General features: G+C 45.2%; 2 protein-coding genes across 4 annotated transcripts in view; both read left to right on the top strand.

Annotated features, from left to right (window-relative positions):
• Window positions 1-23,007, top strand: part of LOC138596799 (fibroblast growth factor 12-like) — a 50,272-nt gene extending 27,265 nt beyond the window's left edge. The window contains exons 1-6 of one of the 3 annotated variants that reach the window (XM_069668163.1): window positions 4,691-4,889; window positions 9,262-9,372; window positions 12,183-12,286; window positions 16,964-17,162; window positions 18,108-18,110; window positions 18,492-23,007. In XM_069668163.1, the coding sequence (XP_069524264.1) occupies window positions 4,691-4,889; window positions 9,262-9,372; window positions 12,183-12,286; window positions 16,964-17,162; window positions 18,108-18,110; window positions 18,492-18,646 (771 nt within the window). In that variant the 3' untranslated portion in view covers window positions 18,647-23,007. Of the gene's footprint in view, window positions 1-4,690; window positions 4,890-9,261; window positions 9,373-12,182; window positions 12,287-16,963; window positions 17,163-18,107; window positions 18,111-18,491 lie in introns of those variants that run through there. The other 2 variants (XM_069668162.1, XM_069668164.1) reach the window with 2 other exon arrangements.
• Window positions 23,008-29,935: 6,928 nt separating this feature from the next.
• Window positions 29,936-59,754, top strand: il1rap (interleukin 1 receptor accessory protein). Its single transcript, XM_069668794.1, has 12 exons — window positions 29,936-30,129; window positions 32,920-33,005; window positions 40,914-41,109; window positions 41,543-41,626; window positions 43,983-44,208; window positions 45,275-45,443; window positions 45,530-45,601; window positions 53,062-53,191; window positions 53,977-54,125; window positions 54,868-55,011; window positions 56,865-57,008; window positions 57,837-59,754. Coding segments are annotated over exons 1-12 (1,851 nt in total). The 5' UTR covers window positions 29,936-30,127; the 3' UTR covers window positions 58,286-59,754.
• The last annotated feature ends 7,278 nt before the right edge of the window (window positions 59,755-67,032 follow it).

Raw genomic sequence — 67,032 nt, forward strand, 5'->3', positions numbered from 1 at the left:
TCTTTCTTTACAAACTGTTTCAAACTTTGTTCAGTCACACAGGACTTTATTTAACTTCTCAATATGTTTCAGACCAACATTAATAAGCAGCAGGTTATTAAAGGAGTCGAGCTCAGACCTGGGATCAGTTCTCTGTGCGCTGAGATCAGACGTGAGGCGATGAGTGGATCACGTGTCAGACGCTGTTGATTCCTGCAGGCTGAGGCAGCGCGTCCTCCCTCCGAGCTGACGGCAGAGCAGGCTGACTTCACGAGGATCCTCTGCTGCTGGAAACACGCAGCGAGCGTTCAAATGTTTTTATGTAACCTGCAACAGGAAGTCTGCAGAGCGTCTCCTTATTTTATTAAACACGCTCTTTAAAAGGTCCCTGCTTTGCATAAACACACGACAGGAGAGCACAGTGTCAGGAGCTGGCTCTGGTTTGAACGATCAGCTTTAACACAATATAAAAGTGGGAATGTTGAAGGAGTCTCGGGCCTATCGATCGGATTCAAACTGTATTTGTACAGCACCAAATCATAACCAAAGAGCAGGTCTCGAGCGCACTGTGTGTTCTATAAGAGGGTGCTGTTTGTGAATAAAACTTTATGACTCATATTTAAAGCTCCTTTCTTTGATGCTGTGTGTGTGATAGCGCCCCCTGTGGACAGAGCGGTACGTCTCCTCTCTGTGCTGATCCTGTCCTGTGTTTTGTGATGAGAAATCTCCTCCTGCTTTCTTTGAGCAGACGTACCGCTCGCTGTGACTCGTTGTGCCTCTGCAGCGTGTAACATTCACTATAAATACTTAAAGAAGTAATCAGTCGCCTTCCTGATGCTCTGACTGTGTTTGCAGCTCGCACAGAGACATCAGGATTCATCATTCATCTGTTTCATAACCAGATAAAACCTCGATCCATTCACGTCTTTGTGTTAGCCTGCTAGCTTACTGTTAGTGCCGTAGCTAACCCTGCATTCATGTGCAGTGTGTCCCAACCCGAGGGCTGCAGCCACAGCGGCGCGTCGAAGGCTGTCCCAATTCGAGGGCTCCTTCAGATGCGTCCTCTGTTTCCCGGCCCGCGAAGGATCCATTGGGTGCATCCTTCACGGCCCAACGTATCCCAAGATGCATTGCGTGCCAATTCAAGCGAAATGGTGGAATTTTACACGGCCGAGGAAAACACATGAAAAAGTTTTTTGTTTCAACTCAGTCTCATAGCCGCGTTACACGTTTAAGAAAAGGAAAGGGCCCTTGAAACAAATTGTTTTTAAAATAGTAGGTTAACTTACTCCATGTTAGTTATGCTAGCCAGTTAGCCCAGTAGCTACCTGTTGCTAGGCGACAGGAGCGGCGTTTGATGACACATGAGTAGACCAGACCGTCTCATTTCAGTTCGGCTTTAACGTCTATGCAGGATATGAGTGGAGCGTCCTCCGTGGACCGCCGCCCTCGAAGGCTGCAGCCCGTGGATCGAGACTCAGGACAAGAAAAGAGAACGATTTCACTAAAGGGGGAAAAATCATGTGAATAATGAAAAACAACCTCAGACGTTTCAAAGTTACATTTCGGGTGGAATCTAAGAAACTTCTTCCTGATGTAATTTGTCAGCTGCCACAGAGAAAATCTCATTTTGGGGGGAAATAGCAATGTGTGACATGACGGTCGCTACATGCTTTGTTTACACAGACACACACGGACACACACGGACACACGGACACACGGACACACACGGACACACACGGACACACGGACACACACGGACACACACGGACACACGGACACACACGGACACACGGACACACGGACACACGGACACACACGGACACACACGGACACACACGGACACACGGACACACGGACACACACGGACACACACGGACACACGGACACACGGACACACACGGACACACACGGACACACGGACACACACGGACACACAGACACACACGGACACACACAGACACACACGGACACACACAGACACACACAGACACACACAGACACACACAGACACACACGGACACACACAGACACACACGGACACACACAGACACACACAGACACACACAGACACACACAGACACACGGACACACACACAGACACACACAGACACACACAGACATACGGACACACACAGACACACGGACACACACACGGACACACACACGGACACACACAGACACACACGGACACACACAGACACACACACGGACACACACAGACACACACGGACACACACGGACACACACAGACACACACAGACACACGGACACACACGGACACACACACGGACACACGGACACACACGGACACACACACGGACACACGGACACACACGGACACACACACGGACACACGGACACACACACGGACACACGGACACACACGGACACACACAGACACACACGGACACACACGGACACACACACGGACACACACAGACACACACAGACACACACAGACACACACAGACACACGGACACACACACGGACACACACACGGACACACACGGACACACACGGACACACACAGACACACAGACACACGGACACACACGGACACACAGACACACACAGACACACACGGACACACACAGACACACACAGACACACACGGACACACACGGACACACACAGACACACAGACACACGGACACACACGGACACACAGACACACACAGACACACACGGACACACACAGACACACACACGGACACACACAGACACACACAGACACACACAGACACACACACGGACACACACAGACACACACACAGACACACACACGGACACACACAGACACACGGACACACGGACACACGGACACACACAGACACACACAGACACACACACGGACACACACAGACACACACAGACACACACAGACACACACACGGACACACACAGACACACACACAGACACACACAGACACACACAGACACACACACGGACACACACAGACACACACAGACACACGGACACATGGACACACACGGACACACACGGACACACACAGACACACACAGACACACACAGACACACGGACACACGGACACACAGACACACACACAGACACACACAGACACACACACGGACACACGGACACACACAGACACACACAGACACACACACGGACACACGGACACACACAGACACACACAGACACACACACGGACACACACAGACACACACAGACACACACACAGACACACACAGCGTACGTGAAGGCTGGTAAACTGAAAAGCCCTCGACTGGACGGAGAACATTTTTGTGACGTCGTTTTAACAAGTTTGGACGAGAATTAATTGTGGACGTCGCTTCGAAGTGACAAAAGGAAACAGGACCAACGTCTGATCAACCTGAACTGGATCCAGTGAAACCAGCTGTCAGAAGCACACGGCCCTGAGGTTCAGCAGTGTGTGTGTGAGTGTGTGTCAGTGTGTGTCAGTGTGTGTGTGAGTGTGATGAAGTGAAGGTAGAGTGGTCTGATGTGGGAGCAACATGAAACATCAGGCAGAATATTTTTAGGATCTTCTTCCACACCTCCATCTCCGTCTCTCCATCACTCTCTCTCCTCTGTCTGACTGCTGCTCTCTCGCCCGCTGACGGCTGCTCTCTTTTTTCTCTCTCACCGCTCTCTCTCTCTCTCTCTCAGCCTCTCATCACATTCAGCAGCTCTCAGCCTGCGAGGAGGAGGAGGAGGAGGAGGAGGAGGAGAAGCAGTAGAGTAAAACAGAGCAGAGTCGCTGTGCTGGATTCTCTCTCTGTGGGATTATTCTAACTTCTCCGGTTCCTCGTCTCTGTCTCTGCTTCTCCAACTCTTCCTGCGTTTCTGATCGCTGCGTTTCTCTGAAAGTTGTCGAGCTGATGTTGAAGATGGACGACGCAAACCGAACATCCTGAGAGGCGAGAAGAAGCTGCAGCAGCGCTCGCGCTTTGAATCACCGCTGACGCTCGTACATCGAGAGAACGCAGCAGCTCCTGCAGACATGTGGAAGAGGGAAACCCATCAATTACCCAGCATGCATTTTGTGCTGTTCGTCGTCATTAAAACAAGATGAAGGTTTCAACTTGAGCTCAACCACCTGGAAACACCGACTGATGTATTTGTGGTCATCGTTTGTTTTTCGCTAATGAGCCTCAAACTTTGGACGCTTCCTCGACCGTTTGATCGTCAGGAAAAGTTGTGCAGCACAAATTACCCAAAGACAGGATGATGGATCATTCCTCCTCACAGTTAATCATGCTTCAACTGAAGAAACTGTCTGGAGGAGAATCTAAAGTTTCTAGTGTTAAGTTTTTATTCGTCATGGCTGAAGCGTTGTCGCCCCCTCTGGTGTAAAGAAGAACTGCAGGATGCTGACGGGTCTGATTTCTCTCTCATCTGAAAACATCTGGAGGAAATGACGACTACGAAGAAACTTCAAACACTTTCTCACAGTCTGACGCTCTTATTGATTGTTCAGGTGTCTCTCAGAAAGTTGGACATGTGAGTATCAGGAGCCGGCTGCTTCTCAAAGTGGACCTGAAGTGTTTTTAATCATGGAACGACTTTAAGCTTCAAGACGAGGAGACTTTTAGACACTCTGTGGATTCTACCCTTTAGACATGGCGCCAGATTCGGACTACTAAGCGAGCGTCCTCACACGTACAAGACACAGCAGGAGCAGATATTTTAACCTTGGTGGCTCCGCCCACCTCTCGGGGAGATGGCGGCGGCCATCGCCAGCTCCCTGATCCGACAGAAGCGTCAGGCCCGAGAGTCCAACAGCGACAAGGTCGCCACCAACAAGAGACGCTCGAGTCCGAGTAAAGACCCGCGCTCGCTGTGTGAGAGACACATCTTCAGCGTCTTCAGCAAAGTCCGCTTCTGCAGCGGGAAGAAAAGACCCGTACGACGGAAACCAGGTGGGTCCACAGGGTCAGGGACCGGAAAAGTCCCAAATCCTCCTACTCGGTACATCCTGCAGCAGGGAAACAGGCTGTAATGGCTGCAACATAATCCTTGATGGGTCAAAGGTCGTCCACTAAAAGTTCTTGTTGTTTCCACTGACAGGCTCAGATTGTTCTTCTAAGTGTGTGACAACATGACAGAAAGGATCCCTACAGAGATAGACCTTTTTGTTACAGAGGAAGATGATTGTTTTAACCACACACAGACGTTACATCGCTCTCTGCACACACACCAGACTCCATTCAGAAAAACACTGATTTAACAGAACACAGGAGCTGCGGGTCTGCTGCTGCTTCAATTGATTATTTAGTTTGAGTTGTTGTGTGACTTTGTTGTTTTAATTGGTTTGTTGGGATCCTACAAAATGTCTGTTTAACACACACTAACATAAAAAACGTCTCTGGGCAGCAGTAGAGCAGCAGCCCGTGCACTCGACCGCTCTTCTAGAGAACTGAAGAGAAAATACTGAACCGTTGCACCAAGAAGAGACGCACGACTTGTGTCTAATCCTTTAGTTTAGGACCAAATACAGAACTTGTGACGTCTGCTGTTCTTTTGAGTTAAACCATGTTTATTCTGAGCATGTAGTTCTCTCGCCCTGATTACTGAGTCCACATGCAGACTGTGGGCTTTTACAGCGGCTTCTTCAGTATCGTCTGCTGAAATGCAGCCAGCAGTTGTCTAAAACATTACATAATTTTCATCAGTGACTTTAAATATTTAATGCAGTTAAAAAAGAAACACGCAGAGTGGTGCAGGCTTCTCCTGTGATGAAGTCAGAGCAGACCTTTCTCGACCGTTTCCTCCTGCGGGATAAAAAGCTAAAAGTCGCCCTGAGCTGGAGCGTCCTGAGGAGACGCGTGACTCCTCGGGGTTCAGGAGGAGATGCAGCGAGTCGGACCGCTGGACGCATTTCAACATTTACACATTTATGAGCTGCGTCTCTCGTTAGCCGACTTCCCGCTGCTGCAAAGCGCTTCATGTTTTCTTGGCAACACAACAAACAGCTTGTTAAAGGAAGTGTTACACAGCGCTCTGCTTGATCAGCTCGTCCACCGTTTACATCCAGAGACTTGTTTAACTTCTGCAGCTTCTCAGGCAGGAGTGTGAGAGAACTCAGGAGGCTGCAGAGACATCTTAAAGAAGTCTGTGCAGCTGCTGAGTCACGTCAACCTCAGCACTTTGTCTGCATTCACGTTTTAACGTCAGTGATGCTGAAACACAGCTGGCTGCTGAATCGTAAGAACACTGCCATCAGGAGTCTCGCTCTGAGATGACGAAGACGAAGGCACAGGAAGGCCTTCTACCTGTGTGATCCTTGTGTTCAGAACAGTGAGAAGAACTACAAATTAGTTTGAAGTCATTTAAGTGTCCTATACTCCTCTGGTGCGGGTGTGAAGTGGGCGCGGTTCAGCCGGGATATTTATGCAATGACTTCTGTGAACCATCATGAAACAGTCACATGGCGGCTGGTTCGCTTTTCACACCCAGAGTTAGTGTTTTCATCCCGTGAGCAGCAGGTGATGATCAGGTGCGTGTTCCTCACAGCTCCTCCTCACACACTGTGACTCACTGATACATTTAACCTCAGAAGAAAAGCTCGTGTTCATTGAATCAATCATAATTATAGCTCGCAGATGTTTGATGTCAGAGGATTCAAAGTTTCCATCAACATCAAACCTCCAGATGTTTAGACCTGAAATCATCTCCGTTTACTGATTATACATAACAGTCTGTACACGCAGGACCGCACTTTAGTACCAGATGTGTTCTGGTTTCTATTTGTAGTTCGAGTAGTATTGACCAATCACGTATCAGCAGGCTGCGGCGTATGCAGGAAAAACAGTCTGTGTGGAGAGCAACAGCAGGCAGAACGTAATCTGCCGTGACGTCCTGACTCCCGTCATTGCATCTGATGATGGTTTATGTTTTATTTATCTGCTGCAAGTTCAGCTAACAATCTGTTCTAGATTAAAAATCAATGTAAGGCATATTAGCTCGATGCTTTGTCGTGAAAGCCGATCAGTGTTCAGATTTCCCGACTTCCTCGAATGCATCATAAATGATGGCTCCGCCCTCCGTCTCATCTTAAAGTAGTTTTCCTCTCCTCTTGAGGACAGACCTGGCAAAGCGTGACGGAGGAGGAAGTCTGGGCAGGAAGTCGTTTATCGCTAACCGCTGGCTGGTCCTCGTTGCCAGAGGATACGTCACACGAGATGAAGCTGCACCGCTACACTCGTTTGTTATCAAAGAAACGACTCTGTTAGCCTTAGCCTCTCGGATAAGGTGCAAACTCTGCCTCACGTTTGGGGTTATGCGGTGAATAAAGGCACTGAGGTTGAGAGGAGTGTTAAAAAGATGATGATTAGCAGCGACAGGTGTGATGCTTTTTGAGTCGCTGGTGGATATTTCAGAGTTTTCAGAAAAATCAGAGTTTGTAAAAATAAACATTATTGTGGCGCTACACAACAGTTTGGTTGAAAGTCGTCTTCTCTGGTGTCAGGTGTTTCAGTTTCACCTCTGTGCGTCCGGTACAAAGAGAGGTTCAGTGTGTGTTTAGCCTAGCTTAGCATAAAGACTGGAAGCAGGGGGAAAGTGTTAGCATGGCTCCTTTTTTACTTGTGACAAAGTCCAGATTTTATGATGTGATGATTCAACTTCAAGTACAAAATTTAATTTGTTTTGATTCTATCTGGACACTTCCGTCTGTCCGTCTGCCTGTCTGCCTGTCAGTCTGTCAGTCTGTCTGCCTGTCTGCCTGTCTGCCTGTCTGCCTGCCTGTCTGTCTGTCAGTGTGGAGTTAAGTAGCACAGCAGCCTGCTCCACATTAGCCTCTCTGTATTTGGGTCTATTTCTGCCCGAGATGAGTCCTTCTGGCCCACATCGTCATCTGGAGCACTTCATCTCTTAGCTTCCTCCTGATCACACCTTCACACCTTCACAGAGGAAGGTTCACTCACCGCTGCCCTGCTCAAGGGCACTGACAGGATGAGTGGCTGCAGATGGATGCATGTGATGCTGTACGAGTGTGTGTGTGTGTGTGTGTGTGGACTGTAATAAGAAGACCCCTTTACCTTCATGCACATACTTACTTTCATTTTCTTTGAAGGACTTTAATGATGTCATTTCCTGTTTATGTTAGAGGAGGGAGTCTCCAGGTCAGAGCAACAAAGATGGAAAACATGGACTTAATGTTTTGTTGTCGTTTTAGCCAGACGTGACCATATTTGGACGAGAGGGTGGAGCTTGAGAAGATGAAGGGGTTAGCATACAAGTTGTTATCATAGCTATCCAGTCTATGCCCAAGGCTAATTCATTAGCTTGCTGATTAGCTACCATAGACTGTATAAATGATGGACACCGTGATGTCACCCATTGGTTTATCCACTGCATATATGAAGTCTCGAGTTTGGGATTTGGACGCCACCATGTTGGTTTTCTGGAGCCAGAAGTGACCATATTTGGCTGAGAGGGCGGAGCTGTAGAGGAGCGAGGCTATCAAAGCTAAACTTATCAAACCTGTGGCTGATCCTTTAGCTGGTGAATGAGCTAGTTTCACTCCACAGAGGAGATTCTGTTTGTGGTGGTGACTGACTACAGCTCCAATTTCCTCGCCCAAATATGGTCACTTCTGGCTTCAAAAAAACAATCAGGCAACGGCCAAAATCCCAAACCTGAGGATAAAGTTTGTTTAAAACCAGTAAGTGACGTCACCGTGGTTACATACATTGTTTGTAGACTCTATGGATCGAAGCTGCAAAAGATCGAGGTTGGAGGATAAGTGCTGTGTTGTTTTATTCTACGATGAGACGATGTTAGACGAGATGTTGAAGGATGAGATGAGAGAAGCAGCTAAGAGGGGGTGTGATTAAAATAATTTCAGGTCAGAAAACCTGAAATAAAATTAGAGGAGAAAAGAAAAGAGATAAAATTAAAGATGAGAGGAGAGACGACGATCACACAAAATGAGATGAGTTTAAATTAGAAGAAATAAAATGAGAGGATGTGACAAAATTAGATCAAAGCAGGTTTGAGTTTAGAGAAAGGAGAGGACGTGTGTTAAAACAAGGTGACAGCAGGTACACAAACAGTACAAGCAGGAGTGTGTGTGGTACAGTGAGCATGAAAAGTGAGCTGATGGAGGAAGAAGTGAGCGAGGTGAAGAGGTCCAAACACTGAATAATGAACGAGCCCAAAGTGAGTTCAGATGCTGCTGTGGAATCAAACTACCTGCTGTCATGTTCAAACTGTGTCTGTGTGCTGTAATAATCTTATACCTGTGTGTGTGTGTGTGTGTGTGTGTGTGTGTGTGTGTGTGTGTTTCAGAGCCACAGCTGAAGGGCATCGTGACGCGTCTCTTCAGTGAGCAGGGTTTCTTCCTGCAGATGCAGCCTGATGGAACCATCAGCGGAAACAAAGACGAGAACAGTGACAACAGTGAGTCTCTGCTGCTCCACGGAGCTCTGACATGACGACATGTCAATAACACGGCCGACAACACGTTTAGCAAAACGCTCGACATGTTCAACAACACGTTCAGCAACACGCCCGACAACATGTCCCAAAACACGCCCAACACATGTTCAGCAACACTTTCAGCAGCTGGCTCGACCACACAGCTGACAACACATCTGTCATCACGTTTGACAACAGGCTCAAGGACACATTTTCTGACAACAAAGAATAACATAAAAACACTTAGCTAAGGGATAGCATAAAAACACTTAGCTAAGGGATAGCATAAAAACACTTAGCTAAAGAATAGCATAAAAACACTTAGCTAAGGGATAGTATAAAAACACTTAGCTAAGGGATAGCATAAAAACACTTAGCTAAAGAATAGTATAAAAACACTTAGCTAAGGGATAGCATAAAAACACTTAGCTAAGGGATAGCATAAAAACACTTAGCTAAAGAATAGTATAAAAACACTTAGCTAAGGGATAGCATAAAAACACTTAGCTAAGGGATAGCATAAAAACACTTAGCTAAGGGATAGTATAAAAACACTTAGCTAAAGAATAGCATAAAAACACTTAGCTAAGGGATAGCATAAAAACACTTAGCTAAGGGATAGCATAAAAACACTTAGCTAAAGAATAGCATAAAAACACTTAGCTAAGGGATAGCATAAAAACACATAGCTAAGGGATAGCATAAAAACACTTAGCTAAGGGATAGCATAAAAACACTTAGCTATGGGATAGCATACAAACACTTAGCTATGGGATAGCATACAAACACTTAGCTAAAGGATAGCATAAAAACACTTAGCTAAGGGATAGCATAAAAACACTTAGCTATGGGATAGCATACAAACACTTAGCTAAAGGATAGCATAAAAACACTTAGCTAAAGGATAGCTAAAGGATAGCATAAAAACACTTAGCTAAGGGATAGCATACAAACACTTAGCTAAAGGATAGCATAAAACAACTTAGCTAAGGGATAGCATAAAACAATTTAGCTAAGGGATAGTATAAAAACACTTAGCTAAGGGATAGCATAAAAACACTTAGCTAAAGAATAGCATAAAACAACTTAGCTAAGGGATAGCATAAAACAACTTAGCTATGGGATAGCATAAAACAATTTAGCTAAGGGATAGTATAAAAACACTTAGCTAAAGGATAGCATAAAACAACTTAGCTAAAGGATAGCATAAAACAACTTAGCTAAGGGATAGCATAAAACAACTTAGCTAAAGGATAGCATAAAACAACTTAGCTAAGGGATAGCATAAAACAACTTAGCTAAGGGATAGCATAAATGATGAAATAGTCTGCTAAAAGTGTTGATCAGTTTTTATTTATTAAATATTCATTTAACTTTTTTAGTTAAAGTGATGAATTGTCAAACGTTTTCTGCGTCTAGCTTCCTAAACGTGATGATTTGCAGTCACTTTGCATTCTGGGAAACTGTGATGAGCAGTTGTATGATTAATTTGAAGACTAAACGATCAATCGATGAGGGTAATAACGGTTGCTACTGTAAGCTCTGTCAGCTCGTCGGTGGTTAAAATGGATGACGCTGTGCTACCAGCTGATGAACTGAGAGGAAGACACTGAATAAAAGACAGATACGGGGGTGGGGGGAGGTGGGGAAGTGATGGGAGGTGATTTAATCCTCGGGGACACAGAGCTGCAGTGTGGGTGAGGATGAGGAGGAGGAGGTGGAGGAGGAAGAGGCCTGTGGCAATGGCTGCTGTTAATCCTCCTTTATTTAACTCAGAGACGGAGATGATCTGAGAGAGAGAGAGAGGGGGAATCCAAAACATCTCCTCCTCCTCCTCCTCCTCCTCCTCCTCCTCCTCTCCGTGTCCTCCTTTTGCTTCTGTCTTTAAAAGCAGCAGCAGAATCTGTAATCCTGAGCTCATCCGGCCGGTACACAGATCCACGGCTCAGTACTGTCGTTACAGGGGACATGAGATCCATCGAAATGTGTCGATATGTGCAAACATTCATATCATCATATTTAAGATATGCCTTTATTTTGAGATTCCCATGGCACGTCTGTGTCACGGTCTCCATCCAGCCCCAGGTAGATAACAGCCAGTTAAAACGCAGACGTTTCCTGACCTCGTTTACGCATTCTGCAGTCAGATGCTTCCTGGTTTGAAACGCTGCGACAGAAAATGGGATTTACAAAATGTTTCTATGGGAACTCTGATATTTTGGGAAACAAATGACTAATAGGAACAACATGTTTAGAATTACTCGAGTAGATGTGTTCATCCTGCAGCAGTGAAACAGGCTGTAACGGCTGCAACATAATCCTTGATGGGTCAAAGGTCGTCCACTAAAAGTTCTTGTTGTTTCCACTGAAAGGCTCAGATTGTTGTTCTAAGTGTCAATTTCAAGCCCAAACTTTAAGCTAACTATTGCAACCATAAATCCAATAATTATGGCTAAAAATGGCAACATTTATCCAATGCTTTTAGCTAATACACTTTAGCCATTACTTGTAACATTTCACCATTCATCCAGTTCTTTGGCACAACCATTTCACACTTTTATTTAATACTTTTACTCCTTTTTGTGGACTGGGTTTGATGGACACAGGTGTAGAATGAGGATGAATTCACTGTTTTCAACTGTTTGTTTCAACATTTTAAAGGATAAATGTGTTCAAATTTGCTCCGTCATGAATTATTTTTTGGTGTAAAGGCACATTTGACTTCATCTACCTCATCAGTAACGATAACTCTCTCTCTCTCCCCGTCTCTCTCCCCGTCTCTCGCCCTGCAGCTCTGTTTAACCTGATCCCAGTGGGTTTGAGGGTTGTGGCCATGCAGGGAGTGAAGGCTGGACTGTACGTGGCCATGAACGCAGAGGGATTCCTCTATACATCAGTAAGAAAACCTGTCTGTCATTTTAACTCAGCCTTGTTTTGTTTCCTCTCATCACTCAGCATCTTGACAGGATCTCAGGCTGCGTGCGGAAATATAAAGTCTGATACATTTTTAGGATCCTGTGAACATTTAAGTGAAACATTTGACCCTGTCTCTGACTCACAGTTCTTAAATGGATGGATTGTTTCTTACGCAATGAACTGAAAATAATCGACTTATTTTTAGCCGTTTATAAACACCAGATAATCACACTCTCATGCTGACCTGATTACAACAAAGAACATTGATCTGAAATGTAGCTTAGCTAGGCTAACTCAAACACAGACATGTACGCATGTGTGTTTTTTTAATGACCATATTTGGCAGAGGAGTTAGCAAACACCAGCTAATGTTAGCACTCACTTCACAGTAAGTTCAGTATTACGTTTGATGCTGATTTTGGCTCACTGAAAACAAGCAATAATCAAAATGAACGCTGAACAAGACACAACAAGACATGTCAATCACAGGTAGTCCCGCCCTAACCCCTCCCCTCTTCCTGGACTGTGTGACTCTCAATGGGAGCATCAGTGACTAAATGAACATCATGCTGTGTTGAAGAAGACTTGAAACTAGAGACTGAGACCATAAACTCATCAGGAACATGTTTACTGAGGGAATAAATCAGGAGAGGAGGAGGAGCATGTTCTCATAGACTTCTATAGAATCAACTTGTGGAGTCGCCCCCTGCTGGACGTTAGAAAGGATGCAGGTTTAAGGGCGTGAAACATAAGCTGTGTCCCAATCCACGGGCTGCAGCCTTCGAAGGAGGCGGTCCACGGAGGATGCTCCATTCACAGCCTGTGAAGACGTTAAAGTCGAACTAAAATGAGACGGTCTGGTCTACCCTTGTGTCACCAAATGTTGCTGCTGTCGCCTAGCAACAGGTAGCTAGCACACTAACTAGCTGGCAAAACTAACGTTGCCTAAGTTAACCTATTGTTTTAAGGGTAATTTGTTTCAGGGGCCCTTTCCTTTTCTTAAACATGTGTAACACAGCTGTTGGATTGAGTTGTTCCTCGGCCGTGTAAAAGTCCGCAATTTCGTTTGAATTGGTGCGCGATGCATCTTGGGATACGGTGGGCCGCGAAGGATGCACCCGATGGATCCTTCATGGTGTTTGTCGGCTGCATCCGAAGGAGCCTTTGAATTGGGACAGCCTTCGACGCGCTGCTGTGATGCTATCGGCCTTCAAATACGGCCTTCAGAGGCTGCAGCCGCTGGACTGGGACACAGCTATAGACTTGCACATGGTAACTGCCTGCTCTAAATATCGGAGCGGCCCTGTTTTAACTTCCTCCATCTTTGTTTAGCTCGCTGTAAAAAAGTAACTCCAGTCATAACGTTGCTGCTGAACAAAGAGCTCTGTGTTCCACAAAACCTTGAAAGCCAGTTTAGAAGACAGAATAATATTTAATAAGGACAATACCTGACAGGACAGGCCTGATGAGCCTGCAGTGTCGAGCGCAGCTACAGTTGTTGCATTGCTGCTCCGCCTCAGTGAGTCCATCCAGCATCTATAATTCATGTCTGCTCCTTCCATAAAACTTTAAAACGCAATTCTTCAGTCGCTGTGTGCACAGCATAAGAAACAAGATGGAGGGATGGAGGAGGAGAGATGATGGGAGTGATGATACAGAAGATAAGTGCAAACAGAAAGCTGTGCAGGTCGTGTGACAGGAAATCCTCCTGTTATTCCAGGATAGTAGCCCCCCCGTCTGTAGCCCTGTAGTCACAGCAGATTAAAGGAAGTCTTAAATATCTGTTTTTATAGGGACACCAATTTGTAGTCGTTACATAACAAGTGAAATCAGATATAAACATACTATAGTTCCTTAAATCCCAGCTTTTAGTTCAAACATGGAGTGTGACCAGCTGCGTGTTTCTATGGTCTGTAGCATAAATGATGATCCTCCTTCTAACGACATCCTGGCATCAATGTTTGCTGCTCATTGGAAACTAATCTGGTTTCTAGTGAGGAGCCGCGATGAACGAACGCCCCGTCGTGACACAACATCGAACCAACCACCCTGACCCTGACCGGCAGAACAGTGGGCAAATCACCGCTCGCTGAAGAGGGTGTATGATCGCAGGCAGCGGTGTGTGCTGCCTGTGGGCTACACACGTGTTCAGGTGGGCATGCACTGATAGGCCGGCGAATACTGGCGCATGATTGGAGGAGTGCAGTACCCATAAAGTCCAGTAGAGGGCGGAGCCTGTGTGAGGGAAGACAACTTTTTTCACTTCTGGATCTCCAGCAGTTTTCACTTTGTGTCCCTGCTCAAACCTTCGTCCTCGTGTCTCTTGCTTCTCTACCTGCACATGCTACAGTAACATGCTAGTCAGGGCTGCTGATGGCTAATTGCTTCAATACAAGAAAGTGTCTAAGAATGGCATGTCATCCGCTACCAATTTACAATACCTAAATCTCCTCAGCTTCAGTGAGACATAAAGTAAGAGAAGCTAGTAATGCAGATGATTAGCTTGGCTAACACTAAACGTCGTACGGGCATGGAGGAAGAACACGCCGGGAGAAGAACATGCTCAGCAACGTGCGCTAAAGTTGTCCATCACTCATTTTACTTTTAACCTATTAAAAATTAAAAAAAGCAGTTTCACATTAAAATAAATGTTTCTAAGGCGTTCTTTGGTGGAAACAGAACTTTAGCTACCGCTAACGTTAGCCTAGCTCGTTTCAGATTAGGATTCCAGCTTTGTTTATTGTCAACACATTTTTTAACAGATGAATTACCCGAAGTTTCCTCCTCTCCCAACTAACTCACTGATTACATCCAGTAAAACGAGTGTGTAAAGCAGCATAATGATTTTTTAACATTAGCCTAGCTTGTTTCTCTGATAACTTCAGACCTGGATGAGTACAACCTTTCATCCTTCTAACAGAGTTAAAACGGCTCTTGAGATTTGACTTGAAACCGCAAGAAATGGAAATGTTGAAATGTTCCTCCAAACCGGCCGACTACTCCTTACGTACTGACACCAGGTGGACATATAAACCTGTGATCCAACATCATAATCCAGGTAAGGTGTCCACATCTGCAGCACATTAGAACAAGACGCAGGTGGACAATGCGGGCAGCACTTTGCAGCGTCCTCTCAGGTCGGGGTAGAGATACATGAGACTGTGGTTTTGTTTCAGAGGGAACAACAGTTATATAAAAACATGACAGCATCACTTTCTTCCCCTCACAGACCACGAGCTGCTCCGCACAGTCTGTTAAAGTAAAGTTGTGAGTGTGCTGGGAGGCCCCGCTGTCTAAACACTGTTTATCTGAGTGATCACATGTCCTGATGTGTGATGCAGGCCGCCTGCTGGGAGGAAAGAAACTGTTTTCATCATCCATTCCCTCTGTTTCCTCCCCCCTCCTCTCCCCTCGTCATCTCTGTCCTCCCCCTGAAGCGCTCTCTGTTCTCCCTCCTCGCTCCTCTTTTCACTCTTCTCCTGGTTTGTGTTTCGTTTCTGTGTTTGGCTCGTCCTCTCACTGTGTGCAGCTCCTACATGTTTGTGTCGCAGTAATGATTACAGAACCTGCAGCTCTATAAAGAAATAAGACGATAAAAATGTCCTGTTTGTTTTTCTGTAATTCAGCCAAAGAATTTGCTTTCATGTTAAAGATGCATCCAAAACCTCGCTGTGTCTGTGGACGGCCACATTTAGGATACGCTGCAGGAGACAGAACAGAATCATTACAAGTGACAATATCAGGAAACAACAATAAACAACAACAAGCAGAAAAAGACCCAAAAACTTAAAGCATGAAGCTGACATTAACTTGTTGTTTCTGATGTTAGAAAACATTGAATGAGGGTTAAATGTCAGAACAGGTTTCTGCATCGTGTCGGTTTGTTCTGCTCTGATTGACTTTCCTCTTCTCCTCCTTGACCACCTGTTTTATCCTCAGGGCGCACACACACACACACACACACACCTGTTATACCTGGAGGGAGCTGAAATGTGCTAAATTTACATGAATCCGTCCCAGCACAGTTCAGTTTAACCTGAACTGTTCATATTGAAGAACTTCTTAAAGAGCTTACGACCACACGTTTAGTCGTCATCACGTCCATATTGAAGTTCCATTAACAGGTAGTTCTGGTGTTTTTAAACCTGGGCACTATTGTGACATATTTTTGGCATCTAAATGACTTAAAGGTACATAAAGTGTGTGAATGTCTCCAGTAGATGTGTTCAGCCTGCAGCAGTGAAACAGGCTGTAACGGCTGCAACATAATCCTTGATGGGTCAAAGGTCGTCCACTAAAAGTTCTTGTTGTTTCCACTGACAGGCTCAGATTGTTATTCTAAGTGTGTGACAACATGACAGAAAGGATCCCTACAGAGATAGACCTTTTTGTTACAGAGGAAGATGATTGTTTTAACCACACACAGACGTTACAGCGCTCTCTGCAGACACACCAGACTCCATTCATAAAATCACTAATTCACCTCACAGGACACAGGAGCTGCTGGCTGATTTGTTAGTTTATTTGTTTTTTGTCCATGGGTGACTTTGGTGTTTTAAATAGTATGTTTAGCTGCTTCTACCCTCCGTTCCTCTTTCAAGGTCAGTAAACTCTAACTCTGTGTGTGTGTGTGTGTGTGTGTGTGTGTGTGTGTCAGGATGTGTTCACAGCAGAGTGTAAGTTCAAAGAGTCGGTGTTTGAGAACTACTACGTCATCTACTCGTCCACGCTGTACCGACAGCACGAGTCGGGCCGGGCCTGGTTCCTGGGCCTCAACAAGGACGGAGTCATCATGAAGGGCAACCGAGTGAAGAAGACCAAGCCCTGCTCGCACTTTGTCCCCAGACCCATCGAAGGTGAGGCACGCACACACACACACACACACACACGCACGCACGCACGCACGCACACACGCACGCACACACACACACACACACACACACACACACACACACACACACACACACACACACACACACAGAGCCTTCAGCACACAGACTGATCAGGAGTGGATCAGGATATTTCATTAGTAAAAGTTCATCTCTTAGCTGCATCATTGCACACAGAGAAATCCAGGATCAACGACATTACAGCCTGAGCCGAATTATCCGCAGAGGTCTCCTTCTCTCATACACAAACAGGCGAGTGACTAAAACTGATGAATAAATAAAATAAAGCAGTTTAAATTTTAAATCTGTGTTTTTTTCAAAGCACTTTGGTGGGGCTGGGAGCCGAGCTGCCGCTTACTTGAGCTCACGACAGATCTAAAACCCTTCATGACGCTGTGATGCTCAGAACTTACTGTTGGAAGTGTTTGAAGTCATAAACTACACCAGCGTCTTTCAGGTGAAACACGAGACAAATGTGCGAGTTAGAAACAAAACAAATACATTAAATATATTTAAAGTTAGAATTTTGAACCCTAAGTTACTAATGTAACTCTGGTTCTGTGAGTTATTGAGAGTTCGGACAGAGCAGTCTGTAAAGAGCACACAGACACAAAAATGCTTCTACAAAGAAAATAAAACAATTAAAAATCAATAAATCACTTAATGATTGAGTAACAAACCAAAGAAAACATATATTAATAAACTAACTGTGGAAAGTGGAAAGATTTACGGACGTTCGGTCAGAAATCAGAACATCTTTTAGCCAATATTGTGATCATTCTGAATGAACCGTGAGTGAAGGGAAAGTTTATAGATCATAAATAAAGACACCTGAGTGTCAGAGGTGACTCGGTCCTCTGCAGGTGTGATGTCCCGCAGGTGAAGAAGAAGAAGAGCGGGGAGGTGAAGCAGGTCGTCCTGCAGGTCAGGGTGGAGCTCTAATATCACAGATGGAGGTTTAACAGGAAACATGAGGCTGCGTCTCTGCTTTCAGCCGCTCTGCCTCCCCCTCCTCCCCCACCTTCATTTAAAAATACCTGACAACTATCACCTCCCTCCCTCCCTCCGTCCATCCCTCCCTCCATCCTCCTCTTCCTCCACGTCCTTCCACCTCACTCCTCTTCATCTCTCCTTCATTCTCTCTTGCCCTCTTCTTCTACCTTATTTATGTTCTCCTTCCTTTTTATTTTTGTAGCTGTTCTGGCAACACAAATATCCTTTTGAAGATAATAAACTCTTGTTTTTCTCCCCCCTCCTCCCCTTCCTCCCCCTCCTCCCCCTCCTCCCCTCCCGCAGTCTGTATGTATAAGGAGCCGTCGCTGCACGAGCTCGAGGAGAAGCTGCTCAAGGAGTCCTCACGGAGCCCGACGCTGAACAGCGGGGAGCGAGCGAGGAGCCGGGAGGCCCTGCAGGAGCAGCAGGAGGACTGCACAGAGCAGGACGGATCATAGCCTGCAGCGCCCCCGCAGGCCGAGGAGGAGGAGGAGAACTCCCATTTTAACACTCCCTCTGTTCAGCAACAACCACACCGACGACAACAACCGCCACGACGACAACGACGGCGACAACAACGAAAACAAAGAAAAAAAGAAGCTAAAAAAAAACGGGAAAATCTTCTTGCTCATGTTGAAATATTTTAAATCTAACGGGGGAGGGCGAGGGGGGAGGGGCCTGTTTGAAAATGATCCGGACGTTGATGATGATGATTTACATTTTATGCAAAAAGCCCTGCTGGTACGGCCCGGAGGCTAGCACACCTACTCTTCATCGCTTCTTCGTAATCATCATCATCACTGCTGTCACCGTGATGACAAACGTGTTCGAGCGCCGAGAACTCTGAAGCTTTAAGCCATGTAGAAACTTCACCTTTCATTTCTGATGAATGCAAAAACTCTCGCACTTTGACACGCCGCGCTTCTTCTTCTTCTTCTTCTTCTTCCTCCGTGTTGTTCTGTCCAATCAGAGAGAAGAGTTCTTATGTTCTTCAGCTGACACATCTCGTTTGTTCCTCTCGGGTTTTGGGGTCGGGGTGACGTCGGGTTCTGGTGTAGACACTGCCGATAAAGAGCTTCAGAGGGAAGAGTTTGGACAGACTTCCTGTTGTGTTCGGACCGGTTCGCGGATGACCGGACTGAGATTTTAGATCCTGAAGGTTTCTAGAAGCTTCCAGTTTCTACAGGAGCATGCTGGTGTTACTGCAGATCACATGAAGTTCACAGTCCTGCCTTTTACAAATCATCGTCACGTTTTACGCTGATTTCCTTCCTTTCACACAGAAACTGCTTTCACTGACGTCCTGTGACGATAACGATCACAGACAGAATCAGTGGAGGAGAGATATCACAGGTGGAGGTTAGCTTTCTGAACAAGCCGAAACACACAAATACTGCATTTAAAAAAATATATATATATCATCTCATCACAAAGCTAAACATAATAATATTAATCAGACAATATAAAAAGAGTGTTTTTAAGCTGAAACAGATGCCGTTACTCTTTCAGCCCTGGGTCTTGTCTGCAGGCTGTGCCCTAAAGCTGTGTGAAGATTAAAGAAGCGGTCAATCTGTGCTCATCCAAACAAATAATACAAACTTGCATTCTTAGTTTCCAGCTAGTTGAAGGTTTTAAACCTGAAAAAAATGCATAATGATTCTCCCAACATCCTTAAACCAAACTCCACTTAAAAAACAAGCATTTTAAAACACTTCCTGGAGAAGGAGGGGAAATAAACCGAGCTGTGTGAACCTCCAGGTGATGTCATGAACACAGACGGCGGTTGGTTTCCCGACGTATCTGGACGGACACATATTTGCCTATTTAATGCAAATAAACCCAAACGATGTTGCGGTCAATCTCTTGAAAGTAACACGAGGCAAAGATTTGCTTCACTGCATGAAACCACAACAAGCTTAAATTCACAGAGCAGCCTGAGAGGCGAAACCCAGGGCAACAAAGGCAGAAGGCTAAAAGAATTTGATCTTCTCTTAGTCGCAGAATCTGTGATGTCTGAGGGTCCATGAACACACCAACATTCATCACAAGATGTGATGAAAATAAAATCATAAAATCTCTGAGTTCGCGGACATGAAAAAAATCTGTTTAAGGAAGTGTCTCGGTGTGAACGGGATGATGTGCAGGCATGTGAAGTACAAAGAACTGCAGAGCACACAGACCGAAAATGTCCTCCTGGTTCTGTCTCCGTGCTGCGTTCAGGGTCGATCAGAGGAAAAGTTTTGTGTTTGGAGAAGTTGCAGGCAGAAATATTGCATGATGTATGTTCCAAAAGACGGCCCGCAGCCGTTTGGGGTTTAAATGATTGATGGAGACACGAACAGCCGTGTTGTGTAACTCTGAACCGGTCTGAACCAGCTGGGGGGTCCACTCTGTTACGGCTCGGTGTGTGTGACCCGGTGTGTGAGCCGGTGTGTGATCCCGTGTGTGATCCCGTGTGTGATCTGATGACGTCACAGTCTGCTGGCTGTTGATTACTGACACACAGCATGTATTCGCGCCTCACTCTGAACTTTGAACACGTATGTTTTGTTTTCACCACAGCAGACTCGACTTGTTGTGATGCTGTCGGCCTCGCTGAGCTCTGATTGGTGCACTTATAAAAATGGGCGGGCTGATTTAAACAGTGATGTATCAGTGTCTCCAGCTTCGTGATTGGTTCTTTTTGTCACGGCCGATTGTAAAGGTTTTGGGGGATTTATATGATTTTAATTTAGAGCCCACAGTGAGGGAGGGGGGAGTGACAGCGGCATGTCATCGACGCTGCAGCTGATAATTATAATTATAAAAACAAACAAGTGTTGTTCTTTAAATCTCCACATGAAACAAAATTGAGGTTTGGGTTTAATCAGGTTTTTTTGGTCGTTGATTTTTGGCCTAAACATTGTATTTCCTGTTCCTGTGGTGCAATCAGGACGTGCTCTGCCCCTAAAGGTGTGTTCAGACCAAAAGAAAGTTTTAACATTCAAACCAAACCCCATTCAAAAAAAGAGCATTTTAAAGCAGTTTTTTTGTTGTCTTGCAGACCGACCTGACAAAGCATGACCTCAGCCTCTTCACAAACCTGCCTCCTGATGTAGTTCTCTCAGCATCCTCTCAGCCTGTTTATTGTCATTAAATCTCAGTAACATCTGTTTGTTGTGGCTTCATAGCGCTGTAGTGAGACAGATCTCAGCCCACCTGTGACTTGCTAGATACAGTGAAACTGCCACTCAGCGGAGACAGATGGACGGGCGCTCCACAGCTGAAACAGAACGCCGGTAGTTGGTGTCCATCAGAGAAATCCTGGTACTGATCCGAGCTAACAGCTCATCACACTGGGCACTGGTCAGCCTGAAGGAGCTGGAAGCAGCAGGAGAGTTCATCAGACACAGCTCAGGAGGAGGAGGGGAGGTTAACCAGCTGTGTGAGAGGACAGGGGATGATGGAGTTTGGTTTTCAGACATATGTGGAAGGAGAATATTTGGACATTTTCTTTGCTTTTGGTCTGAACACAGTTGAAGCTGCAGTCAGAGAGGACGACGATGACTTGAGAGAAAGTAGTGAAAGTAAAAACCTCACTCTTGCTAAAACTTTTACAGCTCCTTCGTGTTTCCTCCTGGGTGCACGGTCAGGCTTCATGCAGCTTTAATTTATTTAAGTCTCTTATTCTCTATAGTCTCCACGTTTGACTGGAAGCTTTCAGGGAGGTTCGGATAAAAGGTGTGTCAGGGTGTCGTCTTCGTCCTCTCCTGGTCACACTTCCTGCTCCTGCGTGTTGTGTTCAGGTGTCGGCTGATGAGAGGATTCAGTAGCATCTCTAACACTGCCCTGCTTCGTTTGGACGAAAAGCACTGCCCTCAAAGCTGTCTGACTCCGTCTGAGCGTCGCCATCGACATGATTTTCTTCCTTTAAGCCGTCTACTTTTACTTCTTCTACAGAGAGCATCCAGCAGACAGCGCTGTGGTCCTGTAAAAGGTGTTAAAATAACAAACTCATCCATCGGATATTTTTTAGAGTGAGACGTTCAGACGGCGTCGCTGCACTGCCCTCTGCGACCTTCACTTCTTTCCTCCCTTTAGTCGCCTCAGTCGTTACTGACCGGGTTTCCCAAAAACATCTTCACCGTTTCCTCGTTTACAAATCAACAAGTCGACCTCCACTTCCTGTGTTTCATACTCTGCCCTTTCAAAATAAGAAACACCCATCCCTCTTCCTCTGAAAGTTGTATCACTGCCTTCGTTTTTCTCAGCAGGAGAAAATTTAAAACATTTTTAATATCAGATATTTGAAAAATCGTTTGTGCCATAACTTTTACTTTCAGCGCGGATGTTAAATTTCAGGATTTCAGGAAGAAAAAATGTCTTCCAAAATAAAATGCTGAAATATTTTCTTTGTTTAAGAGCAAATCGATAAATCTGATAATTAGTTTGGTCTTTGAATGCAGCAGAGATTAAATCCATGAACAAATGATTTTTGGGAAACTCAGTCGCCTCCCATCAGCCGACACAGGAAATACAAAGCCACGCATTCTTTCAAAATAAAACATTTCTGCATAACGACATAGAATGATCAGGAGGATGTGACGCATGCTCTGTTGTCAGACACGCTGCTGCTTCTGCCGCCATTTTGGATTCAGTTAAAATGATGAAACGAGAGGCGGGGTCAGGGTGGGCGGGGTCGTAAAGGTCAGCCCAGGTTTTTTTTACTATTTTGTTTGTATTTTATTTTTGTATTGAGTTCAAATGGACTGACTGAAGGACTGATGGAGGGAAGGAACCAATCACAATCCACCGCACTGCCTCCGAGAAAGTCTTCCAGTTTGGGGTGGGGGGGTGGGGGGGGGTCGGACCTTGAGGATTGAAGACACCAACAGAAACACTCTTCACTGTTTGTCTTCTGGTCCACAGGACAGTGAACGCTCCGCCATGAACGTGTCTGTAAACACACCACTCGACAGGAATGTTGAAACACGAGTGTCCTTCCTATCACACCTGCGGACCGAGCACCTGGGGGGGGGGGGGGGGGGGGACTCGTCAAACACAGCAGCTTGGTAGGTTTGTGATGTTAGTTAAGCAACGTACAAACTTCATGTTCTCAACCAACCTTTATTTTGAAACTCCAACTTGATGTTGCTTTATTTTGAAAGTCTTATACTTATTTTTTATCTCTAACTTTTCCGCTTTATTTTGAAAGTCCATCCAGACGTTTATTTATTATTGCTGGCTTGACTGCTTTATTTTGAAAGTGACACCAAACCATTTATTTCAAAGGTCTAACAGGAAGTTACTTTTTTTGCACTTTATTTTGAACATTCAACAGGACATTGCTTGTTTACTATTTCTAACTTTCCAACTTTATTTTGAAAGGGAATCTAGGTGTTTGTTTTAGAAATTAACTCGACGTAGCTTTTTTAGTATCGCCAACTTCACCGTGAAGCCACCAGAGGTTTACCTACAGAGTTTTATTTTGAAGGGTCCGGCCGATGTTGCTGTATTTGACGAGTTTAAACTGAGCTGCAGGAAAAACAAAAATCCGTCCTGTGAAGGAAGAAATTAAAGTTATAAAATATCAAAAGTTTTGTCTTTAAATGAAACATTTTAATCTCTCGTGTTCACAAACTGTATTCAGATCTTTTCTGCACAAACGTGACGAGTTATTGAAACAAGCACAAACTCTTATTGAGCCCACAGGAACTGCAGAATCAGACATACTGAATTTAACCTCACCTGATGATGCGTTCAAATCCTGTGGGACAGATTGCAGACAGGAAATGATTCCCACTGTTTTGGCCAGATAGATTTATTGACCAGAAAATTAGAATAACTGATCATTTCCACGTGACATGAACGCAGCGAGGGTAGCAGAAAGATCCGGATGCGATTTTTCTGAAAGGCTTGCATTTACGGTGAATCTGCCGTCCCCCGAAGGCAGCGTCTGCATGTAAGCTGTGTTCTCAGAAGCAGAGGAAGTAGGAAGGACACTCTGCAGTAAAAGTCTGTGATTAAAGAGAGAGCAGCAGCTCGACTCGGAGCCTTTAAAAGCAGAATAAATGTAAATAAAAACCTGATGAATATTTAACGTGAAACTGATGTAAAATATCAGATGTAACCTGCGAGTCGACCCGCTGAACTCTCCCTTACTTTATCCAAAAACAACACGAGGCTCGGCCTGAAGGGGGCGCTGTCGCTGTTGCTTGGAGAAGTTTGCAGCACTGCCGATGTCCAGCGGCGCAAAAATGATGATGTCATTACCCAGCGACAGAGGCCCCCCCGGCGACCATCCGGCCCCTCTCAGGAGGGCGGAGGGGGGCGGGGCCATGAGGAGCGGCCGCCATGTTGAAACGACTCTAAAAGCCTGAAATGTTTGACCTTCTTTGTGTTGCTGATGTTTGCACCTTTTCTGACTCACCTTCATATAAACGCATCATATATTAGAGAATCATCGCAAATACGCAGCAGGATGAAAAAGATGAAAAATAAAAAAGATCGATATAAAAGATTCTCTGTCTCGTTCTTTAGTCACGTCTGTGGGAAGGTTTGTGTGTCTGGGAAACACTTTAAATCACAAGTTCCGACGACTTCAACACTTTGTGGAACAAAGAACAATCTCTCTGTCAGACGAGAACATGTCGAACACTTCGAGGAGAAACATCAAAGTTCAATAATCTAAATCATATTCAGAGGAAGTTTGGACAGAAATAAAGTAAAGACGTAACTTTTCATTTTCTGGTAACCTTCGAATATCTTTTAAAATATCTTACTGTCTGTTTTTTCTGCTTGGTTTACTGTTGAAATTTCCTTTATTCTTTTCACTTATTCACATTTTATTTATATTTTCAGTGTCATAAAGAGACGTAGTTGAGTCACATTTAATCCTCCAAACCTCTCACAGCTTTTAGATTCCAAGTTTCCAAATGCTCCTCAAAGGAAACAAAACAGACAAGTGACGAAATGAAAAACACGAAGGAAGAAAAGGAAATGATATTTAGTAAGTCGGTAACCAGCCGTCTGCGCTCCTGCTTCACGTCTCTGTTTAAGAACAAAGTGCAGCTTTCTGAAAGTTAAATGTGAAGCAGCCTTCAAAATAAAAGTTTCCTGTAAACAAAATAGGTACACTTCAGGCTGGTAACAGTAAAGCACACAGTTATATCACATCAGGCTGCAGGCTCGGATAGAAAGGAGCGGTCTTCATGTTGTAGCTCTCTCTTTAAATGAGAGCGAGTCTCAGTGTGTCTTTATTTTATTGTTCTCACAGAGTGACGGCGCGTCCTGGTCCTAAGTCATAAACCATCACAGGACCGTCGGTCAGGGAGAAACTCAGCAGCTGATATGAAGCGTCAACAGTCCATGAATCATAGATCATCTGTGTGTGTGTGTGTGTGTGTGTGTGTGTGCAGAGAGCTTTGTGTTCACATGAATGTTCACCTGACTCTGAAGGTCCAAATGTTACATCATTAAAGTTGTAGGACCTCTGAGTGTCTTTTCCTTTAATATTAACATTTAATCCAGAAAGTTTTCAAATATAAAGATAAAAAACTAAAGTTGATTCTAATTAAATGCACATTATTACACAGAGATGAACATGTTGAAAGATCTGTTCGACTCTCAGTGTGAATTTCAAAATAAAATCCCTCATGTGCACCTGCACAAGCAGAGAAACAGAAGCTGCAGAGCGGCTGCGACGTGACGTAGAGACAGTTTGTGGACACTGGTTCCTCTCCAGTGTTTCTGTGTTTTATTAAAAGCTGCTCCTCCTGAAGAAAAGTGGAAACACAGACGGGCTAAAAGCCCACAGAGCGTCCGTCCACTCTGCTGCAGTATAAATATACACTCACTCCGCAGACCACCCGTCTAATGCTCTGATGTTTTAAGAGCTGCTCCACTTCATCCATTTTTAACGAGGACGACACAAAAACACAAATGTGCTGCTGCTGAACGAGGCTCAGACCCTCGGCTGACATCACGACGAGAGGAAGAGGAGCTGGAGAGAAGAGAGAGGACGACCTGTGACTGTGTTCTTCTTCATGACAGCAGCGCTGAGACGTTTCACTGTGGACCAACTGACCAACACCATCACACCACTTTAGAAAACACACTGCTGCCAACAAAGAAGCTCCGCAGAATTCATCACTGCTTTGAATGTGAAGGAAGTTTAGAAGGGTTCTACTGTTAGGGGCTGAAGGGATTTTACTCTGAAGGAGCTGCAGGACTTTTGCTGCAAGCAGATGAAAGGCTTTTACTGTTAAGGAACTTAGGACTCTTATTATGAAAGAGTAGGGGGGCTTTTACTCTGAAGGAGATAAAGGAAAAAGCTGAAGGACTTTTACTGTGAAGGAGTTTTAGGGCTTTAACTGTGAAGCAGCTAGATGGCCTTTACTGTGGAACAGCTGGAATGCTTTTATTGTGAAAGGGCTTCCGGATATTTACAATAAAAGTACTTTGAAGGAATTGAACAGTTTGTACTGTAAAGCAGTTGGAGGGCTTTTACTGTGAAGGAGCTGGCCGCCTTTACTTTGAAAGTGCTTCAGGACTTTTTCTATTAAGCACCTGAAAGCCTGTTAATACGAAGCAAAGTTAGGGCTTTTTCAGAAACAGCAGGAAGGCTTTTACTGTGAAGGAGCTTCAGGACTCTTACTTTGAAAGAGCAGCAGGACTTTTAGGGAATTTACTGTGAAACAGCTGGAGGGCTTTTACTTTGAAGGAGCATCAGGGCTTTAACTGTAAAGGAGGTTTATGGCTTTTACTTTGGGACAGGTGAAGAGATGTTACTGCGAAGCCACTGGAGGGCTTTTACTGTGAAGGGGCCAACTGGATTTTATTGTGAAGCAGCAGAGAGGCTTTTACTTTGTAGAAGCTGGAGGGGTTATACTATGGAGCAGTTATAGGACTTTTTTTAAATACTGGGAGGCTTTTACTGTGAAAGAACTTCAGGATTTTATTATGAAGCAGCTTAAAGGCTTTTAATGTGAAGGAGCTTTAGGACTTTTACTATGAAAGAGCAGGAGGGCTCTTCCTGTTCAGCAGTTGGCGGGCGAGCACTGTTCAAGAGCTTCAGGGCTGTTACTGTGAAGGTACTGAAAGGCTTTTACTGTGAAGGAGCAGGAGGCCTTTTACTTTGAAAGGACCTTTTAGAGCCTTTACTGTGAAGCAACTAACAAACATGCTGTTGACTGATATTCTGACATAATTATGATTTATTGTACAACATTATGAATCAATATGATTGACACACACACACACACACACACACACACACACACACACACACACACACACACACACACACACACTTGAATGCAGCTAAACGGATGATGTCAGCACATAGGGATTTGAATGCACCACGGTCTACAATCATATGAATAACAGTGTGTGTGTGTGTGTGTGTGTGTGTGTGTGTGTGTGTGTGTGTGTGTGTGTGTGTTATATTAAATTCACTTACTAGGACAAACCTGCTTATAGTAAAAAAAAAAATAAGAATAAGACATGAATGATCAAACTATATATGAAAGTGAAACATTTAAAATAATTTATTCAAATGAATTCCAGAAATATATCAAACTAAACTGAATTTTAATACTTGGTCCCATATTACGCAAAATTCACTTTGGAATGGTTTCCTAACAATAACATGCGCCCCCAGCCCGTCTACAAACCCCCCGACATGAGAAAAGTCTGTCCTCTCCTCTCTTGCTCCACTTCTCAGAAAGTGTGTGCTGAAACAGCCCGATTGCAGCTTTTCCCTACATGACGTCATGAAGGGCAATAACACCTCCTCCAGGTTGGTGACCCCGCCCCAGATAAATGTTTGGTCTGCCCCCTGAAACTTCCTTGCGGGGCTATTTTTTTCCTCTCGCAAACACTGCTCCGGTAAAATAAACATGGCGAAGGTATGGGCAAAGCATAGCAGCTAACGTAAGTTACTGTTGGTAACATAGTTTCCTTATACTACGTTAAAACCCGTTACCACTCTACGGCCCGCCGGCGGGCCGTCATCGCGATTACTACATTTGCCCTGCAGCTATGATGATAACTTGATGTTGCCACTCGTGTGTCACATCGTTGGAAAGCTACGATCAAGCTCAAGATTCGATTGATATGAACCATTAAAAGATCCAATCACCACAGCGGGTGCAATCAACGGCAACAGACCAAAAACAAACTTTTACCAAATTGCCGTAACTCACCGATGAAGGCTCGCTGTATTCCACTGATGCATATTATTTTCATAAATTCCCTCCTGGTACATTGCTAAAGGTCCAGATGATATAATCCAGTAAAGTATTTAGTCCAAAAGCATTATTTCATCAGTAAGTATCCAGGGATCGCCGTTCGTCGTTACTAATCAGCTGTCAGAAATGCCGCATTTCCCCGTGTATTTACTGTAATAACTTCATATTCCCTTTGAAGTGCCGCTCCGTTCCGCTATCAAAGTGGAGGCGAGCTTCTTAGCTTTCGATAGACTCTTTGACTGAAGGCAGAGCCGGCCAATAGCAACCGAATTAGCGCATGGTACCGGCGCGGGAGGGGCGTGGACAGGCACAGCTCATTATCATTTAAAGCTACAGACACAGAAACAGCTCATTCTCAGTAGAGCTCAGTAGAGGGAGTTACAGGCTGGCTGAAGGCCAGGAACAAACTGGGTTTTTAGGCAACAGACTTCAAATTGACGTTCTGGGACCTCTGAGACCTCTGAGACCGACGTGAACCTGCTGAAAAGGAGTATAATATGGGATTATGGGAAATTATGGGAATTATCCTCTGACACACTGGATCAGCACATCTGAACCGCTGCTGTTGGACTTGAACACATCACATCGTCACCGGCCGGATGTCTCTGCTCTCATGTTATTTGGCTGCACTTACAGCCTGCCGCCACCAGGGGGAGCCACCACACCAGGACTACGATCTGATGTCCCACACTTTATTATTTTCCATTGAGCTCACATTAAAGAACAATAGAAAAAGCTCGTATGTACATACAACAAAATGTGCGATACAACAAAATCAAAATAGAGAAAGAAAAGGAAAATAAAAACATATGGATGAAATGTTCATTTTAATCTGTTTGGCTGTTTCGTGTGTGTGTGTGTGTGTGTGTGTGTGTGTGTGTGTGTGTGTGTGTGTGTGTGTGCGCGCGCGTGCGTGTGTGTGTGTGTGTGACCTCAGTGATCAGATAGTGATCCGTGGAGCGTGCTGTTGGGAAATCCCACCGATCGATGTCGCAACAGTGTCTGTGAGGAGGAGGAGGAGCGACTACCGGAATACAGTCACTCTCCACTTCCTACATCCACACACACAAACACCGCTCACAGCCTTTATAACTTGTGTGTTAACGCTGTCCTGCGCCTTTTAGATTTTAACTCACAAAGTGTCGCTGCACTTCTATCAATCTGTTTAAACTTTCGTCCAGCTGTCTGTCTGTCTGTCTGTCTCGCGTTTCTGTTTGGTCCTTTTAGCGCCTAATTGCAACACCTTGTAAGATTAAATAAGTTAATTAGTACGTAACTTTAACCCGGGTTCATTAGTTATCCGTACTTCCTCCTCGCGCCGCCGCTCAGCTAGAAGACTTCCCGGACCACCGGAGACCGGCCCGGAGCGCCACCGCCGTTACTCCTGGAGATTTACAGCTGTGATCGAGCCCTGACACGGGGCCGTTAATCATTAGAGCCCCGCTGCTCCCGGTGCCGCGGTGCTAACCAGAGGGTGAGTGTGTGTGTGTGTGTGTGTGTGTGTGTGTGTAAGGGAGAGTCAGCTGCAGGACTCTGTCTCACCTCACACAGTAAACACAGACAGACACGGGACACCACACAGTCCCGTCCGGTCCTGCCCCGCCCCCTGCCCAGTTCAGCTCCTCCCGCCCGCCGGGACAGTCTGCTCCACATCCCCGACTGGTTCATCTCTCCGGCAGACACCGAGCAGACCTGCCCGACCTGCTGTCAATGTGAGTCAACCTCCTGCTCTGCTTGCCTTCCTTAATTCGCTGTTTTCTCTATGGAGTCTGGTACAGCCCCGTGTTGTTGTTGTTGTTGTTGTTGTTGTTGTTGTAGTTAAATGCATTTGATGAGAATTGAAAGCAGTTCTGTAGTTTAATTCAGTGAAAGTCGCTTTGATTGAGAGCTTGACTATAAATCTCCACCGTGTTATCCGAGGATACATCTGCCTTTTCTGTAAACTCGTACAGAGCCTCCTGGGTGCGGATTGTCATTTCAAAATATCTCAATTTAGCATTTGGTCGGAGATCCTTACCAGCATATAGAAGCTGGAAGCATAAACACACATCGGTGTTAAACAATCTAATGTATTCTACATTTCGGCAGACATATACGTCACCAATCTGCATCCGAATCAGCAGAGTCATTACTTTAGTAAAACCTTTGCCTTTTATTCCAACAATCCCAAACACAGCACGACGTAGGGACATTTGAGTTGACATTTGTTGCTTGCTGAATAATTTATGAGCCGAACTCACCAAAGAACTCTGAAGATTTGTGAAATGTCTTTGAATTAGTAAAAAGTTTGGCTCAATATATTTAGACAATGAACACATTTTAAAATGAATACTTTTAAAGTTTCCCTCCACACAGTCCGTCCATTAGCGTCAGTGTTCCCCATCGATTAGTGTGATAATCAGATTATCGTCCATCAGATCAGTTTGGGGACTCTGCAGTGATCAGCAGAAAGCACTGCAGTCCACCTGCTCTTCATCAGCAGCAGCAGCAGCATCATCAGTATCAAGACATCTGCAGTTAGATGAATGACTGAATGCAGGGTGAAAACAGTCTGGCGAAGGTTACAATTCTTCTCTTCTAATCATCACGTGTCCGTTTTTAATTATACTAGAAATAAAAATGTCTCCTGGCAGAGCTCTAACTGTCTGACTGAATGAGTACAGGAAAGGTTGTTTGTTCTGAGTTATTTTTTTACAAATTTTGTCGAATATGTGCAAAAAAATGTAACTTGTTCCAGTAGACGTGTTCATCCTGCAGCAGTGAAACAGGCTGTAATGGCTGCAACATAATCCTTGATGGGTCAAAGGTCGTCCACTAAAAGTTCTTGTTGTTTCCACTGACAGGCTCAGATTGTTATTCTAGGTGTGTGACAACATGACAGAAAGGATCCCTACAGAGATAGACCTTTTTGTTACAGAGGAAGATGATTGTTTTAACCACACACAGACGTCACATCGCTCTCTGCACACACACCAGACTCCAGAGAGTGATTTAACCTCACAGACACAGGAGCTGCTGGTCTAATGACTAATGAATCAAGAATAATGCAAATTTGTGTCAATCAGTATTTGCTCAGCTGAAAAAAAAGAAGAGATAGCCTGTCTGTGTTGAGATTTTCCTGATGTCTTGAAAATGCTCCAAAATGTTTGAACCAAACCCCATTCAAAAAACAGTCATTTTAAAGTATTGTTCTTGTCGTGTTGCAGACAGACCTGCCAAAGCATGAGTTCAGTCTGTTTACAACCCTGCCTCCTGATGTAGTTCTCTCAGCATCCTCTCAGCCTGTTTATTGTCATTAAATCTCAGTAACATCTGTTTGTTTTGGCTTCATAGCGCTGTAGTGAGACAGATCTCAGCTTAAAACGAACGTTGTGATTGTAAATGAATAATAATAATAATAATAATAATACGTTCATTTGGTATAACACCTTTCACAGAGCAAAGTCACAAAGTGCTTCATAAACACAACAACAACAATACATTACAATAATAGTAATAATCATGAATAAAATTGAACAGAGAAAGAGTACAAATGTGCAAAATAACAGGAGATGATCAAAGGCTAATTTAAAAGGTGTGTCTCAAGCTGATTTTTAAAAGCGTCAGTAGAAACCGCAGAGCGTATTTGCATAGGCAGAGTGTTGGAGCTACAACTTCGAAGGCACGATCACCTTTACCTGGCAGCAGTCTGAGCTGCGTCTGTAGTTTGTCTTTTTGTGTGATTTGATGTCAAAGAGAACAGACTTTCATTGGATCTGATATGAAATCTTTCTTTAGCAGAATAAAAGTATCACATGGTAATACAGACGCAGCCAATGAGAGGCGAGGAGAGGTGAAGGTCATTTTCATCCATCCATCTCATCTCCCATAACGAGCAGATTAGTCCCACCTCCAGCCGCTCAACTCTGCTGCTGCAGCAGATTTATGGGGGGGGGTCACAAACCAGATTACAGAGGAGAGAAAAGACTCGTCGTTTTGTGGAAACCACTGAGACGGAGCTTCACTTCCTCTCTCATGCTTCATTCACACCAACTCGAGGCCCAAGGACGCCTCGACATGTGACGTAGCAGTCAGGGATCGAACAGGGACGATGACTCGACCTCTGAGCCACAGCCGCCCCGTCATGTTCCCCGTCACAACGTCCCAACTTTTTGGGAATTGGGGTGTGTAAATAAAGTGGGTGTAATGTGCAGGAAACGATGAAAGATAAGGTGCATGTTTGAGACCAGCCTTTCCTGTACCTGCAGGTGTTATCTCTGAGACAAAGAGCTCGTCTCTCTGTTCCTGTGTGACCCTGAAGCACTTCTGAAGTTGTTTTTCTTTAGAACTCATTTTGTATTTTTTTGTAATATTTGTCATGAATTTAATTTGGATAAAAACAGGTTGAAACATGTTTAAATCATGATTATCATCAGTAATGTCACACCAACTGCTGACAGTGAAATAAATCAAATGATAAAGATGACTGAATGGACACTGACAGATTCTCCATCTCTCTGCAGGGCGTCCATCATCGCCCCCCTCCTCTTCCTCTTCATCGTGGTGGGCAGGGCCACACCAGCTGTCAGTCAATCCAGCCAGCCGCCAGGTAGGTTTGTGATTGGAGCAAATCAATGAGAGCAGTTTGAGTGGCACTCTGAGGAACATCGTGACCACACTGATCACAGGGTCAACGTTAAAATGCTTTATTCTCTTTCTGACCTTGAGCGCTTCAAGGTCGCATACGAGGCACCACTTTGTTTCCTGGATCCTGCATGTGTGTGGGGATTTCCTCCTCAGGTGAAGGGGATTCAAAATGTGAAATATGATCCTCATAACATTTTCGATCTCGCACATTGTGAACCTCAGAGAAGGTAAAAAATCGTTCTTGTTCATTCGGTGCAACTCTGCAAAAAGCGGGGTTAATTAAAAGCCGAAGCTCTCGCCCCACGGGACGAGGAAAGGATGGTTCCGGAGAGAGGAGGGTCATTTGTTAGGCTGTCTGAGTGTGCAGGGAGGAGGGGGAGGTGGGTGGTGGGAGGTCGGTTTGGAGGGGGATGGATGGTGAGAGGAGAGGAGCAGCTAGTGAGGAGGTAGATGGATGGAGTTGATGTGGCAGAATGAAATGAAATTAGAATGAATCCTTTGAGGATTCTGGTTATTACACCAACAAACACATTCTGAACGCGTGAATATGTTTAATGTCCCGCAGCTTTCCTGTAGCGGGATGTCCCGCACAGATCTTTGTCGGCTCTGGGAAGTTACACTGATAAAAATGGATCCAATAAAGAGTGATAATGGACCCGATTGATTCTCTGTTGCAGTACTGAGAATGGCCACCAGGACACATTAACAAAAGGAGGACTTAATGCCCCTTTATCTGTTGGGCCATTTTAATTTGACTTTGTGGGTAAAAATGATTTTGACTGTGTGAACATTTGGAATACTTTTGAACAGTTTGGCCAGTTAAACGTTAAACACCACTTTACAACACAGAGACAGTTCTCTGAAAGCCACGCCCAAGAGGGGAACTAATCTGCACTACGATTATTAACCAGGAGCTCAAACACTTAGAAGATACCTGAAGCTAGCTACAAACATTGTTCTTCAGCATGTCATGTTCTCGGTCGCCCAGGTCATTTAGTTTGATCCAAAAGGGAGCTGGACATCGTTGAAGTTCTTGACGATGTTTCACCTCTCGTCCATTTGGTTCTTCGTATCTTTAAATGGTTTGCAGCTGATTCGTAGGCACTTATTTTAAAGAGCTCCAGGAGTTCTCGTGATTCCTGAAGGATTGGTATGTTTGAGCAGTTTCCAGTGGATTTCTTGGAGGATTTTAGCTTCTGCTTCCAGGCTCACTGGAGGTGGGTTTAGACTTCTGAGGGAGTTTCTTGAGTCGGCTCTTGAAGTAGCCTCATTGGGCTTTTAGGTGGACCCCAACATGTTTTGGGTTTTCCAAAGGTACTTAGGGGTATTAACAAGACATTGAAGGGGTTCCAGTGATCCACTGAATTCTTGGCGTCTTTAAATGGTTTCCAGCTGATCTGTGGGCAGTTCCTGCTTTTAGGTCTGTAAGATGTACTTTTAGTGATATTGGACTGAAGGACTGAAGCAGTTCCAGGGTTCTTGAAGTTCTTGAGAATTCTGTGCACCTTCCTGAGAACTGGAGATTCCTTTTGGATGAATGTCTTCAAGAACTTCAAGTTGCCTTTTGGATTAAAGTTTGAATGCCAATGGATTGTTTTAGCAGAGGGTAAAAAGTATATAGAATAACACATTTAGAAGTAACAAGACAAACTCAATTTTGCCGTTTGTATTGGTGCCTTTTCTCCTTTGTTCTCTTGGAGAAATGATGCATCTGAATGGTCAGTAGTGTCATCTCAAACTATGTCAATATGAAGCTGAATCTATAGGCAAAGCACAAGACTCTTGGTGTGACAGCATCCTGGTCTCTGTTGGAGGCTGATCATCTTGAGACCTCTGCTAGTGTTTCCTTGAGCAAATCCTTGAGGATATTCGTGAATTTTACATAAAGACTTAATGATTTCAGTAAGGCCAAGTGAATTGTTCATCTCCTTGACGATGTACGTAGATTGAAAGAAGTCCTTTTAGGCCGGTATGCATCACGTGACAGACCTGGAACTACAGGAATCGACCACTCTAGCTGCTTTCCCACTGGTCAAGAAAACGGCTAACACCCGCTAACACCCGCTAGCAGCCGGCTTCTTTGCTTAGTGGGAAAGGTTACGATCTGCAGTAGACCATTATCACCTCGGCTCCGATCGGCATTGATGGGAACACAAAACCTCTGTCGACACACGAATCTCCGCCCCCTTTCCGGTGCGGTGCTATGCTCCGTCTGTAACGACTCCTCGTCATCTCAGCTACAAACGCCGCCCGTCTCCGTCCGAGCAGCGCACGAACATCATTCCATATTTGTCGGCGCCGAGTTTGATAAACTAAATGACTGAATGAGTAATAGAGACAATAAAGACCAAACCACCGTAACATCTGCACTGGTTACTAACCCTGTCGTGTTTGTGACGTCAGACGGTGACGCAGCAGAAAAGAGAAAGCAGGATACTTACCTGACAATGGGAAAAGAGACAATCAGCATCTATAACCGTCTTCCCGGCTCTGAAAAACCTGCGTCAATTTCGGTGGGATGGGGTATTTGGTAAATCGGCTTCAAAGCAAAAGAAAATGTATTCACATCTACCAAGTCGCTGCGAAACGACGGCCGTTCTGAGAAGTGAAATACTTTGATAAAGCACACACACACACACACACACACACACACACACACACACACATGAGTAGCAGCAGTAACGTGTGGAAGGAAACTGTAAATACAAAAACTTGAACAATCACAAAAAAGTCAAATCTCTGCAGCAGCTCAAGAACTAAACTTCAGGACCCGGGGGGCTTTTCACGCTCCAGAGTTTGAGACCCTTAAGTGTAGGACAGTTTCATCCCTGCAGGTTCTCGGGATCCTGAACACTGAACGCTGGATTAATGGAGGCTCTGTACACCTTCTGTACAGTGTGTGTGTGTGTGTGTGTGTGTGTGTGTGTGTGTGTGTGTGTGTGTGTGTGTTGGTAATTGACCTGTCAGGTTTTACCAGCCGAAGTATTAGTCTTTCTATTAAAACCCTCTCCAACATCCATCCACCTCCTTTCCTCCTCCTCCCTCACTCTCCATCCATCCATCTACACTAATACCTTCAGCCTCATCCCTCCATCCCCCCCCAGCACTGCCATCCCACCCCGCCACCTCCTAACACTCACATTATCCATCCATCTGCGACATGCTGCTGTAAGTCTCACATTCCCCGGCAGGTTGTAGTTTCAGTGCGGCCGCTCTGTGTAAAGAAAACACTTCCTGTCCAATAAGTCGGTTGGATATTTCTCCGTAAGTGTGAAACGCAGCAAAAGAAAAATGTAGGTAAGCAACTTCACCTTTAGTGCGCCTGTTCTGTCAACAGACTGAAAATGTGTTTAGTCAGTGTCTGTCAGAGGAATATAGTTAAAACTGAGCAAGCTGTTTGGACGTTCTAAAGAAACAGCTTAATGTCATCAGCGTACACTCAGTATGTATGTGTGTGTACTGGACTGGTAGGGCGTAGGATGGGTATCGTTAAGATATTACTGCTCGTATGAGGACTGCTTAACCACCCGGTTCTTTAACGGCATTCTTATCGGTTCTTTTTGATATTTGTTACGAGAAAAAATGAAACAAAGAACAGAATTAAGATTGCTTTATTTTCTGAAATATTAAATAATTATTCACAGCAAAAGAAACAGAAATCTTTTATAGACTCCAATGTTGTGATGCTGGTAGTGGGCGGGGCTTATCAGTTAACCCGGTTCGTCACATGTACTCAGTTTGCTGGGTAACAGCATCCAGTGAGAAGTGTGGCGCATGTCTCCGCCTGTATGTGAGACAGCGGTTTGGACACATCGCTCGTGCTTCCGCCCTTACAGGCTAAAGTGTTGTTGCACTTGTGGCAACGAGCATTGTCGGCGTTGACTCTGGCAAAGTTCTCTCCGCCATCATAGCGAGCAGGATCTCTTGTGTCTGCGCGCTGTAGCGCCCCCGCCCCTCACACACAGGCTCCGTCCTGTTACTGAGATTAAACGTGCAAGGTAACGTTTTTGTAGCATTAACAAACAGGAAGTTTATTTTCTTAATTTCTGCAGTACTGAAAGCAGAACCGATAACGTCTGAAGTTTATCAAGGCTGCTGTGTTTCATAATTCAGCCCCGGGGCCCGTCTAATACCGGGTTACAGTACCCGTCCCTATTAGGGGGGCTTCAGGGGCTTTCGAGGTGGTTCTTGTTGCTCCTGATAGGTAGGTAGTGTCAGCGGTCTTTTGGGTCTTAAATGGGCTTCTTCTGGTCCTTTTGGGATTTTGGGGTACTTGAAGGAGATTGAAGTTCCTCTTGGTGTCTTGGAGGAGCTTTCAGTGTATCTTCGAGAAGTTGTAGGCATAAGCGATGTTCCCTGCGAGAGCGAGACTTATCGAGCTCTTGTAGGTTCTGTCGTTCTTGAAGGCGTGTCATTGGTATTGTGTTAGATTTGACGAGTCTTTTGGTGACATAAAAGTCCAAAGAGCTTCAGGTGTTCTAGTGGTTTCTGAAGTATTGGTGTGTTTGAGCAGTTGATTTTAGCTTCTGCTGGAGGTGGGTTTTGGTTTTGGTTTTTAGGTGGATCCCGACATCCTTCGGGGTATCCAAAGGTACTTAGGGGTATTTATAAGACATCGAAGGGGTTCCAGTGATCCGCTGAGGTCTTGGCGTCTTTAAATGGATTCCGACTGATCTGTAGGCATTTATTTTAAATTGCTGAAGTCATAGTGAGGCCTGTAGGGAGTGTAAGATGTACTTTTAAGTTCTGGTGATATTGGGAAGCGAGTTCCAGGGTTCTTGAGGTTCTGGGGTTTGCACACCTTCCAGGACCTTTCTTGCAGTAGTTCTGGTGAACCCGTTTGCTTCCAGTACTCTTTCTGCTGCTGCAGAGCTGATTTGAGGTTGCAGGAGTAATCACTATTGGACACCTCCACTAGATCATCAGCATAATGAGACGATGGTCTAAATGAAGTGTATGAGGAGGTCTGTTACGTTGAGCCACTGGAAGAGGTCTGCGTGTAAAGACAACATTAGTCATCACTATTATTATCACGTGTTGAACCATCATCATCTTAATCCTCCGTCTAATTAACTCATCCATTATAAATGAGCACTGTGAAGACCTGCAGGAGTGTGTGTGTCTTAACTGAAGCCTGAATGTTTGAGTCAGTGCTGTAACCATTAGTCGATTAAATCAATCAACAGAAAATGACTCGGTGCTAATTTGGATGATCAATTGTTCGTTTAAGTCTTTGAGCTCAAATTCCCGTGCGTGGATTTGTAGTTTCTCTTTTTGATGTGTTCACTGGTCAGACTTTGTTTAAAGCTTTAAAGCAGGAGGAGCCTCGGCAGATGTGACTGTGTGCCACCCACAGCTGTGATATCAAACGTGTCCAGTCAGCAACACTAACCCTAAATCCAAAATCTACAAAGATCAAACCTGTACGTGACGTCCTCGCTGCCATTAGCTGCATATATTGGATGATTCTTACAGCAATGCTTTCTGGGTAAACTCTGCAATCATCTCTGTGAAATTCTTCGGAGCCATCTTTATGAGCATATCATCGGCGTTAGAGTCTTTAATGACATTTAGGTGAGCAATGATGCAGGAACATCAGGAGCCTCCGGACTGACAGACCCGGACAGAGGTTTATATCTTTGGTTCTCCTCCCTCGCTCTCTGACAGCATGTCTTCACTTGCTGTTTGTATCCATGACGTTGTTTTCTGACATTTGACGACCACCAGGCTGATGATTAGACGGTTTATTGGTATGATGAGATGTAATGGCTGCAGGCTCAGATTAAGTGTGTGACCAGATCACAGAAAGGATCCCGACAGAGGTAGACCTTTTTGTTACAGAGGAAGATGATTGTTTCTGATCACTCTCTGCAGACACACCAGACTCCATTGACAAAAACACTGATTTTAGCTCACAGCACACAGGAGCGGCTGGTCGACTGCTGCCTCCATCTGTTACTTTGTTTGATTTTCGTACTTCAAAGTCATTCAGACCCAACATGTGTAAGAACAGGGCCCAGAACAGAACAGAGCAGAAGCATCTGAAACAAGTCTGAAAAAAGTCACTTGCATACATCAGAGGTCGTTGTGCCACCGAAGGTCCAAAGATCTCACAGGTCTGTTTCCGTCTCTAAGTTTCACAGTATTTTCTGCATCCAATCGCTCTCATTTAGTAAACGTCTCATATAAAAGTCTTAAATGTGATAAATGAAAGCTGCAGATGAGTTTCATCTCGGATAAAGGCCGGCCTCGTCTCCCTGACTGATGTCCTGTTTCTGTGCAGCGCTCAGCCTGCGGCTCAGATGAGTTTCAGGGTTTTAATGGAGCGGCTGCCCTCTGCACTCGGATCCTTTAATGAGATGGAAGTGTAATAACGTTCCTTTAACAAGGCCAGTTAACGACGACATCCACTAAGCTCTGTTTGATTCTCACATTAAAACTCTCCATCAGAGCCGCACCAACAGGCTGGACCGGACCCAGAGAGAGAGAGAGCTGTCCCTCCTCTGCCTGCTCTCTCTGTCACGATTATTATGGAGTTAGAAAAGAACAACAGCCACAAGTTTTTTCCCCTTTTAACCTTTTTTTTTGACATGCAGAAGTGGTCAGGACTAAATCCAGACTTTCTCCACAAGACAAAAACACCTGGTTTTGAGCTCTGAAAGAGGTGATAGAAGATGGAGCTGTGATGCCAGCTTCCTGTTGCTAGACAGACGCCTCCACCACATACAGGAAGCTTGTCTCTAACATGGTGTGACACCTGTTCACAGCTACGACATGTTACACTGGACAGCAGAGTACTAGCATGATGAGTAGAGTCGTGTGCGTGTGCATGTGCGGCCCGCGCGTGCTGCCCGTTGGTTTTCCTTATTTGTTCTTTACTTCGTCGTCTTCTTTTTGTCATCCTAGTTTATTTTTCTCTCTAACTTCCTTAAGCTGTGCCCTTTCTAAATTTGCGATTAGAGAGAGTATGGCCTCATTTTCACTCCGCCACACCGTCGCACAGCAACCCCGCGTTGTTTACACCCGGAATCAGCTGGTCGCGGGACGGGGGATTCATAAAGTATTTCTGATTCTGAGATTTTGGTGCTGAAACTAAACCGGCACATGTCAGGTGTCAATGGATCGGATCAGCTGACTGAAAGCAGAATCCTGGGAGTTACAATGAGGAACTACTTCTTTCTGTCGACGAGGGCAGACCAAACTGACAAACTGAGACAAACTGACCTGTGCTGTGACAGGTGAACATAAACATGCCTTTAAAAAGATCAACATAGACTTCCTGTTTACAAATAAACAGATAAAATAATTAGGTTGAACGGACATGCAGCGCTCCGAGCGAGCTGTGCTGTGACAGGTGAACATAAACATGCCTTTTAAAAACATGAACATACCTACACCTGTCTGTTATTCTGCAGGTGAGAATCCCTCTCTCTCTCTCTCTCTCTCTCTCTGTCTCTCTCTCTCTCTCTCTCTCTCCGGTCGGGCTGGGATTTGAATTCTCCGCCATCGTTACCACACGCCTCACGGTTGTTGTTTTAGCTCGTGTCAGCTCGACTAAAGTTCATTATTAACGTATCATAGTACACGTGACGTGTGCCTTCAGAGACGCTCCGCAACCAGGAGAGTGCGCGCACGGACACACGAGAACACGCTAGAACACGCTAGAACACGCGAGAGCTCACGAGGCAGCCGCTGATTTTTTTCATATCGAATATTAATTTTAAATGTGAATATCCGTTTTTTATTACAAATCAGTTCTATATTCAAATTAGGAATATTGGACAGGCCTACTTCTTTGCAGATGATGCACAGACGTGTGGGCGGATGGATACACTGCTGTTAGACTGACCTTTAAATCTCCCTCTCTCAGAGACCACGTGCTTCGACTGGGGGGAGTCCAGCCAGGGGGCGGTCTCAGTCGTGGAGGGGGACGCCGTTTGGCTCTCCTGTCTTCTTTTCTCTCATCCCTCTGTCTACAACTACTCCTCCACCCAGAGCACCGGACACAACCTCTTCTGGTACCGCATCCCCGAAGGTCATGACCTGGAACACCCAATCACGTACAGGTACGGCCGCAGGGAGTTCTCATTGGTTGATTCTGAATCACAGACTGTTTATAAGAAGAGGATGACGCCTCTCTTAAACCTGCATTCTCTCTAATGTCCAGCAGGGGGCAGAAAGAAGTCTGATTATATAGAAGTCTATGAGTCAACCGTTTCAGAAGTTCAGCAGTGAAAGAATCTCAGACAGCTGAGTTTAGGAGCAGAGAGAGGAGGTTTAGTGGCAGGTCAGTGTAAGTGTGCGGAGGTGGAGGTGGAGGTGGAGGTGGAGGTGTGTCAGTCAGGCAGATTGAGACGCTCTGAGAGTACCTGCACGATGAAGCGGTGTAACGATCTGCCTTCGCTCAGGATGTAGCAGCTCGATTAGCGTCACATCAGTTTGTTGTGGCGTCGCTCTGATTGAATCGTCTCTGATTTACGCTCTGATCGCTCCCTGCAGCCCGCGGCTCAGCAAAGACCGGGAGAGACTGTGGCTGCAGCCGGCCGCCTCCGCCGACACCGGACTCTACATCTGCATGCTGCGGTAAGGCACACACAGACACACACACACACACACACACACACACACACACACACAAAGACAAACACCGGCTGAAACTGGAGCTTCGTTTAACTATTTTATCAACTTAATGAAACTGTTGTTTGTTCAAATGTTCAAAACTATTCACAACCTGATCAAATGTTTGAAATGTGCAGAACAAACATTTATATCAGGATTATTTTACTAAACAACATTTGGTCAGTACAAAGCGACACAGTGGGCTCGTAGGCTCGTGCTTTCAAATGATGATACGTTTGTAAAATGTGATTGAGGATGTTTAAACAGATTACAGATGTAACAGCTGCAATAAAGAAATGTTTTGGATGTGAGTCTGCAGAGGTTTCCCAGAAGGCTGCCTTCTAAAAGAAATAACTGATAATTTCATGAATAATAATTTGGACCACAGTCTGCTCAGCTTCCTGCAGACTGTGCTGAGAGCAGTGTAGACTGTGAGTCAGAGCGCCCTCTGCTGGACACACTATTTTAAAATCACCCCGAGCATTGTTTTTGTTATATGCTCTTTAAAATACACACAGACAGAAATAGATCTGTGATAGGTCGCATGAGTCAGATATAACGTTTTTCTTACTGTGAGAATTTAGATGAGGAATGTTTTATTTTCAAGTTCAACAGTGTCGAAGTGTTTTTGTTGTTTTCTGTGTGACGCTGATGGAGGCTCACACAGCTGTCTCATGATGTCATGGCTGTGTGTCCGTCTGGAGTCTCTGTCTTTGGTGTCAACACCTTTAAAGAAGTAGACTGTAGGCTGCTCAGTTTAATCACTAAAGCACCACATTTAGAGCAGCGTGTGCAGCTCTGCAGCCACAGCTTGTTCCTCAGCTCAGCAGGCAGCTGCCGCCAAAGATTTACCGTCATGACACCATCATTAAAAACACACCCACGGAGGTTTTGGCAGCAAACCGCAAATATTTCCAGGACAGAAATCCCCACATCAGAGGGTTCCTCAGCAGCTCCGAGATCAGCTCTGCACATCGGTCAGGTAAAGGCAGCCGCTGTTTCTGCTGCGCTCTGCGTCTCCATCCTCCGTCTCCTCGATCAATCAGCCAAAGTGGTCAAAGATCTGCCGCTCGGCTCTGACGATTACACAGATGTAGACTCAGGAGTGCAGATCTGACACGTCAGCTGGGGACGGTCCAGACCTGCATCTGACACAGGCTTCCAAAGCTCCGCCCTCTCGCCCCAAATATGGTCACTTCTGGCTCCAGAGACGAGACATGTGAAGCCAAATTACCTTGAGGATTCAGACAGCGGCTCCCAATCCAACGAGTTTTGTCACACAGGCTCAGTGCACTTCCTGTATGCAGTCTGTGGTAAAACTGAGGCTGAGGCTCCACAATGTTTGAGATGTAGGAAACACACAGGAGGACGATAAGCACACAGTGAAGAACACTCACGCACACGCTCAGCCACTAGCAGGAAGTGCATCACTGTTTCAGATAAATATGAGCTGCAGCCGGATGAAGATAACAGCTCTAATAGTGAAGAAGAGAACCGTAAACTTCTCTCCTCGACCTGCAGCGACACGCACTGCTTACCGTGGACATCCTGCAGCGGTTCACAGCTGCGTGAGAACCTGCCCTCTGTGATCTAGTTATATTTCGTGCCTGTGGTCGGACGCCTCATCCTGCTCCTCTGCTGTGTGACGCTTTGCGCTGAAAATGACGCGTTTGTGGTTCGAACATGTTGCCGACCTACATTTGTAACGTTGTCCTTTAATGTTTCTGACAGAAAGATAAAAGTGGAAACGTCGGCCACCCGGTCTGCTCTGCTGTACCGTTTGGGAGACATTTCTAAGTGTTATGTTCTACTATGTAGCAGCTATTGAACATAAGGAGGCCTGTAGGCTCATGTAGGCAGAATACATGTTACAGCTCAAGCTGCATTAGACCGCAGCCAGCATTGTACTGCTGCGACTGACGACAGCACACTTTAGTTCACTATGCATGTTGCTACAGCCCCTAGCTAGCATGGTTAATTACACTGAATGCCCGTGATATGATAACGCTACAGAACTCTAAGCAAGCGTAACAGTCACATAAACAGCCAGCTAGCTATCATCCCTCATGTAACTCTAGTACGCGTACATGAACTCACATGAAGCAGGAGCGCGGAGCCGTCCCGTCCATGTAAAGAGCTGAGAACAACACACGCAGGAATCGGACTTCACTCTCTTTGTAGGAAGTGATTTTTCGAGGATACATTTACACAGGACATATGCACACATCTGATATGTTAATGTGTAAAATGTTGCATAAAGCCTTTAAAGGTAGAAACACTGGAGGTTGGATTGGTAGCATCTCTTCTCTCCGCTCTGCAGCAACAAGTCGTCCTGCAGTAAGATCGCCATGCGTCTGACCGTCCTGCAGCGCGGGGAGGTCACCCGCGGTAACGCCTGCGGGCTTCCGGTTGCTGGGGAAACCATTCAGGCGCCCATCGGTTTGCAGCAGGGGGAGGTGCTGCACTGTCCCGGCCTGCAGGAAGCTGCCAAGATGGCCGACAGTGAGCCGACCGTGAGCTGGTACCACGAGACTCCAGAGAGCTCGGTAATACGTCATCCTGTCTCTTTATTTCAGTGTTTTAGTTTGTTTCAGTAGATTTCCACTTTGCGCGAGACATGTTGTGCTTTTGTTGTTTGTCTAAAGTGTCGACTTTAGATATTTCTGTACAACAGTCAGATTTTGGGAAACATAAACATGCCATCTTTAAAATATATATTTGTTATTAGTTTTATCTCAAGTTTCACGATGTATTTAGCCTAGCTTAGCGCAAAGACTGGAACCAGTGGGAAACTGCTAGCCTAGCATCATCTAAGAGTAAATAATCCACCTTTCAGAAACTCTGAATGTGTCTGATTTACAGGCAGTGTCTTGTTAGTTAGAAGTTAGTGTTTGAGTCCTGAACTCACTGTTTTCACACAGCGGCCATTTTCCTCTCATAAGAGGAAAGAGCTAAAGGTAGCCTCCAAACACTTCCTTGCTAACGTTATTGTTACATAATACAATAGAGACTGTAAATTCCTAGCTAACGGCAATCTTAGCTAGGAATCCATTGAATGCTAGCGCTAGCCTTTGTGACATAGCTGTCAGAAGCTAACTGGTTCTGAAATATGTTGTTTCACTTTGAACAATGTCCCTCAAGTTTCACTTATAGGTCAGGTTCATCATCCTGCAAACGTGGAAAAGTAGTCAAATTTCCTGCCCTGATTGTGATGTCAGAGGAAAATGGCCGCTTTGTGGATATTGTGTGTTAAACTTGTTGTGTTATGTTGGATTCAAGCTAACGCCAAACTCACAACACACAAGCGATGCAGCAGCAGAGCAGCAGCTTGTGTGTTCTATTAAAATCAGTGTTTTTCTGAATGGAGTCTGGTGTGTGTGCAGAGAGCGATGTAACGTCTGTGTGTGGTTAAAACAATCCTCTTCCTCTGTAACAAAAAGGTCTATCTCTGTAGGGATCCTTTCTGTCATGTTGTCACACACTTAGAATAACAATCTGAGCCTGTCAGTGGAAACAACAAGAACTTTTAGTGGACGACCTTTGACCCATCAAGGATTATGTTGCAGTCATTGCAGCCTGTTTCACTGTCTCTTCCTGTCCTCTGTGTCTCAGCGATGTCACAAGTATCCGTTCTGGAACACGGACCGGCAGCAGAGAGGAGCCGCCCTGCGCTTTCACCTCATGCTGGTTCCATACAGAGGTTTATATTACTGCACTGTGCACTACCAGAGGAAAGGCAAGACCCTCAACTTCACCCGCAGCATCAACGTCACGGCAGTCTGTGAGGCAACCACACAACCACTACTACGACTACTACTGATACTACTTCTACCTCTACTTATACTGTGCTCTGATTTATTCCCTTAGATCCAACCAATGTGTCCAAAGATCCCGTTATCCTCCACCCAGCTAAAGACCAGGTCTTCACTGTCAAACAGGGTAAGTTAGCAGGAACACCTCTGCTTTATCTGTCACATACTAACACAGTTTGAATAACAATATCATCGTCATTGAGGAATATCCCCCTTGTGACCACAGTATCAACTGAAATAGTTCAAAGCTGCATCAGATGGACTTTTTTTTCTTTATTTAGAGGTCCAAAAAACTCACCTGCAATACGGCTCATCACCATCATGGGTGGAGTTAAAGAGGAGCGAGGAGTTAGATTTGTAAAAAGATCGTCCTAATTTCACCGTATCTGTGACATCACTGGATGCTTATTATGGCAACAAAAAAACCCCAAATCTTCTTCAAACAAAATGAACTTCAGGTTCCTGTGTCACTCACAGGTAGCCCCGCCCTAACCCCTCCCCTCTCTCTGGTCTGTGTGACTCTCAATGGGAGCATCAGTGACTAAATGAACATCATGCTGTGTTGAAGAAGACTTGAAACTAGAGACTGAGACCATAAACTCATTAGGAACATGTTTACTGAGGGAATACATCAGGAGAGGAGGAGGAGCATGTTCTCATAGACTTCTATAGGATCAGACTGGAGACGTCCCCTGCTGGACGTTAGCGACAATGCAGGTTAAAGACACCGTCAACCTCTGATATACGGTCCATATTAGAGAGCACGTCATTCACTTTAATGCAGAAGCTGTTTTCTTATAGCAGCCCCTGGTGGACGTTAGAGGAAGTGCAGCTGTCAACACACAGATCTGTGAGGTACACCTTTACACCTCTACTGAAACACTGAGTGTGTGAGGCTGCAGACACATCGATCAGTGCAGATAACAGTCAGAGGTTGTTGATGAAGGATGCGGTGGTCATGGTGATGGAGTGGTACGGCTGAGAGGTTCACTGCGGTAATTTCTTATTGATCAGAAACGATCGCTGAATTAGAAAAGACGTCGCTGCGCTTGTTCACTGTAACACAGATGATACAAGACAAATACATTCTGCAACTAACAGAAGAAAATATGTGGAAAAAAAATGATTTTTTTTAACTTAAATACAACAAAATGCATCAGTTTTCTGAAGCTGAAGCTGCAGATCTCAGAAACGAAGAGGCTTTCATAAAATATCATTCTAAAAGCAAGAAATAAAACCTTGAAGTCGTCCTTTAAATCCCCCCCGTCTCTCCGGGCTGAGGAGTATCGGACGTTTGCTCCACTGAAACAGTTAAATCATGTTTCCCATGTCGAGTCCACAGGAGGGAAACTGATCTGTTCTTATTGATCGCTTCATTGATTTTAAATCGAGCCCTCTTTAAATGTGAGCGTCTGCAGTGAAACCAGAAGCTCAGTGTAACGGCAGGCCCTGATCCATCACGACAGAGGGACTGAATAAGTTCACAACATATAGACAGCAGGAGATTTGTGTGATTTTAAACGACTGCCGGAGGAGATTACGCCGCAGGAATGCAGCGTCCTGCTTCTTGGAATACATTCAGGATACACAGCTGCAGACGCAGCACACAGATATGTTCAGTAAATGTAACCACAAACAAATCAACGGCACAAAGAATATTTTGAGAGGAAAAATCAAAATTATAGAAACATAGTGACTACACTTGTGCCGCTAATAAACAAACACCGAGGGCCGCATTCACCAGAAGTTTGTTCTTAAATTTGTCCTTAAAAAGGATCCTTAGAAAAGTCTGATCCTCGACCCTGTTCTTAAACTGCACACCTGTTCGCACCTGTGTTTGATTGATGACCTTGATGCCAGAGTCCTCGTAAGTTGAAGCTCATACCATCCATCCATCCATCTTCGTTATCGCTTATCCTGTTCCGGGTCGACGGGGGGTGGAGCTTTTCCCAGCTGTTATTGGGCGAGAGGCCGGGTTACACCTGAACAGGTCACCAGTCAGTCTCAGGGCTGACACAGATAGATCAAAGACTGTGTAGATAGACGACGCCTCTCCATCTGCTCCCAGTGTGAAGCCAAAACAGCCCCGGTGATATGCGCTGCCATCTTGCGATGGTGACGTCATTTGGAGCCGGAGACTGCACCTAACTTACCGAAAAAACAGGAAGGACCTTTCCAGGAAGGTTCTTTTGTTGGTCTGAGGTTAAAGTTCACAGGTATGGAAACTTCAGTGACTGTAGTGATTGTTTTAGTTACGTCTCCTCTCGACGTTCGTCCTCCGCTCTGCTAATCCGGAACTGATCGGCTGCAGGAGCCGTATTTGTCAACAGAGCTGTCAGTCATCATTTTGACGGCATCAAATAACTAATTAAAAATAAACTTGTCAGAAAAATGAACACTTGGACGTAAATCAGCAGGATAAGAACTAACTAACAGAAACCATGTTTGAGAAACATGTATTTGACGTGATAGAGAGGGTTTGGATCCACTTTTACTGAGCTGTCATGTCGGCCATCTTTTTATACAGTCTGTGATAGAGACAGACAACCTTTCACGCTCTCATTCACACCTACGGGCAAGTTAAAGTGAACGAGCATGTCTTTGGACTGAGATCTCCACTTACTCATGTCGTTATCTCGAGTTAACAAAGCTGTACCAACGTAACGTCAGATGATCAGAACTCGTATCCTCAGAGCTGCAAAAGCTCCAAACAAACACAGGAACAGGCTGAACGGACCTCCTCAGCGTGGGCGACGGCAGCACGTCCTGCTCTGTGACATCACAGTGAGCAGCCGGTTGCTCTGTTTCTACATCGACAGAAAATGATCCCGTTATCACGAGAAAATCAGCTTTGATATCTCGAGATAACAAGATCAATAAGTCGACATCTGGAGAAAACAACTGAAATGACGGAGTAAATAAAATGTACGGATGCATGTCCGCTCAGGGCTTCCGTAACATCACAGCTGTAACACAGAAACATCATTTATTACAGTAAGCACTGACAGGAAACATTTCACTGTAATAATAATACTTTAAGGATTTATACTTGTAGTGGAGTATTTTCAGTTATTTTATTAAAGGATCTGAATGCTACCACTGCTAGTTAGCTTCATCTTTATAGCATCAGTGACGTTAGCGTATCCAGATGGAGCCTGCAGCAGAGTCAGTGTTTTTATGTGACTCCTCCACCTGCAGCTGCTCCCTCCTTTCATAAAGCTGCTCCTGCAGTGATGGAGGGGCTGCTCCTCCTCTGCCAACAACTTCGTCTAAATTGGTTTTTCCTGCGAGCCACTCGGACGAGATTCAACATTCAGAAAGTTAATCGTCCGTACAGAATTAGTGAAGGCTGCAGGAGCTCCATCCATAAAACAGGACGAGACGTTAACAGCGTGTAAGGACACACACACACACACACGCGTGCTGTACAGACACACGCGCGTGCTGTACAGACACACGCGCGTCCTGTACAGACACACGCGCGTCCTGTACAGGCACACACATTCAAACCCCACATCACATTCACATACAGGGTCCGTCAGGGAACAGCAGCCTCCAGCTTCTGTTCACTTTGAATAAGAATATTGATCTAAGGATTAAATATGACCAATAACATGTCAGAAAGACATCTGCCATTAAACTTGACTTTATTCCCTGTGTAGTGGATCAGGTGAGCTTTGATCATACGGGTTGTTGGTTTACAGACCACAGAAAGATATAAAAGGACACAAAACCAACACAAAGAGACACGACACCAACACAAAGAGACACGACACCACCACAAAGAGACACAAAACCACCACAAAGAGACACGACACCACCACAAAGAGACACAAAACCAACACAAAGAGACACGACACCACCACAAAGAGACACAAAACCAACACAAAGAGACACAAAACCACCACAAAGAGACACGACACCACCACAAAGAGACACGACACCAACACAAAGAGACACGAAACCACCACAAAGAGACACAAAACCAACACAAAGAGACACGAAACCACCACAAAGAGACACAAAACCAACACAAAGAGACACAAAACCAACACAAAGAGACACGACACCAACACAAAGAGACACGACACCAACACAAAGAGACACGACACCACCACAAAGAGACACAAAACCAACACAAAGAGACACAAAACCAACACAAAGAGACACAAAACCAACACAAAGAGACACGACACCACCACAAAGAGACACAAAACCAACACAAAGAGACACAACACCACCACAAAGAGACACGAAACCACCACAAAGAGACACGACACCACCACAAAGAGACACAAAACCAACACAAAGAGACACGACACCACCACAAAGAGACACGACACCACCACAAAGAGACACAACACCACCACAAAGAGACACGACACCACCACAAAGAGACACAACACCACCACAAAGAGACACAAAACCAACACAAAGAGACACGAAACCACCACAAAGAGACACGACACCAACACAAAGAGACACGACACCACCACAAAGAGACACAAAACCAACACAAAGAGACACGACACCACCACAAAGAGACACGACACCACCACAAAGAGACACAAAACCAACACAAAGAGACACGACACCACCACAAAGAGACACGAAACCACCACAAAGAGACACAAAACCAACACAAAGAGACACGACACCACCACAAAGAGACACGACACCACCACAAAGAGACACAAAACCAACACAAAGAGACACGACACCACCACAAAGAGACACGACACCACCACAAAGAGACACAAAACCAACACAAAGAGACACGACACCACCACAAAGAGACACAAAACCAACACAAAGAGACACAAAACCACCACAAAGAGACACGACACCACCACAAAGAGACACGACACCAACACAAAGAGACACGAAACCACCACAAAGAGACACAAAACCAACACAAAGAGACACGAAACCACCACAAAGAGACACAAAACCAACACAAAGAGACACAAAACCAACACAAAGAGACACAAAACCAACACAAAGAGACACAAAACCACCACAAAGAGACACGACACCACCACAAAGAGACACGAAACCACCACAAAGAGACACAAAACCAACACAAAGAGACACGACACCAACACAAAGAGACACGACACCAACACAAAGAGACACAAAACCAACACAAAGAGACACAAAACCAACACAAAGAGACACAAAACCAACACAAAGAGACACAAAACCAACACAAAGAGACACGACACCACCACAAAGAGACACAACACCACCACAAAGAGACACGACACCACCACAAAGAGACACAACACCACCACAAAGAGACACAAAACCAACACAAAGAGACACGAAACCACCACAAAGAGACACGACACCAACACAAAGAGACACGACACCACCACAAAGAGACACAAAACCAACACAAAGAGACACGACACCACCACAAAGAGACACGACACCACCACAAAGAGACACAAAACCAACACAAAGAGACACGACACCACCACAAAGAGACACGAAACCACCACAAAGAGACACAAAACCAACACAAAGAGACACGACACCACCACAAAGAGACACGACACCACCACAAAGAGACACAAAACCAACACAAAGAGACACGACACCACCACAAAGAGACACGACACCACCACAAAGAGACACAAAACCAACACAAAGAGACACGACACCACCACAAAGAGACACAAAACCAACACAAAGAGACACAAAACCACCACAAAGAGACACGACACCACCACAAAGAGACACGACACCAACACAAAGAGACACGAAACCACCACAAAGAGACACCAAACCAACACAAAGAGACACGAAACCACCACAAAGAGACACAAAACCAACACAAAGAGACACAAAACCAACACAAAGAGACACAAAACCAACACAAAGAGACACAAAACCAACACAAAGAGACACGACACCACCACAAAGAGACACGACACCACCACAAAGAGACACAAAACCAACACAAAGAGACACGACACCAACACAAAGAGACACGACACCAACACAAAGAGACACGACACCACCACAAAGAGACACAAAACCAACACAAAGAGACACAAAACCAACACAAAGAGACACAAAACCAACACAAAGAGACACGACACCACCACAAAGAGACACAACACCACCACAAAGAGACACGACACCACCACAAAGAGACACAACACCACCACAAAGAGACACAAAACCAACACAAAGAGACACGAAACCACCACAAAGAGACACGACACCAACACAAAGAGACACGACACCACCACAAAGAGACACAAAACCAACACAAAGAGACACGACACCACCACAAAGAGACACGACACCACCACAAAGAGACACAAAACCAACACAAAGAGACACGACACCACCACAAAGAGACACGAAACCACCACAAAGAGACACAAAACCAACACAAAGAGACACGACACCACCACAAAGAGACACGACACCACCACAAAGAGACACAAAACCAACACAAAGAGACACGACACCACCACAAAGAGACACGACACCACCACAAAGAGACACAAAACCAACACAAAGAGACACGACACCACCACAAAGAGACACAAAACCAACACAAAGAGACACAAAACCACCACAAAGAGACACGACACCACCACAAAGAGACACGACACCAACACAAAGAGACACGACACCACCACAAAGAGACACGACACCAACACAAAGAGACACGAAACCACCACAAAGAGACACAAAACCAACACAAAGAGACACAAAACCAACACAAAGAGACACAAAACCAACACAAAGAGACACGACACCACCACAAAGAGACACGAAACCACCACAAAGAGACACAAAACCAACACAAAGAGACACGACACCAACACAAAGAGACACGACACCAACACAAAGAGACACGACACCACCACAAAGAGACACAAAACCAACACAAAGAGACACAAAACCAACACAAAGAGACACAAAACCAACACAAAGAGACACGAAACCACCACAAAGAGACACGAAACCACCACAAAGAGACACGAAACCACCACAAAGAGACACGACACCACCACAAAGAGACACGAAACCACCACAAAGAGACACAAAACCACCACAAAGAGACACGACACCACCACAAAGAGACACGACACCACCACAAAGAGACACAACACCAACACAAAGAGACACGACACCACCACAAAGAGACACAAAACCACCACAAAGAGACACAAAACCACCACAAAGAGACACAAAACCAACACAAAGAGACACAAAACCAACACAAAGAGACACGACACCACCACAAAGAGACACGAAACCACCACAAAGAGACACAAAACCAACACAAAGAGACACGACACCACCACAAAGAGACACGACACCAACACTAACGAACACACTAACAAAACGACAAACAATGCCCCTACCTGTGAGTGGCGGCAGGACACTGTATGTGTGATCAAGCCTAAACAAACTTCAGTGTGTATCTCTTGTGTTTGTGTGTTTGGGACTAAATATAAGTTGTGTCATGCTCATGTCATTAATTCCTGAAACGTTGTTGTTTTTATTAGGATTGTGTCTTCGTACATACGGGTCTAATGTCAGTGTTAATCTCTCTGTCAGACACGGAGGTGCGTCTGGTGTGCAGAGGGCTGTTCCCCTACCTGAAGTCCAGCTGGGACATCTGGTGGACGGTGGATGGGAAGACGCTGGAGAAACTCCCGGACCATCAGAGGTTCTCCAGGATCAACAGGTTGGCAGATAATTTACCTTCTCTGTGTAACTCATTGCTGTTATAAGCAGAAGTAAAAGTAATCATTATTTTTATACATCAGCTGGTAAAATGAGTCAGAAGCTCAGGACCAACAGAGAGTTGTGAATGAACTCTGCACCTCAGCTTCACAGTTTTTCAGCCTTGTTTTGGATGTATGCTACATTCCTGTTTCCAGAAGATGCTAGTTGAAACTTTGACTCAGACAGAAATCACAAATAATGACAGAATCGACCTTTTTGTTAAAGATAAGCCTTTTGTTTTTTACCAGAAGCAGCTGTTACATCCATCGACAGAAACTGTAATTTTACCTCACAGAACATGGGCGTTCTAAATGAACTATTTAAAACACACAGACATAGGCAGTAGAGCATTAACTCTCTGTGTTCTACGGGCTAAAATCAGTGTTTTTATGAATGGAGTCTGGTGTGTGTGCAGAGAGCGATGTACACACATCTACTGGAGACACTCAGACACTGTGTGTTCCTATTTTCTTTTAAAAACCCAAATATGTAAAATTAGGGCCCCGGTCTAACTGGTTTATAAGTTTCCTGGTTTTGACTTTCCCCGAAGGACTCTGAAAGTCAGTCCTATTAATGTGTTTGAAATACACCACAGACCTCAGCAGGCCTCTGCGGCGGGAATACAGGGTCAAACAGGAATTATTAGTAATGAATCTTCAGGTTCAGTGACAATCTGACAGTCAGTGTTTTACTGTGTCTGACTGTGGTTTTATTTTGACATTTATGAGGCGTGTTTGTTCACAGCCAGGTGAATTACGATTACGGGGACCGGACGGAGGAGAGCATCCTGGTGATCAAAGACTTCCAGTCTGAAGACCTGAACAGAGAGTTTAACTGCTCTGTGAGGAACGAGAGAGGATTCAAGACCTGCCGAGCTCAGCTGAAGGAGGAGGGTGAGGAAAGGTCACGCCTCAGACTCTATCAGACAGGAAGTTAATAAATCTGTTTCCTGTTCTTCCTGCAGCAACGCCAAATCATCGTGTTAGTCATCTCACCCAGAAGATCTTTTCTCTTTCTGTTGTACTTTGTCGCTCTTCTGACTGCTGAATCTCCCGTCTGCATACGACACACTTCCTGCAGTTGTTTCACATTAAAAGCTTACCAGGAAATACAGGATCTTTGTACTGCTGGAAGGATTTTAGTGTTAAATATAGTTTTTAAATGCACATCCATCCACCTCATTTGATCATTTTCATTTGTGCATAATGTTGGACAGGATAGGTGCAAATTAATGCAATTATTGTAAATATTTGACCGCGAGCATAGTCCCCCCCGGAGTGATTGGTGAGCGCTACGGCGACAGATAATGAACTGTCGTCGCTGACGGCGAAGCCTCCGTTTCTTGTGACGCTTCTCAGGGCGCCCCGCTTTAAAAAAAAGCCCCCCCCCCCTTTATGCTTCAATACAAAAGTAGAAATACAGAAAACTCAGTCGTTGTTTTTTCAGGTGTAGAAGTGTGTGATGAAGCTGCACCAGCTGTTCATCCGTCAACAAGTACTTATAAACACAACAGGCGGCGGTGCAAACCAACATTCATTTCTTTTCCCTCTGAGTAAATGAATTTGAGCTACCTGGATGCTGAAACTGAATCGCTCATCATACATGTTGTTAAACTCGAGGCTCGTCTGTGTTCAGTGTCGTTGCCCTTCGTGGAGCTGGGTTGTGGCCTCGGTGTGACTCTGGTGCTCATGCTGCTCCTCTTCGTGGTGTATCACGTCTTCTGGTTGGAGCTGCTGCTGCTCTATCGCTCCTGGTTCGGCACCGACGAGCGACACACAGGTGAGCGACATCTGGTTTTTAAATAAAGGCAGGACCTCGACCTGACGGCTGTCGTGCACAGAGTTAATGTTATTATAATCAGTGTCCTGTTTCATTTGCAGTTAATCCACAGATAGAGGTGTAAGCAGTTTGACAACCTCGTTGTGTAATTGATAAAAACACTGAAGTAAAAGTAATAAAACTGCAGCTTTGTTTGCCAGGTGACTCAAAATGTGCCTTCTCACCTCTTTTACACCCTGATACTAAACGTCTGCAGCTTAACGATGATGTTTTCAGTCTGGCTGCAGTCGGAGCATTTAGATTATTAAACCTTGTATCAGAAGAACGGAGGGAAGTTTAACTTCTTTAGTCACGCTGCCAGGTTTATTCACTCAACCCCCGAAAATCAGCGACGCCGTGGACGAATGAGAGTTAAAAGCTTTGCAATAAAAACCTGTGGTGAAAATGCTTCAGCTGGCAGTCTCCAAACACATCCCCGCACCGCGCTCTGCACGCCAGCAAGACTTAAAAAGAGACCGTTAAAATTTTACTCAGTGCACTTATTATTTAAAGGGGGATTCTGGTATTTTTTAATCACAGGTAAATTTTACATATCTTCAGGTCAAAGGTCAAACACGCACAAAAAGTTTAACAGTGTCTCCAGTAGATGTGTTCATCCTGCAGCAGTGAAACAGGCTGTAATGTCTGCAACATAATCCTTGATGGGTCAAAGGTCGTCCACTAAAAGTTCTTGTTGTTTCCACTGACAGGCTCAGATTGTTCTTCTAAGTGTGTGACAACATGACAGAAAGGATCCCTACAGAGATAGACCTTTTTGTTACAGAGGAAGATGATTGTTTTAACCACACGCAGACGTTACATCGCTCTCTGCACACACACCAGACTCCATTCAGAAAAACACTGATTTAAGCTCACAGGACAGGAGCTGCTGGGCTAATGAGCCTCACCTTTAAGTTTGGTTTGTGTAACAGAAAGATCGTTTAAAACACCAAAGTCAAACAAAAACACTAACTAACCGATCGAGGCAGCTGTAGAGCAGCAGCTGCTGCTTTGTTCAAGGTTAAATTACTGTTTTTGTCAATGGACTCTGGTTTGAAGAGCGATATAATGGAAAAGGAAAAATGAGCATTTTAATGGCCGTCTTTGATTTTCCCCTGGTTATCGTTGGTCTCTCAATCTACTGGAGAAACTGCAAAACATTTTAAAACTTTTTTCACCCAGAAAAGTGTAAAATCACAGCCAAGGTTAGACAGAACGGAAATTCCCCTTTGAGTTAACTCAAACTGCTCATGCACTTCATGGAACTGTGACGTCTAAGATTTGAGGGTCAGTGGAACTTTTTTACCACAAAAAAATGTTGTGCACACAGGATGTAGTTGTGGCTTTTTGTGCACGAATGATAACGTGAGGAGTCAGTTATAATCTTGATGTCCTGTGGGTGCAGAATATGAAAGTTCATGCATGAAGTTGTGCTTTCATCATGTGAGAGGAGAGTCGTATCCTGTGTTCACAAATGATCATGTGTCAGTCAAAGCCTGTTCCTCATATGAAATCTGATAGTAGCAGTTCACAAAGTAGACGTCTGACCTCTGACCCTGGTTTTGTGTCTCTGTGGATAATTTAGATGTAAAAATATAACAGCAGGGAGTTTAAAGGAACATCGTTCCACAGAATGAGTGAAAGTGAACTCAAAAGGCAGCAGCACGGTGCTGAACGCTCAGACGAGGACGTTTCTGATCAGATCAGGGGAGTTTTGTGTGTGTAACTCTGTAACTCTGTGTGTGTGTGTGTGTGTGTGTGTGTGTGTGTGTGTGTGTGTGTGTGTGTGTGTGTGTGTGTGTGTGTGTGTGCAGATGATAAGGAGTATGATGTCTACATCTCGTATGCGAGGAACAGCGAGGAGGAACAGTTTGTTCTGTCGACGCTGCGCGGCGTCCTGGAGAACGAGCTGGGATACTCCGTGTGTATCTTTGACAGAGACAGTCTGCCGGGAGGGAGTGAGTACTCACCTGTACTACACACTCGTACTGCAGGAAGTACACACTGATGCTGCAGGAAGTACACACTCATACTGCAGGAAGTACACACTCATACTGCAGGAAGTACACACTGATACTGCAGGAAGTACACACTCATACTGCAGGACACGCTCTGATCATGCAGTGTACATGAACATACAACAGGACTCACACTCTGATACATGTGAAATAAAATCCTTGAGCTTCAGCCGTATTTATGACTTCTGCTACTGGTACGCCTGCAACAACAGTACTCCTGTTATTAGCAAGTCTTGCTCTATCTGTTAAAATGTGCTCCTGCTTTCCCTGCTTGTCCTCCAGCTTCTGTTTTCACCATCACTTCAGGCACTGCTGCTGTTACTGCTCTACTCTTCCTGCTACTACTGAGGACCTCTCTAAAGAGGGTGCACTTCCACCATCATTTGTAGTGCCTCACGCAGACTGTTGCATTCCTGTTGCGTGTTCCTGTCAGCTCACATTGGATTGTCTTCTGCGTATAATCGGAAAACTGCAACTCAGATCTGATTCATGTGTCCACCATTGGCAGCTTTTGTGCTTGTGTTTCTGTGGCAAAGATGTGGGCATCAGCAAACACGTACGCTTGTAACACGGCTTTTCAACAGAAGCTTGAGACATGGAGCTGCACTGTCTCGCTCTGCAAACAATCAGGCTGTAGAGTCTCGAAGCAGAGCACAACTTTACTCATTCTGCCGTTTAAACTAAGACGGACAAGTGAACCAGAATAACACACACACACTTCATCCGTCCATCAACCATCCCTTCATTAACCCCCCTCTCTCTCTGCAGCCATCACAGATGAGACTCTGAGTTTCGTGGCTCGTAGCCGCCGCGTCCTCGTGGTGGTTAGCCCGGGCTACGCCTCTCAGGGCTCCCAGGCTCTGCTGGAGCTGAAGGCTGGCATCGACGGCATGGCTCGGGGCGGGCACCTGCGGGTGATCCTGGTCCAGTACAAGCCGGTCCAGAGGCAGGTCTGGGTCGGGGAGCTGAGGAGGGCCCGGGTGGCCCTGGCGATGGTCCGATGGCAGGGGGAAAAGTCCAAGGAGCTGACGTCCCGGTTCTGGAAGAGGCTGAGGGTGGAGTTACCTGTGAGGAGGGTTAGCATCAGGGGGGAGGAGGGGAGCAGTAAGGAGGCTGTCCTGATGAGGCTGATCAGTCAGAACAGCACAAACTCCCAAACAGGCCTCATCACCAACACTGTGAAAGAGCCGCAGAAGGTCCTGAACTCTGCAGCGTAGCCTGACGGAGGTCTGCAGTCAGATCAGCTGCATGTGGGGCCTCGTCGGCCTCAGAGAGCTGCACGTTAGAGCCGGCTGCTGCTCAGTCCTCTGCAGTAGTTTCATCATGTTTCTGTGTCAGAGTCAGACTCTGACCTGATGAAGGAGCTGGATGGAGATAACAGTGTTTACAATTCGTCCTCTTACGACCAGAAATGTTTGCACTGATTTTCAAGGACAAAATATCAAGTAGCGACTGAAGATGCAAATTATCTCGTAGCTTAATTTCATACGTTTCATACGGTGAATGTTTCTGTTATGATTACTGGCTGAGCTCTGGAGAACGTGTAAGAAAGTACAGAACGGACCAACTGACTTACACTGCCCTCAGCAGAGCCACTACTAGCATGGTTGCTAATCAGTGCTTAAAGATGTCTCCTGGAAACAAAGACAGTAAATCACCATCATCAGAATGTTAAATGTAATTAACAAACCATCTTGAGCTAATTATATTTTGATGCTGAAAAGCTACTTCAGCGCGTACCTGACATCAAACCAAAGTTTGGCCTCGGAGCGACGCAGGAGGAGAGGCCATGGAGTCATTCAAATCTGCGGCGGTCGTTGTCTGAAAATAAATCTGTGATGAAAACATTTCATGATGATCCATGAGGAGCTCAGGAAGCAAAGTGTGAGCTGGACGAGTTTTTCCACTGCAATAAAGTGCAGAACAAAAGCTCCTCACAGAACATTTACATGTTCATAAACTCAGCATCATTTGTCTTTGTTTCATCAGCATCATAAGCATGCATCACTTTTCATCTGCACACGGTCCATTAATGATCTGTGTGTGTGAATACTTTAGCGTCTGTCTGGATAACACAGCATTTCATTTGAACTCATCTTGAATACATCAGTTGGTTTAGGTCCACCTGTGCTTTCAGCTTACGTTAGCATACATAAGCATATTTAATGTTTAACACCCTGGCAGTAGCATGTTAGCATATATTATCAGCATTAACATTATTCAGAGAGCATCAGCTAAGCCTTAAAGGAACTCAAGTTAGCTCTCAGATGTGCGTTGCTTTGGACAAAAGCGTCCGCTGAATGAAATTCTAACATTGTTACACAGATGTTTTATATTTTAATAAAGTGTTTCACTTTGCTTCTGTTGCACCAACAGTTCAAAAAGTTCAAAGGATGACTCGGAGAGATTCACCCTCAGGGGACAGTGATTGTCTGTTGCACAGATAAACTTCAGTATCATCTGCATAGAGGGAGATTAACATTATTACAAGCAGAGCTTTTAAAGCACCACAGCTTTTTGTACTGAAACTATTCTACCTTTAGTTTAGGTAGTAGTATGTGTTTATAGACTATAACTTACTTTATCGTTATTTTAAATGTTGCAAGTACTCTGCACATGACTGCTTTACAACCCCGTGCTTTTGTCAGTGTTTCGACTTTATATGAAATAAACGAGGTACCTTTTATTTTTTTACTAAATACTTCATTTGTACTTCTTTAAAGTTATGTTATGTCAGCACGCATCCTGCACTGCTCTTTATTTAGTATTCAGTGAACAGTTTTTCATCTTTGTCTAATAAACGGATCATCTGTCATTCAGTTTTCATTTCATGTCTTCCATTTGCACAAACACACACAGGCGTGTCGTTAGGATCATAATACACACGTCTCTTTCCAGACGTGTAAATATAAACTCACAAACTACATTTTCATAAACATTTTTCAGTAGTTTGATCTGATGGTGTAACTGCATCACAACAAGATCATGTTGACAATGATAAAGTTATAAACTGATGTTTGAGGTCTTACTGACCAGTGGTTAATTGACCAGTTAGAAATCTAGCTGGTTTCATAAAGCAGTTTATTGCTACGCTAGCAGCAGTCTTACATAAAGCTGTTATAGGCTCATCTGTAATTTAAGTTAATGCTAACATTAGCACGCTATAAGTAGCATACAACAGTATGCTCTCCAAAGGCCTGATGGTGGTGTTGGACACAAAGTCAGGAGATCTCTTGCCTCGTTTGGGATGAAGGAGGAATCGCCTGCTCACCAAACCAACAGCTCGGCCCTCACCGAGATCTTTGTCAAATCGAATGTGTGCTTTGTTTATGCATGTTTTAGATGTATCGCCACATTCTGGTCCACCATGTTGCACTGGTTTTATGTAGCGTTAACGCAGCGTAGACAAGAGCTGCTTTGGGACATCTGTATTTTCACCCAAAACGCAGCTGGACTTGTTTGAAGCCCGTGAACATGTTTCACCTCTCGTCCTAAAGGCTTCTTCGGTTCTGAAGTGACAGGTGGACGAAGCTGGAATCATCTCTGTGGGTCATTAGGATGCTAATATTTTCAGTTAGACGCCAAAACCGCTTTGTTCCAGACAACTGGGAACTCGCTCCAGGTGCACGACGCCAAACGTAAATGCAAAACATGGCCGACGACGTGACGAACTGATGTTTCTTCGGCGAGTCTTTAGCCAATTTAACTTTTTTATTTTTTTATTTTTAACGTTTTCCTTTTTGTGGAAAGAAGATAACTTACAGTTACCGGCTACCTTATCACATCAAGGACATTTCTTATAAAAATGTCCATGCAGAACATGTGTTACTAAATGATAGTAGATATTACGTTGCTTTTCAGTCGATAGTTTACCACCACTCCGACTTTGAATGGCGTTCCAGGGTTTCAATTTTCTAGACGGAGGTCGGAAAAACTCGAGTTCCGAGTTGTCTGGAACGCAGCATTACCCTGTACACTGTTGGTGAAGTTGTTTGTGACTCTTCCTGTTTGTCCTCTGGCAGACCTATCAGAGGCCATCCTGCACTCGATGCAGAGGAGCCGCCGCCTCCTCTTCGTCCTCAGTCCGGACTTCCTGGCAGAAAAGAGCTTTAGCCTGCTGGAGTGTCGTCTCGGTCTCTACCTCCAACATGGCCACCAGGCCTCCGTTGTCACCGCTGTTTACCGCTCCGTCAGTAAGCTGCCCTGTGTGGAGGTCGCTCAGCTCCGTCAGGCCGCCAGCACCTCCGTCACATGGCGAGGGAGTCAATCTGAAGCGCCGCGCTCACGCTTCTGGCTGAGGCTGCGGCTGGCACTGCCTGTCCGGCCGCTCGCTCTGGGCCGGAGGATGATCGACAGCACGTCGTCTCACTCAGACCTCGCCGCTCTGGCGCTGCAGAGAGCGCAGAGGTACCAGAACCAGAACCAGGAAGAGAGAGCCAATCAGAGCCGCAGAAACAGGCGAGCTTCAGCCAGTCAGAACCGCAGAGGCAGACAGGCCACGCCCAGAGGGAGGGGCAGGGGGAAGAGGGGGAGTACATGCAGGGAGGAGGGGTCACAGCACAGCAGGAGCTGCTCAGGGTATGCTGGGTTTGTTGGTCAGGTGGAGGACAGGGGGGCGGAGCTAACGGTGGAAACAGAGATGCAGCAGGTGTCACATGACAGGACTGAAGTCCGGTCAGATCCTGTGCCTGAAACACTCCCCACCCCCAATCAAGACTCCACCCAGGACCCCCACCCAGACCCTGACCCTGACCCTGACCCTGACCTGGGCTCTGACTCCGCCCCCCCGACCTGCCAACAGAAAGACTACACTGCAGAACACAAACAACCGCAGCAGGTGATTGGTTCTAGGACCTCTGTGGAACTATGATGTCATCAGGCACAGGGGAGGGGCTTATGTTTCAAGAAGCACCAACATGGCCCCTCCCACTAACTACCCCCCTGACATGAAACCCTGTGAGCCTTTGATGCACATATTTCACCCACTCAACTAATGATGTAGATTTAACGTGTTAGTTTAGTTTTCTGATGGTGGCACGAACACCATGCCCCGACTGGTTACTGAGGTCAGGTGATGGGGCGTCCAACAAGCTCATTAAGGTGTGATCAGTGCGTCTGATCATCACGGTTACGGAAAGTTCAATGACTGTAGCATTAATCATAAAATATTTCATCATAACCACTGAAATAAACTGGAGATGCCTTATTTCATATTTCTGCCTCTTGACGAACATGACTGTTTACTGATCACGTGATGTTTGATTGTTTATCTTTGGATTCAATGACTCAGATTAATTTACGCTCTTCAAACTAACAAGTCCAACAAGTTCCTCGTAGACCCGACCCTGGACCGGAGACAGCCCCGGTCCAGCAGGAGTCAGGTCTGGTAGGAAGCTTTTCATCTTTTTATATCTTCTTATTTAATTCCAGGTTCTGTTTTACTAAAATACAATTTCTGTTGAAAGCAAATAAATGTGGCACTCGGGCGACATCGTCAACTGTTTGAAAGTTTCACCAGGGTTTCTACGACTCTTCAGAAGCTGCAGCGTGGAGAACAACAGCTCCCACGGGACTTCTGTTGACGGGTGATTTTTTTGCAGTGCATCTGAAAAGTAAAACTCCTCTCTGGCTCTGCGGAGTCGCCATGAATCAAACTTTTTAAATGATCTACAGTTACATTTCTTTATTTGGAGGATGTGAATAGCTGCATGGAGACGGGAGCTGGAACCTTTCAGGCTGTTTTCATAATAAAGTTTGTATTTTTAAAAAGAAAGTTGTCGCGTTTTCATCTGGTCGCTGGTCTCTCTGACCTCTATCAGGACGGGTGTCCGCTGTTTGTCTCTTACTTTAAACTTTCACTCACATTTCTGTAAACAGACTTCTGATCATTCAGATGAGCTAATTAAAATGTTGATCATTTCATGCAGGTCGCTTACAGAAATTCAACTTTATGTGCTTTATTTTTATCTTAGCGCTGATATACGGAAGCCCTGAGGGGACATGCTTCAATACATTATATTACTCGATTTTATTTTATCTCGACTTATTTATCTCGAGATATCAAAGCTGGTTTTCTCGTGATAACGGGATCATTTTCTGTCGATGTAGAAACAGACCAACAGGCTGCTCACTGTGATGTCACAGAGCAGGACGTGCTGCCATCGCCCACGCTGAGGAGGTCCGTTCAGCCTGTCTCTGTTTGTTTGGTGCTTTTGCAGCTCTGACAATACGAGTTACGATCATGTGACGGTTCGGTGCTGCAGCGCTGTTATCTCGAGATAACGAGATAAATAAGACGAGATCTCGAGAAAACAATTGACATTACTTGTTATCAAAATGGAGTAAATAAAATGTATGGATCGATCAATCAATCAGTTAAATTGTATTTGTATAGCTCCAAATCATAACCAAAGTTATCTCGAGACAAAAAGAGCAGGTCACGACCGTTTGTTATTTAGAAACAGTGGATGTTTGTCTGCTTAGGGCTTCCGTACCGTAAGATTCAGGAGGTTCCACCTGTTCACCTGCAACAGGAACACAAAGAACAGAGGCTGAGATATGATCACACATCAGCAGGTGTCACCGTTTGACAACTAAACTGAGACCAGTTTGTTTTACACACACACACACACACACACACACACACACACACACACACACACACACACACGCACACACACGCACACACAAACACACACACACACACACACACACACACACACACATTGTCATGTTCTTACTCTTTCATATATTCAGATTCGGTCACATGCTCATAAAATATTTGTTCATTAAAAATAGTTAAAAATTCAAAGTGTACACACTCACAGAGAGAATGTGTTAGACACGGTGAGGGTTCACAGAGGTCAGAGGTCAACAGGAAAGTCTCTCTTTGTATTGTAGTTCAAGTGTATTGTAGCTCGTTGTAATGCAAACAGAGGGAAAGGTTTAAAGTTACAGGAGCCTGCAGCTCTGTGTTGCTCTCATTAGGTGAGATCAGCAGACAGAGAGGTGACTCGGTGCCTCGGTGACGTTACGGAGCACGTTTCAGGCGCGGGTCCGATTCTCCTGCAGGTGTGACTCTGTGTTTAAGACTCTGCAGGTTTAAAAGAATCCGTTAGTCGGACAGTTTTTGTCCCTTGAACAGAAACCATGAAACCAAAGCGTTTCCTCTCTGCTGGATCGGGTGCCAGCCCTGAAGCCGAGCTGTAATCAGAATCTAATCCGGTCTCTGCTCTCAGCGACCGGCACACTTCTCTTTGTTATCACAGGTTCTTTTGTTAGAGCACCGATTTCATTACGTCTGCTCTTTGCTGTCGTCCTCTCTGCTGTCTCTGGACTGGGAAGACTTTTTATATGATGCTGAAAAATAATGGATTCTCTGCAGCCACTCAGCCAGACATGCTTATAAAGGAAGCCACATGATGGATTCACATGTGCTGGAGGACGATGGAACTGAAAGTCTAAGTTGAGTTATTAATTTAACACACCAGGAAGTTTTTTTGTGCCTTAAAAATACCTGAAAAATACAGACCGTAAAACAGAGACGATAAAGGATCCCACAGTGGTTAAATCATCGATCCATGTACAGAGGCTGAGTCCTCGATACGGCAGCCCCAGGTTCGATTCCCACCCTCGGCCCCTTGACGTGTGTTGTCACCACTCTCTCCACTTTCCTCTCGATCTAATGATGGCAGAAACAGGCCAAAAAAAGAGATTCCCTGAAAACGGCACCAAAGGGTGCCACGAATCAGACTCTAGAGGAAGCCCTAAAAAAGATGCTAACAGCCATTAAAGGGTGCCTTAAAACAGACCTTGAGATTGATGCAAATGGGTACCTAGAAACTCACACCGATCAGCTGTAACATTATGATCCCCTTTTGTCGCCAAAACAGCCCTGACCCGTCGAGGCATGGACTCCACTAGGCCTCTGCAGGTGTGCTGAGGTATCTGGCCCCAAGACGTGAGCAGCAGATCCTTTCAGTCCTGTGAGCTGCGAGGTGGGGCCTCCATGGATCGGACATGTTTGTCCGGCACATCCCACAGACGCTCCATTGGATTGAGATCTGAATCTGGAGGCCGAGTCAACACCTTGAACTCGTCGTGTTCCTCAAACCATTCCTGAACCATGTCTGCATCATCCTGCTGAGAGGCCTCTGCCATTAGGGAATACTGTCTCCATGAAGGGGTGAAATAATGTTCAGGTAGGTGGTACGTGTCAAAGTCACATCCACTTTCATCCAACTCTTTCAGCAGTTTGACCTGCAGCAGCTCTTCTGTTGGATCGGACCACACAGGCCAGTCTTCACATCCCACACACATCACTGAGCCCCGGCCGCCCATGACCCCGTCTCCAGTTCAGGTGTTTTCCTTCCTTCTGGTCGGTCCTGAGCGCTGCAGACCGGGAACACCCCACAAGAGCTGCAGGTGTGGAGGCGCTCTGAGCCAGCCGTCGAGCCATCACAGTTCTTGTCAAAGTCGCTCACTCGCCCATTTTTCCTGCGTCAGCGCCCAGAGGACTCTGGTCATCACATCTTATGCACTCAGCTGTATGTAACAAAAACTTCTACCTCTAATGAATTTATTGTTGACATTATAATTATGATTTTAAAACCATGTGAAAGCGGACGAGGCTGAAACAAGAAGGAGAAAATATAACGTGAGCAGCGACCTGTAAATATTTAAAGCTCAGAGCGTTTATCATCTCCATGTCCTGCTGCTGCTCACCGTCTGTGTGTGTGTGTGTGTGTGTGTGTGTGTGTGTGCGTGTGTGTGCGTGTGTGTGTGTGTGTGTGTGTGTGCGTGTGTGTGGGAAGAGTGGATCAATAGGAAAATGGCCGAGTTGATTAAAGTACTTTATGTGTGCAACAACAAAGGATCAATAAGAGCTTATAGCATTACTTATGGAGCACGCTACAGGCCGTATACAGACTGTGTAGAGACGCAGCAGTGGGAGAAGTGTTATTATAAACATGTGAACATGAAACATCAAAGTAAAGCGTTCATAATAATCCGTTCATCCTCTCGTTTTCTATAATGTGAAAAACTAACTTTTAAAAGAGCTTTAAAAAAGGGACATGAACTCTGAGTGCAGGTTTTCTTTTTGACGGATCAAATAACGGCGGTCGCGTGTTCTAAGCGTGTGTGGAATGTAAGTGGACCAACACACACACACACACACACACACCTGAGACAATAGCTCTGCTCTGGCCCAACGCCATCAACACACTCAGCCGTGTACAAACAAACACACCTCAGAGCTAATGTGAAGCTGGCACCGAGCCTCAGTCTGCTCCGACAATGGACACACACACACACACACACACACACACACACACAGAGGTATGATCTAACTAGCTAACAGTTATAATTAATAACCAGTTGAACCAGTCGACACAGAGAGCAGCAGACTGAATTACACACAAACATGTGGGCTGTTAAATCTGATATCAGCTCCACGCAGGACGTCTGATCACACTGTGATGTCGGAGGACCTCGGTCCGGATCCTCACCAGGTTCTGTTTGAGGATAAACATCAAACTGTTTCTTCAGGTCTGATTTTTTCTGCTTTGTGAGTGAAGTTTCTTCAAAACTAGGAACTAGGAAGTCTGACAAACTCAGGTTTCTCTCAGTTAGCCTGAAGCCGCACTCAGACATAACCACAGACTGTATCAAAGATGGCCGACGTGACAGCTCTCTCAAAGTGAAGCCAAACCCTCTCTATCGCCCCCTGCTGACTGGCTGCAGTATAGCTCATAAAGCCCGCCTCCTCCATGTTAACAGATGGGACATGAGTCAAACTATAAAATCAAGATACACGTCAAATACATTTTTCTCCAACATGGTTTCTGTCATTATAGTTAGTTCTTATCATGCTGATTTATGTCCACGTGTTCATTTTTCTGACAAGTTTTAATTAGTTATTTGATGCTATAAAAAGGGGGTGTAGCCTCATGATTGACAGCTC

This window comes from Semicossyphus pulcher, unplaced genomic scaffold (assembly GCF_022749685.1).
Source record: "Semicossyphus pulcher isolate SPU_LCO1_2020_fin unplaced genomic scaffold, fSemPul1.0.p SCAF_19, whole genome shotgun sequence".
NCBI classification, from domain to species: domain Eukaryota; kingdom Metazoa; phylum Chordata; class Actinopteri; order Labriformes; family Labridae; genus Semicossyphus; species Semicossyphus pulcher.

Bases quoted from the DNA above. Each gene is read 5' to 3' on its own strand.
- il1rap (XM_069668794.1), top strand. The intron at 41,110-41,542 runs GTACGGCCGCAG...CGCTCCCTGCAG, and splicing joins GAACACCCAATCACGTACAG to CCCGCGGCTCAGCAAAGACC. The intron at 53,192-53,976 runs GTTGGCAGATAA...GTTTGTTCACAG, and splicing joins AGGTTCTCCAGGATCAACAG to CCAGGTGAATTACGATTACG.